Source organism: Lactuca serriola, chromosome 3 (genome assembly GCF_051521515.1).
Source record: "Lactuca serriola cultivar US96UC23 chromosome 3, Lser_US96UC23_V15, whole genome shotgun sequence".
Classification (NCBI taxonomy): Eukaryota; Viridiplantae; Streptophyta; class Magnoliopsida; order Asterales; family Asteraceae; genus Lactuca; species Lactuca serriola.
In genome coordinates this window covers 88,352,188-88,424,276 of record NC_136410.1, presented here as the reverse complement: position 1 = coordinate 88,424,276, position 72,089 = coordinate 88,352,188, and the positions used below count along the sequence as shown (strand labels likewise).

At 37.1% G+C, this 72,089-nt stretch overlaps 1 protein-coding gene, 1 non-coding gene and 1 pseudogene across 2 annotated transcripts; 1 reads left to right on the top strand and 2 right to left on the bottom strand.

Moving 5' to 3' along the window:
* Nucleotides 1-22,405: 22,405 nt before the first annotated feature.
* LOC145096578 (small nucleolar RNA R71) lies at nucleotides 22,406-22,512 on the bottom strand. The gene has a single exon (XR_013703953.1). It is a non-coding gene; the product is annotated as a small nucleolar RNA R71 (small nucleolar RNA).
* Nucleotides 22,513-36,407: 13,895 nt separating this feature from the next.
* On the top strand, nucleotides 36,408-37,359 carry LOC145095506 (1-aminocyclopropane-1-carboxylate oxidase homolog 1 pseudogene; annotated as a pseudogene).
* An 18,816-nt stretch (nucleotides 37,360-56,175) lies between these two features.
* LOC145092843 (uncharacterized) lies at nucleotides 56,176-60,878 on the bottom strand. The gene is made up of 13 exons (XM_079030826.1): nucleotides 60,607-60,878; nucleotides 60,334-60,514; nucleotides 60,187-60,238; nucleotides 59,393-59,462; nucleotides 59,099-59,252; nucleotides 58,551-58,584; nucleotides 57,778-58,292; nucleotides 57,627-57,675; nucleotides 57,434-57,550; nucleotides 57,204-57,308; nucleotides 57,027-57,118; nucleotides 56,766-56,919; nucleotides 56,176-56,686 (listed from the first exon to the last, which is right to left on the bottom strand). The coding sequence occupies exons 2-13, from the start codon at nucleotides 60,510-60,512 to the stop codon at nucleotides 56,411-56,413; spliced, it is 1,797 nt and encodes a 598-aa protein (XP_078886952.1). The 5' UTR covers nucleotides 60,513-60,514; nucleotides 60,607-60,878; the 3' UTR covers nucleotides 56,176-56,410.
* Nucleotides 60,879-72,089: the final 11,211 nt, after the last annotated feature.

The window sequence follows — 72,089 nt, the reverse complement described above, 5'->3', positions numbered from 1 at the left end:
TGTGATTGATACAGATAGCTTAGGATCTTGGATTGGTGGGAGGGGTTGCTAAATGGTAGTAGATTTTATTATCGATACCAATCTTGGACACGTTTTTGATTATTTACTTTAAAGTATTTTTGCTTCCACTACATTTAAATTGGTTTGGAATAAATTTCGAAATAACGTTGTGGTTTGAAAATGTTTTATATAAATTAAATAAAGTCTTCCGTTGCGATTTTCCATTAAAAGGTGTTTAAAATTAAAAAATTTAGGTGAAAATCACACTGTTACACCATAGGCCTCCAAGGGATAATGGGTGTGTTTGTGAGGTAGACTATAGTATAAGGCAAACTAACAACACCAACATAAACTTTTACATTAGTCTTGAAGGAAAAGAAACTTTTATGTTCATGTTGTTAGTTTGTTGTTAAACCCGGAAGTGACCCTCTGCTAAGATCAATACTTTAGTTTTTAACCAAAGGAAGTTACAACTGAAAGTGTGAAGGGATCCAGAAGGTACTACTTTCCGAAGGAGGTGAGAAGTTCAGAAGAAGTTGACTCTCATTTTGTCTGTTTGTTATGGTAGTTAATATATGTTAGATTGCAATGATTGTTGGATAATGTCTAGATAACATAGTCATTTCACTATCATTTGTCAAAATTTATTAACCCTTTTGCCATCAGTTTGTGTCTATATAAGGGGGATCGAGACATGGGTCTCCTTACACCTTTCCATGCAATCTTTCTAGACTATCTTATCAATATATGATTGTTCTTTGTTAACTCGCAATGTTTATTTACTTATGCTTCTAGTCTTTCATTATTGTTCTTTATATTAGTTGTTAATTTATTATTTGTGCACTTACTTTAGTCATTTTACTTAAGAGCATTTTCCTGGTTTTATCATTTGGTATCAGAGCCTAGATTGGTTGTCTACTATCCACTCTTACCACATTATCATTCTAAGGAACCTTGGTAACTTACATTTCTGGGAAGCCTGGAAGTAGTCTTTATATACCATCGTTGCTCAAAAACGTTTTCAAAAAATGGCTAACTTACAACCGATATGTGTTGTAAATGTCTCCAATAGTCTGTGATGTTCCATATGATCAACCATATTGATTGTTGATAAATATAAACAATGGGGAACTAGAATGAGTAACTATCTAGAAAGAACAGGGAAGGATGTCTAGCATTCTATTGTTGAAGGTCCTTATGTGGTTCCAATACTTCATCTTAATGATCTTGTTGTTTCCCTCTTGGGTGGTGGTAACAATGCTGGTCAACCAAGACGAGAACCACGACCTCCAACATTATATGATATTGCAAAACTTGAAAATGATGAAATTGTTTTTACTGAACTTGTTATGGTGTACCATAAGATCTATTTGATCACATCAGGTTGTGTCAATCTGCTCATGAAGTATGGACAACTCTTTAATCCTTGTTTAAAGGAATAGTGATTGTCAAAGAAAAGAAGCTATTTTTTATCTAAATGACTTTAACAACTTTCACATCCTTTCGTAGAAAGTGTTAAAACTGCAGTTACTTGTTTTTCACTAATTCTTAACCAACTTGTTAGTGCCAAAACTATCAAAACAAATCTTGAAATAAATCTGAAATTTCTTGATGATCTTGGTGATGGTTGGGTCATTGTCAAAATGATTCTGCAAGGAAATGGAAATCTCGAAAAGATGAACCTCATTGAACTTTACGGTGAACTCCAAGCTCAAAATCAACTGTCATGCAGCAACATCAGAAGACTAGAGGACCCCTTACTCCTGCTGTCCAAAGCTCTCTTTGATTTAACCATAATGAACCATACCCTTTTGAAGAATCTTCTGAAGAAGAACTCCAAAATGAATATGCTCTTCTCATTCATAAATTCAATAGAAGATTTCCACACCAGTATCCTCCTAAAACTCCTCACTTCACTAGACCAAACATTCCCTAACCTCCATCTCATCAAACTAATAATCAACGTTTCACTCCAAACACTACCATCATATAACCAAAATCCCATTTAAAAGAAACATCAGCTAACCAGAACAACTCAAAAAAATCTCTTCTGAAACCATGAAAGCCTCTAGATCTGAAAACAAAGATGACACAATCATTTGTTTGACAACCCGAAATTTTCCATCCTATTTAATCTACCAATTCGTTGAAAGTCAAACTCATTCCTGCTATCATTTAGCCCAATTTGGAGTTTATTTGAGTGTTCTGAGCCTTGTACACTTAAGGGATAAGTGTCGGCGTTTCTCTGCTGAAGTTATAGCTCAAAGAAACGACCTTAAACACCCTTACAAGGAGTTCACGGCCACCACATGGGAGTTTACGGCCATAAACTCCATGTGGGCCATAAACTCCATCTTATATGATGAAAAGGTGGTCATTAGTTCATTCCTTTACTTCCCTGGACTGAAATCCTCTCAAGTATCATCACAATCTTCGTCCCCGATCTTCAAATCTCGTAAGTTTATTGTCCTAACTAGTTGATATCTTACATGAACTAGTGATCTTAAATGATTCCATCCATGAAATCATTCCATTTGTGTAGATCTTCAAGTTTCACCAAGAACACACACTACTATTCTTGGCCAAAAACGACCATTCAAGCTCCTAGATCGTAAGTACTCTTGTTCTAACTCATTGTAAACTAATTTTAACATGTTAAGGGCTTAGAAAACATAAAGAATCACATGATCCAAGGAGTTTATGGCTAAGGCATGTTCTTGGGCCGTAAACCCCTTTTAGTGGGGCAAAATGCATCCTAACACCTTACCAAGCCTTAGAACTTAGTATAGAACCTTACACCATTGAACTAGGGACTTCAAGAAACAAAATGGTACTTCATACCATGAGTTTACAGCCGTAAACTCATGGGGAAGTGGTCCCCAGGCCGCAAACTCAATATAAGGTCATTCTTGGACCTTAAACCCACCTAGCCTCTTGTTTAAGCCTTGGAAGACTTAACCACTTAAGAAACCTTGCCTTTAAGCCTCAAATGGAGACCCATTAGAGAGTTTATGGCCAGGAGTAAACTCCCCTGGGCCGTGAACTCCATTAAGTATGGTCCATAGACCATAAACTCAAAATACGATGCCTTACACTCCTTTGTTGCAACCCAATGGCCTCCTAGCACGTTGACCAAAGTGTTTTCCGTGCATTAGGATGTTTATACTTGTCTAATTAGTGTTATAATCACTAATTTTATATATACATATGTCTTTATATGTTATTAGATCATTGTGTGTGTTTAAGTCTTCACTTGACACCTAGCACCTTGTCCGATACTTCCATCCAATCCACTCACTGCAGGTGAGTTCATACCACTTAATTAACCTTTAAATGTTTCTAAATGTTTATAAATGATTTTATGGTGAGGAATACAAGTTGAATCATGCTAGTTAGTACATCAATCACATGTGATTAATAACTAGCATACAAATGGATTTACTACACTTTAGCTGTTTTACCAAACAGATTACTTCAAATGGCTTTCTCAAATGTTTTTACATGTTTAAAACTTCTTATCAAACTATCTTACATATTGTATGTTTCCTTTCAAACTTTATTACAATTGTGTTTCAAATAAAGGTTTCCTTATACTTAAAATCGTGCTTATCAATCCAACTGCTTTCAATTCGTTTTACAAACTAACATCAAGTCATCATTTCTTAGTTATTAAACACTTCAAAGGTTCTACAAAACTCTTTTATACTTTTATATTGTCAAATGCATGCCTATATATGTATAGTTATATAAGTAATCTTTAAAGGACTTAGGACGGCTAGCTCGCTTTATTTCCTTTTCCTCGTTGGGATGTGGCCTTAGGGCATCGGTTATTCGTCCGAATGTCGTCTAAATATTAGTTATATATCATGTATACATATATAGACATAAAAGTTCCATTAGTCAATTCAGTACCTTTGGGTAGCAAAGGCATTACTTCGGTTATACACGTACATTACTAGTAGCTATAATAGGTATAGTTAGGAGATACTACTTACTATTCCAAGTGCAAGGAATCACACAAGAGTCAGTTCATTCATGAGTCTATACTAATACATTACATACTATATGATTAGATACATTTACATAGATACGCTTACATGAATACATTTACATAGATATGCTTAGATGAATACATTTACATAGATACGCTTACATGAATACATTTACATAGATACGCTTACATGAATACGCTTACAAGAATACGTTTACATAGATACGCTTACATGAACACGTTTACATTAATACGTTTAATAGATACTATTACATAGAATCCGTTACAAACGTTTCGGGACTTACCATTCCACGCCCAAGGCTGTTAGCTATAGTAGGGAAAATTTACATCGACGGGTGTCTACGGTTGCACTGTTCGGCGAGTTTCCACGCCGTGAATATCCTAGTACAAAAGGATACAATTTTAGTTATTATATTATTTTCCTTCTTACCTTTACTTTGTGACACATTCACATGAACGACGAGGTAGGATATATTTGATATAGATAGACTATTTTTTATATCGTGACACATTCACATAATCGACGAGGTAGATTAGATTTGAATAATAATAGTTATACAAGGAAAAACCTTCACTTATGTAGAGGTTCATACTTTCAAAACAGTTGGGTCTTGGTAGAAGGCTACTTTCAAAACAGTCGGATCTTGGTAGAAGACTACTTTCAAAACAGTCAAGTCTTGGTAGAAGGCTTCTTTCAAAACAGTCGGGTCTTGGTAGAAGACTACTTTTTATACTAGTAGGAAATATGGGATTTTCTAGGGTTTTCAAACGTTTACAGTTACTTCCAAACATTTTCATACTTATACAAACTTTTTCTCAAAACAATTACAAGTCTTTTATTACAAGTTTCATTTACAAATCAATGACATTAAAATACTTATGAATTCACCAGCTTTATTTCTGATACTCACTTTCAAAATAACTTGTATTCTCAGGTCACAAATAGACAGGTACGACGACCAGGTTTTGTGAAGACAGAGCAGTCAAGACTCATCTTTTATTTTGAATATTCATTATGTTGTTTTATACTTTGAAAGAACACACTTGTAATTAAAATTATACTATTAATGCAATGGATGATGTTGTTGCCTGTTTACTACTTTGCATTGTTGTGATACTTTACATGATGTCCTCCACCCCAGAACGTTTCCATTGTTCTCGGTTTTGGGGTGTGACAGATTGGTATCAGAGCATTGTTTATAGTGAATTAATTATATCAACCCATAAAAGATATACTAACTATAAATACAATGGGATCAAAACACTCTGACCAAGAGTTTATACTTTTAAATAATAAAATATTTAACTAAGTATACATACATGCATTCATACTAAAATCCGTGTCACAATGACAAGAACAAAAGTATTACGATTCTTGAATATCACAAGTAAGCTCGGGGATGTATGGTCAGTCTTGGGAGTGGCATAGCATGATCAACTATGCTGGTCTGAGGAGTGATTAGCACATCCACAAGAATGGTTGTGATGTGGAAACAAGTCTAAAAACTTACCAACACTACCACAATGAGAACATTATAATAGAACCTAAGTCTAAAATACTATAGGAGTATTTTGTGTTACTATAATTTCTTACTTGAGAACTAAAAAGGGTCTTCATTACTAAGTCGATAGTTGCTAAGTAAATACACCAAGGTTGTATGTAACTAGGATGTCATAGACTTAGAATCTGTGAAAATTTTGCTTTACCCCTATTCCTTGTGAATTTGGAGTTAAGGTCACTTATTTGAAGACCTATCCTATTTTGATTACATATAACTGGTATGCACTTTACAAATAGTGATGTAACTAATGAAGATTATATAATAATTATCTAGACAGTTCGTCTAATAATTTTCTTACTCCAATTCTCGCGTAGATAACATGGCTGGACTCCACCCCCATGGCAATCTGTACCTTCCCAACGAAGGCAATGTTGGATGGTTTGGAGAAGAACCCGATAATGATCATCTAATCTCTCTGAATGATCACCATGCTGAAGACCTTTCGAATGATGATAACTCCGAACCCGAGGTTGAGAACCTACCCCTGGTAGCTCCCATTCGAATCCCTAATCCTCGTCCGGCTTTTCATGGACCGACGCCTCCTTGGGTAGAATGTTTGGAGACATGGAGCGAAGAGCAAGATCAGCCTATGTCGTTTAATGGAGACCGAAGCTTCTATAGCATAAGCGAAGGAAGCTCAGTATACAGGATCCTTCCAATCCTGGTCCGTAGAGTTGCCCGAAACGATATTCAGGGCAGGACAGCTCTCCATCGTAGCGCAGAGGTTGATGCCAATGCAAGAATGCATACCATCCGCACCAATCGGCTCGAACACACTCAGGAGAGATCTGAGAGAGACCATGAAACCCTGCTACAAGCAGTAGCTAAAACACGAGTCGAAGTCATAGAGCTCCGAGTACGCTAGAGGGTCTACGAAAGACACCTGCTTGATATGGAACGTCAACGAGATGAACTAAGGGTTCACCATAAGGGAGACCGTCATCAGTAGGAGATAATTTACTTTCCTTCTTTGTTTTAAAGAACCATGTTCCTGTCTGTGTTCTGGGTAGCACTTTCTATCTGACTACCTTGTACTGTAAGTACTTTTAGTTAGGTCTTTATGTTGTCAAAGACTTATCCACTCCGTATATGATGTAAGACCTATTACAAGGTCAATTTTCCCGAACTTATTACATCTTAAACATCGATGATATTAACAGTCGGCTAACTTCCGTGTCACTCTTTGTTCAAATACTCTCATCATACTATCATGGAGTCTATCTGAAACCCACTCTAGTCAAGTTATTGGACTAGGGTAATCTAACTTCGGAATCATTTTCAACCCTCTTTCAAAGGTTGGATCATATTATCCACCAACCTATAATACCCCGGCTTGAACGACAAACGTCTTGAGACCATTCTACAAACTTACTTCTACTCTTTGCTAGGACTGCATCATAGGGATGTAGGTCGAACCCACGAGAACATATTCCTATTATTTACATGAACGATCGAACTACATTTAGGTTCAACCATATTCGCTCATGAATCCATGTCCTTTCCATGTAGTAGAATCATGTCGCCGAAGAAATTGATCAACCCATCAATCAAACCCCAGCTCTTCAGATTGATGCAGCTACCTTTCAAGCTACAGTCTCAGCTGCCGTGACAGTTGTTCTAACTCACCTTAACGCTAACAACACGAATGTTAGTGGGATTGTTAACAATATTTCCAATCCAATTAACAATCAAGTACCTCAACAAGTAACGAACTACCATGACATCCCAAATCTGAGGCCCAAGAATAACAAATGAGGGTTCTGGGCTAAAGCTAAAGGCAAATCACCCCAAGGGGTGAGCAAAAGACAACAACTTGTGGCAACCTTCGCAGCCACGACATTTGTACCTCCTACTACCATCCCTTCTGGTATTCCAATTGCCCCTAACCCAGCCAGACAGTATGCTGGAAACCTACCGAAGTGCAATAAGTGCAGCTTCCATCATCTAGGTAGTTTTCATCAGTTACACTGCTATAACTGCAACAAGAACGGACATACTACCCGCTTCTGCAGGACTCGGATTCAACACATTACTTCAACCACCAATGTCGAAATTTCTCGGATATGCCATCTATGTGGCGGAATGAGACACTTCAAGAGGGACTGCCTAACAGAGAAGAACAACGGTGGAACAGGAGGAGTTTGACCTCAGAATGAAAAGAGGCAATGAAGGACCCTACTATAGTATAGGTTCCCTTCCAATCATCTCTTATAGATGCCTTAGAGGAAAACAAAAAAGCTAAGGTAGACAAAGACTCAGCCTACCAAGCGTTGTATCAAATAAGAGAGTGTTTTGAGAAGAAGAAGTTCAGAATAGATCGTTCGGATAAAGAACTGGCTTTAGAGAAGGATGCTAGAACCTTAGCTTATAGTAGACATGTTTTGGCCCTTGAACAAAGGGATGTATTAGTTAAGGATAACGTACATTTGAATGGATTAACAGAAAAAAATTAGTCTACTATGAATCAAATTAAGCAAAATGAGCATCTCACAAATAATTTTCAGTATCCTTGGTCTAAAGGAGGAAGTCGGTCTCGGTGCAAAACACCATACTCCTATGGAAGAAATAAAGGAAAATTGTGGAAATTTTATGGGAGATATTCCACATTTTGAATATGATGATAAAAGCAATTCAGCTGTTAATTTGAAGGAGTACCAACTTTAAATGAAATTATAAATGAATGTTTTGTTCCAAGAACCTTCATAGTTCCTCCTAAAGTAACTGAAAATGTTACATCTTCAAAAAAATTATTTTTTAAAGGATAAATTCATATGCAACACATCAAACTTAATTCCAAATAACAATGTGATTGAAGAAATTGTTCCAGAAACCTTTGAACATGTTTCTAATAAATCTGTTGAAATTTGAGGAATTATTTGGACAGGATCTTCTGATGAAGAACCTATGGATGAAGAAATGATGACTTCTGATAAATCACATAATTCACAAATTTTGCTGTTAGAACCTTTGAAAAACTCTCAAAATGCTTCTGTCTAATTTACAAAAATCATCATTTTAGAACCAAAAAGTGCTTCAACTTCTATTAATTTTAAGTCAAACGCTACATGTTCAACAATCCCAATCGTCTTCAGTATGTCCAACCCAGTAGAAGGTTAAAGTTCTGTCACTAAACAAGAAACCATGTCCTCTGTTTAAAAAGAACCATAAGAACCCTATGATAAAAGGAAACCTCGGTTAAATTGTTCTGATGTTATGTCACCTAGAACAGAATCCAAAACAGTCTTGACTATAAAAATCTAGATCTGGATTTAAGCAGAAAATCAGAAAGGAATATAACAACAAGTATAAAAAATGACATGATCCTTTAGTTGAGAAACCCATAGTTAAACAACTAACTATTTCAACTAAGATTTTGTCTAAAGAATCATCCCTGAAGCCTCTAGAAGAACCATCTTCAAAGCCTTTAAAAGAATGATCCTAGAAGCCTCTGGAATCTGATCCTACAGTTGATCCAAAAGTTAAAACTTCACTTCCGATGTCTAGTGAGAAACAAAAGAAAACCAAATCCACGTTCAAACCCATGGTTACTTATGATTGGTGGATCAATGAGACCAACCTCACTTTTTGCATTTATCACGTTGTCCAATCTAGGCATCACAAAAACATGTTTCATCATCATCTATACATAACTTATCTATCATCAAATCCTCCGGCCCCAAAACATCTTGGGTGTCGAAACTAACTGCTTAATCTCTTGCAAAAACTGTGTTTGGACAAGCGAGATAAAACCTGGTTCATTGACAGTGCTTTCTCCTTCACATGACGGTCATATTAGAATATCTTTGAGACTTCCGAACAAGGTCAAGAGTAGAGTACCTCATATATGGAAATGATTCAAATGGCATAAGAAAATGTTATGGTGTTCTCACAAATGTAACATTCACCGTTTAGTAGGCTGCATACGTCACTGGTCTTAAGTACAATCTAATCAGCATTGCAGTGCCAACCGATGCCAAGTTTAGACTTGAATTTGATGAAAAACATAGTTATGTTATGTCTCAAGATCATTCAAACGTTTCATCTCCTCTAATTGAAATGTCAATATGTAACCCATGTACATTCACTCATGATTGGGAAACCTCAACTCTGTTTCCTTGTCAAAGCAACGTCTGATGAAAGCTAGTTATGGCACCAATGTCTCGCCCACTTGAACTTCAAGTATATCAACAACTTAGTTACTGGTGAATATGTACGAGGCATGCCTCTTCTAAAATTTGATAGCAACAATCTCTGTGTTGCTTGTGAATGTGGGAAAATCAGCAAGAAACGACTTGGACTCCATTATAAGAGAACCTATGTGGTTGCTACACATTGATGTATGTGGTCCTTCTATTGTTGAAAGTATGTCTTGGAAAAAATATATTATGTTAATGTCGACGATCACACTCGTTTCACATGGTCTTCTTTTTTGTCAAAAACCTGAAACCGCTCAAGAATTGATCAACTTCATCAAAGGAATTGAACTTTGCATGAAGCTTCCTGTCAAAAGCATATGGAGTGATAATGACACTGAATCTACCAATTATCTTTTAAATAATTATCTCATTGACAAAGGAATTTGATCAAAACTTCTCTGCTCCATACACTCCTCAGTAAAATGGAGTTGTCGAAAGAAGGAATTGAGCCCTCATTGAATCTTCTGGATCCATGCTCAACTTTGCAAATCTTCCATTACATTTTTTGGTTGATGCGGTAGCTACTGTATGTTTTGTTCAGAACCAAAGCATCATCAACAATCGACTTATATGCATGTCATATGAAGCACTAAATGGTAAGAAACCTAATGTCAAATTCTTTCATATTTTTGGTTGCAGATGCTTTATCAAAAACAACAAGGAACACTTTATAAAATTTTAACCAAAATGTGATGAAGCCATATTTCTGGTATACTCCACCATAGGCATCGCATATAGAGTTCTAAATAGAAGAAATTGTCTTATTGAAGAAGCTTTGATGTTATGCTTGATGACATGTTTGTTCGGTATTCCTCTCAAACTCATGTCACTTCTCACAATATGGAATGTGATATGTCATCCTCGATTCAACCAATCCAACTGGTCATTGTAAACATCGACTTTGATTTACTTTTTGGTCCACAAGAAGTTTCCCTAGATTTTGGTGTCATTCGTAGATCCTAACTCATGTTTCCATGAATTCATCCGGACTCGTACTCTTAGAAGCTTCAACTAGAGAAGCAACTGCTTCTCAGGTTGAGGGGGGAATCACTCTTCAAATCCATCTTCCTCACCAGGTAAGGGGGATCAATGGTCAGATCCTTCTAATATACTAGATCTACTAGAAACCAGAAATCATGATATCTAATTACCTATCCCTGGTACCACACCTTCTCTTGATACACCTTCTAAGAATTCTATTGTTTGGGGGAGGGGGGGCTTCTGATAAGTACCCAAGAAACTATTCTCAGCGCAACTCAATACATCACATCTACGGCTGCAACTAACCACAATGCCCCTCGTCTCCACTTATGGACTAAGGAGCATCCTATAAATCAAGTCAATGGCAATCCCAATGTTGGGGTTCAAACAATATCAGCAAAATATGTTCAAGATGAATGTCATTACACGACGTTTATCTCTTTAATATAACAAAATAAAAACCATGATGGACTGGAACACTCTGATTGGATTACTTCCATGCAACAAGAACTTGCTGAGTTTGAAAGAAACAAGGTATGAGTCCTCGTCCCTCCCCCGAAGCATCAAGCAATTATTGGCACTCGTTGGATATTTAGAAAAAAAATTCATGAATAATTGTTATCCATAACAAATCCAGATTAGTTACCAAAGGCTACAGTCAACAGGAAAGAATTGATTATGATGAAACTTATGCTCCTGTCGCAAAATTAGAAGTCATATGCATCTTCCTGGCCAACGCATCTCATGATATTAGCATATTTATTCATATATTTTGTGCATTATCTTAATATTTTTAGCTACAATTATGCTTATTTTAGGACAACAGGTGATTAATATGTTTAAAATTTGTTTTGTAGTAGCAAAGACATGCTCGGGATTAAAAGCAAGGAAAATGTGGAGCTAGAAGCAAGAAAAAGTGGGCCAAGTCAACCAAAGTCAAAAAATTCCAAGAATTCTAAAGCCTGTGTCATGGAGATCCTTAGCCATGCCATGGTGAGGAGAAGATTCACAATCAGATAACTGCCTTGGGGAATACGCGTTTTTCATGGATGCCACATTGTGAAACCTAATCCCCATATCGTTGCGACTAGAATTTGGAAAGTATAATATATCAGTATTAGGTCGAATGGAGGGACTTCTGACCGACTTTCTGGAGCAAATTCGTGACAAATAACCTCTGGAAAACCCTTCGAGGATCAAAATTCATTTGTAGCTTAATTTTTGAAGAGATCTAAAAGAAAACAACATTAAATCTTTCAGTTTGCTAGCTTTAATCATGTCTAGTCTTATTTGCTTTGAATATATGTGTTTTGCTTATGTGATTATATGTTAAAACCCTTCTACCTTCATTGGTGATGATGAACCCTTTGAACTATGTGTTGATTTCAATCTTATGACTAATTATTGTTGGTTTTTCTAATGTTAAAAAACCATAACCTTACATGCTTAAGTTATACTTTTAAATTGCCATGTTATAATTTTTGTATAGTAGATGATCATTCTATTTGCATGAATTATCTATCTAGTTGTTTATGATCATTAAATGCTAGAGATATGTAATTAAAGTTAGTAACTTTAACTATGTTAGAGAGCATAATTGATCCATAACATTTTCTTGGTTGCTTGACTCGATCATAGAAAATAACTCTTATATTTACCGTGCATAGCCAAATTTATCTTTATATCAATTTTGTGTCTACTTGTGTTTGACCATTACATAGTTGGTCATAAATTGGTAACAACTAGAAATTTGATCATAATAATTAGTTACGTCATAATATGGTAACCAACATAAGTAATCTAAAAGAAATCAACCATGGGGAAGAGGGGGGATTCGGATCTAACGAAAGTACTCCTTAATATTGAATTCAAATAGTTTTCTTTGCTTGCTTGAGTTTTAATAGTTGTTTAATTAGTAGTTGTTTGAATGAAGTTACTAAACTTGCAAAATCAGTAAACCCCCCCCCCCCCCACATTTAAAGTTTGTTTCTTAGTTTAGCTATTAGTAATTATTTTATAAATTAAAATTTTCATTTTGTGTGTTCGAAACCCGACTTACCTAAACTATTATATACTTTTGACTAGGTACACTGCCTAAGTACAATTAGTTAGTTAAGTAGGTTAGGTTTATAAATTTAAAACTAGGTTGTATATAGATTGCACATCAAGTTTTTGGTGTTGTTTTGGGGGAACAGCTTATTTTGGTTTTAATTTAATTAATCTTAGTTAACCAATCCTTTTTGTTGGTTAAAAACAACAAAAAGTTATTTTTCTGCATTGTTTTAATTTTTTTGTGTATGTGTATCCAGCTGCCATGTCATAGGCCCGATTGTCCACATCGTGGTCACTGTGCGAACAGTTTTTAGTTTATTTACTTTTATTCATTTTACGCATGTATTTTCTATTTTGTTTCAGTGATATATATGACTAGGGATCCAACTTTCCAATCATACCACCACTTGAAGATCATGAATCCATGTTCCACAAAAAGATAGACAAAAAGGTTGGAGAATCAAGCAACACTTTTCAAACCGAAAAATTCAAAAGTTTTGAGAAGACGCCCAACAAAAAGAGCATTGGTTACGAGACAAAAACAGAAATCGAAGACGATTCAGAGTATGACATAAAGAGACAGGTATAAAAGATTATCGACATCATGATGATGATGGTGGAGGAGTAAAAGAAGAGGATGTGTGATTACAATGGGTCGGGCCTTGTTCCACCATAAATTCTCACTGCAACAAACTTTGGGCTCAAAGGACACATTCTCTCGATGCTCAAAGATATTCCATTTTCTGGAAAGGGCTATGAAGATGATTTTAAACATATTGAATAGGTGTTTGATATTGCCAATTACTTCCATGTTCCAAACATTTTAAGAGATGCGGTACTTGTAACAGCCCGGATCTCCATGTATCTTTTATGCTTATATTTTTGGAGTTTTGTGAGGGGACTCGGTGAGTTGGAGCTCAAACTCGCCGAGTAGGATCGCGGTTCAGAACGCGGGTTCGCGCCCGGACTCGACGAGTCCAAGGAATGGACTCGGCGAGTCCTCGCTGTTTAATGAAACCCTAAATTCCCGGTCCTAAGCCTTATTTAAAGGACCTTATGGCCCTTCATTGCGGCTACCTGGGTCTTCAGAGCACCAAAGCAGCTGAGGGATTCGTGTGAGTGAGATAAGAGGCTATTGTTCACCAAATTTGTGTGTTTTTGCAAGAAAGGACGAGGAAAGTCAAGCTAGAAGATTTGGGGAACTGGGATCTTCTTTCATTTCATCTGAGGAGGCTTCTTGAGGTATCATTCAGAGCTCATTTCCGTATTTTTGTTGATTTGGTCAAATATAGGGTTTCCTCATGCCTTATTTGCTTTGTATTGGAAGTGTGAGAGGTCCCATGGGGTTATGGTGCTTAGATCTGGACCTTAGTAGGTCCAGAGAGTCCCTAATGTCATGCTTTATGTCCTCCCTTTTGGGTTGGAGGCTAGGGTTGCCATTTTAGAGGTTATTTCTCCAAAAAGAGCCTTGTAGGTGTTGTATGGTAACCAAGATATGGACTTTACGTGATGAATAAGCTTAGGAGGGCCAGATCTATGAGTGGATGGTGCGGATCTGACCTTAGAAACTAGTTTGAGCTGATGCATGGCATGGACTCGCCGAGTCTGAAGAACAGACTCGGCGAGTAGCATGAAGATTGTCCTTAACCACTCAGCGAGTGGTCCTGACGAGTTAAGGGTCGACTCAGTGAGTCAGGGAGAGTTAGTGAGGGTTGACAGTTGGACTGAGTTGAGCTGGGACTCACCGAGTTGTTCTTGAGACTCGGCGAGTCGAGTCGTGGTAGCCCCGCGATTCATGCCAGGTGGAACCCGTCGAGTCAGGGGAGTACTCGACGTGTCAAAAGAGAATCCTAGAGAGTTGGTGAATATGTATAGACTCGCTGAGTCGCACTAATGCACTCGCCGAGTCCGGTCAAAGTTGACTGTTGACCGTTGACCAGAGTTGACTTGATAGGGGTAGTCAGCCTTAGTGGTAAAAGTGTTAATTAAGAGATATATGATGTTATAGGAGGATTATAGATCGGAGGATCGAGCATGAGTGATTTCCAGGATTCGCGAGTTATCGAGATACACGAGGTGAGTCTTCTCACTATACTTTACCTTGAGTAGGTAATCAGAGTTATGTGTCAGAGTATGTGTATGTTATGTGTATGCTATGTGTTGTACTACATGATGTCTATGTGATTTATGTTGTGCATGTTTATAGAGTTGGAACCGGAAGGTTCCTAGAGTTAGAACATGAGGCTTCACAGAGCTTGGGTGCACGGACCCATAGAGTTATAGCCTCGAGTGGCTAATATATGTTTATGTGGTATTTTGGGGAACTCACTAAGCTTTGTGCTTACAGTGTTAGTGTTGTTTCAGGTACTAGCGATGACCGTGGGAAGGCGCCGGCTTGAACTGTACACACGCATGGGATTTTTGATATATTTATGATCTTGGGATTTTGTATGATGTGAATTGGGATTTAAACTTAATGTTTTTATGAAAATTTAATGAGAAATGTTTTTATAATTTGCGAAAAATTATTTTGAAAATTCACGGTGTTACAGGTTGGTATCAGAGCCTTGGTTTGAGGGATTCGAGTACTCCTTCGGGCGTATTTGAAATCAAATTGAGGATTTGAGAAGTATTTTCAAAAAGAGTAAAAGATTTTGAAAAGAAACGCAGAGCAGAGTTGTGTGTACGATCAGTCCGCGCCCGAACGGTGATTTCCCAAAATACCCTCATGTTATGTGCTATTGATATTGATACGATGTATTCACATGTTAGAGTAGGCTAGGTATTCCTATTAGGACTAGAGTGGCCTAATTTTGTGATGCCTTAGCCTAGGAAGAGGTGAACTGCTATGAGATGCTTGAGAGTGAGTAGGTAGCAGCGAGGGGCTTATGAGAGATCTATTAGAGAGTGATCTATGCATGATAGAGTACTTGGAATTTGGGATCCGAAGAGGAGGACTTGGGATGTATTCTGATACGGTGTGGACAGTAGTATTGGGCCCGTACTACTGAAAGCACCGGAGCGGTGTACAGCCCAAGTAAGAATCTTTGGAATACCAAGGATCAAGGAGGAATGAGTTGTCGAGTGTGAGTATGCTCGAAGGGGTTCTAATTTTTCGTATGTTGTATTTCAGAGGTAGATCATGGTGAGGACACGTTTGATGCCTGAGAGCAGTGATACCAGTGATGAGGAGATCCGCCGGATCATCCACGAGGAGGTGGCTGCGGCCATCAAGGCAGAGATACCAGAGATGTTCGGGTCTATTAAGACCACGCTGATTGAGACCTTCGACGAGCGTTATGCCGCTCTTTCTGAGGCTATTGTTGCAGCGGCCACCGCAGCGATTGCTGCCGCGAGGCCGCAAGGTGGCGATGCGTTGCTATTCCGGGAGTTCAGCAACACAAAACCACCAGAGTTTGATGGGACCCGGGATCCGGTGGCAGCTATGAGATGGATATCTGATATAGAGGGGTGCTTCTTCACTTGCTTATCTCCTGAGCATTTGAAGGTTCGATTCGCGCTGAACCAGCTTCGCTTGGGAGCGAAGGACTGGTGGAAGTTTGTGACGACGCATTATACGCCTGCTGAGCTTGCGGCAGTGACCTGGGAGAGGTTCACTGTCATGTTCCGAGATGAGTATGTTTCCCAGGTGGAGAGGGAGCGGTTGGCACAGGAGTTTCTGACCCTCAAGCAGGGTATTGAGTCAGTTACAACGATCACCAGGATGTTCCATGAAAGGGCGATGTTCTGCCCTGAGCACGTGTCCACTGAGCAAGCACGCATGAGCCGATATTTGAGTGTTTTGAGGCGAGACATTCGGGAGTTCGCGGCAAACTCCTCGTACCGGACATTTGCTGAGCTTCAGGCAAATGCCCGGAAGACGGAGATTGAGCTGGAGACTCAGGCCAGGGAGGATGCGGAGTCTCAGGGGAGGGATCGGCGACCGACACAGTCTTAGCCGGCAGCCAAGCGGGCCAAGCCCGCTGATCCCAAACCAGGGAGTCAGAAGGGCCGCACTTATGGGAAGTGTGGCAAGGGTCACGATGGAGTCTGCAGAGAGGGATCTTGCTACAAATGTGGCAAGGAGGGGCATATGGCCAAGGATTTCCCCAAAGGGTTTGCAGTGTGCTTCCACTGCAATCAGACCAGACACCGGAAGGCAGAGTGTCTGTAGTTGTGAGGGTCACCTCAGGGAGCACCTCAGGGATCTGCCCCTGCCGCCATCAGAGCTACAGAGAGTCAGCCGATGAAGGCCGAGGCGCCGAGGGCACGAGGGAGAGCCTTTCAGCTGACCGCAGAGGAGGTCCGCGCAGCGCCCGATGTCGTGGCTGGTATGTATCCTTTCATGTATTTATTTTGATGCTGTGATATTATGCTTATGTTATGTTATGCGTAGGTACTTTTCTTGTGAATTCTATACCTGCCTTGGTGCTATTTGACTCGGGTGCGAGTCGGTCTTTTGTATCTTTGGCTTTTAGTCAGCATATCAGTGTTAGTCGTGAGGCGTTGAGTCGGCCTCTGAGAGTTTCCATAGCTGATGAGAGGGTGATATATGCCACGGAGGTTCTCCGAGGTTGCGTAGTTGAGATTTTCGGTGTTGAGTTCCCGATTGATCTGGTTCCTATTGCTATGGGTGATGTCTCTGTCATTGTGGGCATGGATTGGTTGAGCAGATTGGGTGCGGTTATTGACTGTGAGCGACAGTTGGTGACCATACGAGACCCTAGTGGGGAAGTTCTTTTGGTATACGGCGAGGGTACACGATCAGGAACAGCGTTTTGTTCGGCCGCTAGAGCAAGGCAGTGTCTATAGCAGGGTTGTAAGGGTTTTGTGGCGTATGTGATGGATACGCGAGTGGCTTCCGAGAGGCCGAGTTCAGTTGAGGAGGTTCCGGTGGTGCGTGAGTTCCCGCATGTTTTTCCCGAGGAGTTGCCGGGTGTGCCTCCTGTGAGGCAAGTGGAGTTCAGTATCGATTTGGTTCCAGGGGCTGCGCCTGTCGCTAAGGTGCCTTATCGCCTTGCACCTCCAGAGATGCAAGAGTTATCCTCACAGCTTCAGGAGCTACTGGGGAAGGGGTTTATTCGGCCGAGCAGCTCGCCGTGGGGAGCGCCTATCCTGTTTGTCAAGAAGAAGGATGGTTCACACCGGATGTGTATTGATTACCGGGAGTTGAACAAGCTGACGGTCAAGAACCGTTACCCGTTGCCGAGGATCGACGATTTGTTCGATCAGTTGCAGGGAGCATCTTGGTTCTCCAAGATCGATTTGAGGTCTGGATATCATCAGGTGAGGGTGCGGGATGAGGACGTCCAGAAGACAGCATTCAGGATGCGTTATGGACATTATGAGTTTGTGGTGATGCCTTTTGGGCTCACCAATGCCCCGGCAGTGTTCATGGATCTCATGAACCGAGTGTGTAGGCCGATGTTGGATCGGTCGGTGATTGTGTTTATCGACGACATACTGGTATATTCGAGATCTAGAGAGCAGCATGAGGAGCATCTGAGAGAGGTTCTCGGAGTCCTGAGATCGGAGAGGCTTTATGCCAAAATCTCCAAGTGTGATTTCTGGTTGCGGGAGGTTCAGTTCTTAGGACATCTCGTTAACCAGGAAGGGATATTGGTCGATCCGGCCAAAGTTGAGGCAGTGATGAGTTGGGAGGTGCCGAAGTCGCCCTCCGAGATCAGGAGTTTCCTAGGGTTGGCAGGGTATTATCGGAGGTTTATCACGGATTTCTCTAAGATCGCAGTGCCACTCACCAGATTGAACCGGAAGGGTGTTGCTTTTTCATGGGGCCCCGAGCAGCAGGCCTCCTTTGAGACACTTCACCAGAGGTTGTGCGAAGCCCCGGTGTTAGCTCTCCCGGAAGGGATGGAGGACTTTGTGGTATACTGTGATGCATCGATTTTGGGTTTGGGAGCGGTGCTGATGCAGAGGGGGCATGTGATAGCGTATGCATCGAGGCAGCTGAAGCCTCATGAGACGAGATATCCCACCCATGATCTAGAGTTGGGGGCAGTGGTGTTCGCCCTCAAGATTTGGCGTCACTACTTGTATGGGGTTCGGTGTACGATATACACGGACCATAAGAGTTTGAAGTATTTGATGGATCGGCCCAACCTAAATATGCGTCAGAGAAGGTGGTTGGATGTGGTCAACGATTATGATTGTGAGATCCTATACCACCCAGGCAAGGCTAATGTGGTAGCCGATGCGTTGAGCCGCAGGGCGGAGAGCACTCCACTGTGGGATGTATGTTTGAGATTGACCATGATAGCTCCGGTATTGGACGCCATTCGTGGGGCACAGGCTGAGGCTGTGCAACCTGAGATGTAGAAGAGGGAACGGGTTGTTGGTTTGGTTTCAGAGTTCGTTACCGATGGTCGGGGGCTTATGACATTTCAAGGGTGTATCTGGGTACCGTTTGTGGGAGGAACGCATACCACTTTGATGGAGGAGGCTCATCGGTCGAAATTTTCGATCCATCCGGGGGCCACTAAGATGTATTTGGATTTGAGAAAAGAGTATTGGTGGCCCTGTATGAAGAGGGATGTTGCGTGGCTTGTTGAGAGGTGCTTGACCTGCCGTAGGGTTAAGGCCGAGCATCAGAGGCCGCATGGCAAGTTGCAGCCATTGGAGGTTCCCGAGTGGAAGTGGGAACAGATCACTATGGATTTCATCACCAAATTGCCGAGGACTACTAGAGGAGTTGACGCAATTTGGGTGATTGTGGACAAGTTGACGAAGAGCGCTCACTTCCTTGCCATCAGTGAGAGTTCTTCAGCAGAGAAATTGGCGGAGGTGTATGTGAGGGAAGTGGTGTCTCGGCATGGGGTGCCGATCTCGATTGTTTCGGACCGTGATGTGCGCTTCACTTCCAGATTCTGGAAGAAATTTCATGAGGAGTTGGGTACTAGACTGCATTTTAGTACCGCATATCATCCCCAGTCAGACGGTCAGAGTGAGCGGACGATTCAGACGCTTGAGGACATGCTCCGGGCGTGTGTGTTGGATTTCGGGGGTAGCTGGGATGCGTATTTACCCTTGGCAGAGTTTTCCTACAACAACAGCCATCATTCGAGCATTGGTATGCCACCCTTTGAGCTGTTGTATGGGAGGAGGTGTCGGACCCCTATTTGTTGGGGAGAGGTCGGTCAGCGGGTGATGGGCAGTACAGAGATCGTGCTTTAGACGACAGAGCAGATTCAGCAGGTCAGACAGAGGTTGTTGACCGCTCAGAGCCGACAGAAGAGTTATGCAGACAGGCGCCGGTCCGAGCTTGAGTTTCAGGTCGGCGACTTTGTTCTCCTGAAGGTCTCTCCTTGGAAAGGAGTGATTCGATTCAGGAAGAGGGGCAAGTTAGGGCCCCGGTATATTGGTCCATTCCGTGTGATCGCGAGGGTAGGCCGAGTCGCCTATCATTTGGATTTGCCAGCAGAGTTGGGGCAGATTCATGACACTTTTCATGTGTCGCAGTTGAGGAAGTGTATAGTCGATGAGTCGGCAGTGGTTCCATTAGAGGATATTCAGGTGGATGCTAGCCTGAATTATGCCGAGAGACCAGTGGCCATCAGAGATCGGAAAAACAAGGTTTTGAGGAACAAGGAAGTACCCCTGGTGTTGGTTCAGTGGCAGCATCGGAGGGGATCGGAGATGACCTGGGAGCCAGAGTGAGATGCGTGAGCAGCATCTGGAGCTATTTGCAGAGCGAGACTTCGAGGGCGAACTCTAGTTCTAGTGGCGAGAATTGTAACAGCCCGGATCTCCAGGTATCTTTTATGCTTATATTTTTGGAGTTTTGTGAGGGGACTCGGTGAGTTGGAGCTCAAACTCGCCGAGTAGGATCGCGGTTCAGAACGCGGGTTCGCGCCCGGACTCGACGAGTCCAAGGAATGGACTCGGCGAGTCCTCGCTGTTTAATGAAACCCTAAATTCCCGGTCCTAAGCCTTATTTAAAGGACCTTATGGCCCTTCATTGCGGCTACCTGGGTCTTCAGAGCACCAAAGCAGCTGAGGGATTCGTGTGAGTGAGATAAGAGGCTATTGTTCACCAAATTTGTGTGTTTTTGCAAGAAAGGACGAGGAAAGTCAAGCTAGAAGATTTGGGGAACTGGGATCTTCTTTCATTTCATCTGAGGAGGCTTCTTGAGGTATCATTCAGAGCTCATTTCCGTATTTTTGTTGATTTGGTCAAATATAGGGTTTCCTCATGCCTTATTTGCTTTGTATTGGAAGTGTGAGAGGTCCCATGGGGTTATGGTGCTTAGATCTGGACCTTAGTAGGTCCAGAGAGTCCCTAATGTCATGCTTTATGTCCTCCCTTTTGGGTTGGAGGCTAGGGTTGCCATTTTAGAGGTTATTTCTCCAAAAAGAGCCTTGTAGGTGTTGTATGGTAACCAAGATATGGACTTTACGTGATGAATAAGCTTAGGAGGGCCAGATCTATGAGTGGATGGTGCGGATCTGACCTTAGAAACTAGTTTGAGCTGATGCATGGCATGGACTCGCCGAGTCTGAAGAACAGACTCGGCGAGTAGCATGAAGATTGTCCTTAACCACTCAGCGAGTGGTCCTGACGAGTTAAGGGTCGACTCAGTGAGTCAGGGAGAGTTAGTGAGGGTTGACAGTTGGACTGAGTCGAGCTGGGACTCACCGAGTTGTTCTTGAGACTCGGCGAGTCGAGTCGTGGTAGCCCCGCGATTCATGCGAGGTGGAACCCGTCGAGTCAGGGGAGTACTTGACGTGTCAAAAGATAATCCTAGAGAGTTGGTGAATATGTATAGACTCTCCGAGTCGCACTAGTGCACTCGCCGAGTCCAGTCAAAGTTGACCGTTGACCGTTGACCAGAGTTGACTTGATAGGGGTAGTCAGCCTTAGTGGTAAAAGTGTTAATTAAGAGATATATGATGTTATAGGAGGATTATAGCTCAGAGGATCGAGCACGAGTGATTTCCAGGATTCGCGAGTTATCGAGATACACGAGGTGAGTCTTCTCACTATACTTTACCTTGAGTAGGTAATCAGAGTTATGTGTCAGAGTATGTGTATGTTATGTGTATGCTATGTGTTGTACTGCATGATGTCTATGTGATTTATGTTGTGCATGTTTATAGAGTTGGAACCGGAAGGTTCCCAGAGTTAGAACCTGAGGCTTCACAGAGCTTGGGTGCACGGACCCATAGAGTTATAGCCTCGAGTGGCTAATATATGTTTATGTGGTATTTTGGGGAACTCACTAAGCTTTGTGCTTACAGTGTTAGTGTTGTTGTTTCAGGTACTAGCGATGACCGTGGGAAGGCGTCGGTTTGATCTGTACACATGCATGGGATTTTTGATATATTTATGATCTTGGGATTTTGTATGATGTGAATTGGGATTTGAACTTAATGTTTTTATGAAAGTTTAATGAGAAATGTTTTTATAATTTGCGAAAAATTATTTTGAAAATTCACGGTGTTACAGTACTACTCAGGATGCTTCTGGTAACATTTATTGGAGATGCAAACCATGATTGAAGTCATTTGCAAATGGAACAATTAGAACCTAGACCAACCTTCATGAAGCATTCATTGAGAAATTTATTCCTCCTTTAAAGATAGCCAAACTCAAAAAGAAGATTGCTAGCTTCCAACAAAATGATGGCAATTCCTTATATGAAGCTTGGGAGAGATACAAAGGATTTCTTAGGAATTGTCCTCAACATGATCTAAATGCTCAACAAGAAGTGTCTATTTTCTATGATGGTATAAACATAACCATGAGGCAACTTCTTGATTCTCAAGGACCAATGATGAAAAAGGATATAGCTACCACTAAAGCTTTAATATAAGAGTTTGCAAAGCATTCACATGAATAACACAATCCATGTGAAGACATTACAAGAGGCAAAGTAGGCGGAGATGGAGGAATTGAGAACTTGGTTGCTATGATGGAGAAACTAGAGAATATGGACCGAAGAATGACAAAGATGAATCAATCTATACACGCAATACAAGTGGGACGTGATAATTACAATGGGCCGTATTTGACTAAGGATTGTAGGTTGGATGAGAATGGGAATCGGAAAGCTCAAGTATGTTACTTGAGTGGAGATAAATATGATGAAGACTGGAGGAAGACTAAGAAGGAATGGTTTCCTTATGACGAATACAAGAAGGCTAAGGAAGAAAAGTTTAGGCAAACCCGTTGAGGCTTGTATCCAAAAGAACAACCACTGGTCGAAAACAAATATGAGTTCGAGTAGATGCTTACACGCTTTGCATCCGTGTTTTTGAGAAAAGACATGATGTGACTGATGCTACGATAAGAAACCAACAAGATGTGATAACAAACATTGAAACTCAATTGGGTCAATTGACCAAAATCGTAAATGAGCGGTTATCTCTTGGGTTAGCCCGCTTCTCTCTTTTAGGAGGAGGGAGACGACTTTGCTAATTCTTTATCAGTATGCTTAGGAAGCAAGGTTTTTAGGGCCTGGAAGGAAGGGGAGCTCTTCTTGGACTAGGAGGGGAAGGGATGGTTGTATGGCATCTATGAAAGCATTGACAACATTTCTCCTTCGATATTGCGAAGGCAAGACGCTATATTGGCTTAGGTTTAGTTGGTACAAAATCAAGTTCAAAATGGATAGGAGAAATTTGATTGACTGATGGTACAATGTACTTTTGTACAAAGTCACTTCTCAATTCGTATTTGGTATACGAAAGTGCGGAAGGCAATCCCTTCTATCCACCTACAAATCTTGATCCAAAACCACAATCTCACGTTATAGAAATATACATTGCAACTCCGCTTCCTTATCCCACTCGGTCCATGTGAAACCCACTGAAGCCGGAGCAGAAAAAGTTTATGGAACAAGTGCTATCTCCCTTGATCAATGCCCCATTCTTCAAATCCATGGCTAAACTTCCAAAATTTTCTGAAGATGTAATGATAGATCGGAAGGAGTTGGAAAAAGCATCCACCATCGTGCTAAATGAACTATATTCTGCAGATTCAGGCCGGTTAACCTTACCTTGTGAATTCAGCAATTCCACTATTATAAATGCTATAGCTGATTCAGGAGAGAGCATTAATTTAATTTCTTATTCCTTTTACACGAAGATTGGGTTGCCAAAATTGAAGAGCATTAGAAGACAAGGACCTTCCCATAATTTTGGGACGACCATTTTTTATCCCTATGCGAGCCCTTCTTGACATCCGTGACTCTAAGCTTACACTTACAATGGAAAATGAAGAAATAAATTTGGGATGAACCAATGAGAAAGTCAAAGCCAATCTATGAATGAAATAGATGATTTAGATGGGGTAATGGAGAACAAGTAAAATGAGAAGGAGTTAATGAGTTAGAAGAAATAGAGAAAATGATGGAGGATGAGATAAAAGTGTAGAAGATACCACAAAATCAAAAGGATGTTAAGACCACAAAACCTCAAGCTTCAATTCCAATGACCTTTGAAGTATTCGTGTTCACTACACCAAAGGTAGGAAATGAAGGAAACTTTTTTGATGGGGAACTGAGTAACGGGGAGATGGAATAAGACATCAAAGATCCGATCATTGAGAATATGGAAGTAGAAAAGGAAAAGAAGGTAAAGATAGATGGACAAAGAAAAGGATTGAAACGTAAACACAAGGAAAGCGCCAACAAAAAGAAGAAGGAAAACACGAAGAAGGCATATATAAGGAGAGTTAAGTCTTACAAAAGAAGGTGGAAGGAACAAAATGAGAAGAGGGACCCCGACTCCCAACTGCAAAAACGTAAAATAGAAAGGATTCTAGCTCAAGAATCCTCATAGAGAAGCGTTTATCGAGAGGCAACCCGACATTCTATAGATTTTTCATTTTCTTTTAGTTTTTATTTTTAGTTTTTGTTTTCTTTTATAAATTTTTATTTTCATTTAACCAAATGATGATGTGTTTTTCCAAGTTCTAATTCCCATTTTGTAGTATTAAAAGAAGTGAAAGCAACAAAGGAGCTTAATTGGAAGAAGCCGAGAGGTGTTCAAAGATTGCAATCAAGAGCCACATCTTTCAATAAGTGTGGGGTGCTTGTCATTATTGAAACAGTTAGTGGATAGTTCAAGAGATAATGAAGATTTAAATTTTTTTTTGCATTTGTGTCATGAAGTGAAGAATTTCCAAAAGAAATTGGAGCATAAACTACTTTCAAAACCTCCCAGTAACCACGATGTGGCCATCACTATGCCACGTCGTGGCATTTGTTATTTTCGTGATCAGACTCTATCAAACTCACCTCCACAATGTGGCATATGCTTCCCATGTCGTGGCCTAATTCAGCACACTTTTCGAAGATGGTTCTTTAGGATATATTTATCAGGCACATTCACAAGCAGAGGGTTCGGTTTCCATATATTAATGAGATGTTCAAGCTTTCGAACCACAAATGAATTTCAATCTCGCCACTTCTATCCCAAGGGAGTCTGTTCCAGTTTCTCCCTCTTTACTTTTATCTTCTTTAATTATGTTAAGCTTGCAATAGGAACATTGCATAAATTAAGTGTGTGGTAGGGGGTCGAATTTAGGAATGGAAGCAAGTTGATTTAAAAGATAAAAATGACTAGGATTAAAAAAAATTAAAACTATAAAGACTTGAAATAACGGTCTAATTTTGAAATCTAGTTAAAAATTGTTATATTTTTGTGTTGAGACCTAGTTTGCTAGTGTTTTTTGGGACAATCCAATGCGATCTTTGATGCTTAATTGAGCCGATATATGTTCTAGTGTATTTGTGGCTTCCAAAGTCGCCACCACACCACGGAAAATTAAGATGATTCCAAAGAAGAAGAAAGATTAGAAGAAATGCAAGGATTCAAATATACCTACCCACCTCCCAAAAGGCGCATCCTATCACACACCACGGACTCCCAACAGTCAAGGGTGATAACAGATTGTCTGTCTGGTCAGAGGAACCTAAATCCATCCATTCGTCTCCTCAAAGAGAAGACGTCTCAAAAGTTAAGGGGTTAAGTTCACTTCCATAGCCACTCCCTCTCAAAAGGGTGATGGAAACACTTCATCCACTCATCCCCAAAAAGACACTTCCTTAGGTAAAAATTCTTGTTATTCATAAGATAATATCTTATTCTTTTCTGGACACACTGCACTTATGAAGCCTTTGCATTGGATACAACTTATGCTGCCAAAACTATGGATATATCCATAAGAAATCATTTCCAGACTATCATAAAAACCATTTTGCGAGTGTAGCTAGATATAGACCTCGGTATCTATCTACGCTTGAAGAAAGTTCTAAGGAATGGTTGGTCGGTGTGTGTATGTGTTCAAAATTAACCAACATATTATGACAGACAAATTTTCCTCTGATCCATCTAACATGGTAAAGTCTCCTGATCTTTCAGGAACTTCGGATAGATCTAAAGTCATTGCTACCAAAATTTAACGGGAGGAGTTAAGAGAGAAAGAGGAAAAAGAAAGACAAAGCATTGAAAAAACAGTTGGACTATAGAGGAAAGCTCTACGCGATCTGATGGAGAGTAATGAAAATCGAAGGAAGGAACTGGAAGCTGCTGAAAGAAAAGTTCTAGAAGAAAAACTAAAAGAAGAACAAGAAAGCAACATAATCAAATCCCTAACAGAACAACTACTGAAGAATCAAGCCTTAGGAGCTCCTCCATCACCACCAAAGACTTCTACCACCTTGAAGACATCATCAGAAACATTAATAGGAAGGAAGCTCATCTCAAGGGATAATGCTTTTGGAGATGATTCTGATGAATATGTCTCAGAATCCATCAGAGTAGTGACCAATATATTTGTCAAGCCTCGCCCTCCACCCAATACCGCTACGTCACAAAAGCCTCCAATAGAACTAAATGTGTCTTCATCAAATTCCACCAATCTTCCTTCAAAAGAACATAAGTACATAGTTGGTTCTGTACATTCTTCAGTTAACATCAAGATTCTTGAAGCTAAAGTAGATCTTCTCTTAGAACATCTTGCCAATCCACCCTCGGCTCTAATTCCTCCAGTAGCTTCACCAACAACCGCATAAGATCTTAAAAAAAGCTCTTCATAAGGTTCTTTCTGAATCCTCTGTTCAGGCAGATTCTCGCCTCAGGCGTCTTGAAGATTTCTAAACCTCCATCACTACTACTCTCAATAATCTCTCCAAGGAACTTTAAGATCACAAAGCTTCTGTTAAAACTACTTTGGAAACTGTCTTTGAAACTATGGGAAAAAAACACAGTGCTAAGATCGAGAGACTTCGCCGAGATCTCCATCAATATAATAACAACACTTTGGTCGTGACAAGTGTCTGCTCCAAACTCTCTAATGACATCCCGCTTATGACAAAGTGGCCATGTGAAGAATCTCAAAAACCAAATGAATATATATGAAATATTGGTGTCTTCCTTGATACTGTTGAGATCAACACAGGTGTTGATGCTCTTTCGAAGAACGTCACTCAATCCTTCCTCAAATTGTTCTCCAAGCTTGATGAACTTAAATCTGAGCTCATGAACGAGGTTGGGCCTTCATTCACGAAATGGGGAGAAGAACCTCATAAAGAACCCCATGAATCTCCTAAGGATGTTGATGAGAAGAAGATACCCGAAGGAGCTGTTGTTCTCTCCTTATATGATGATGAGAACACTTCTAAGAAGCCTCCCACTCCATCAGCTTCTCCTAAAGATATCAGTCCTCTGAAGTCTCCTCCAAGAAAAACATGTCACAACTAGGAATTCTAATGCTTTTGTAAACATTAACAATGATGACATTTGTGACTAAAACTTGAAAACATGCATGATGTTTATTCAATGACAACAAAATTCCATCAAACACTCTATGCAAACACTTCAAATGGTCAACAAAATATTGGAAACCGTAAAAATCCCTGTTTAAGTTCATTATGGACTAGGATTTCCTTATTGGGCCTAATGGGCCAATAAGCTTCCAATTTTACTATTTTGTGCTTAGGACCCTTAAATGGGCCCTAATTGCACCCACTTTCCTAAAAATTAACATTTTGGGCCATAATGAATCTAAAATGAAATGATTTACCCTAATGGGCCTTATTGGGCCATAACTAACCTAATTTGATTATTATGGGCCATAAAACCTATTCTTTTAAGTTAATTGGGCTGTGAGACACCCTAGAGGCACAATGGGCCAAAAAATTTTATTTGAGCCTCATAAATTCGAGCATGGGCCCAAAATGACTCCTTTCCCTCTCTTATAGCCCAACTAGGGCTAATGAGAAAAAAAATAAAAGAAAAATGTGGAGTTATGGGAGGAAGACACATCATTTTTACATCTTGGATATCCATGCTAGATTTCTCTCCTCCCCATGCATCCATCACTTCATCTATTTCTCTTCCCTTCTCCTTCTTCTTCTTGGCCGTAAGCCTCAAACACACACACACATTACACCAAAGTCTCTCCAAACATCTCTAAATCATCCTCCTTCTTCCTCCAAAAATTCTCAAGGTTTTGCTTGTGTCTCAAGAGGATTTTTACAATATAATCATCACTTTTGGTAAGTCCTTACAAATCCAAGCTTCATAACTTCACTCTCTTGTTAGATCATTCTTTTAAACAAAGTTTTTGGTGTCCATACTCCTAGAAATCTTCCTAAATTCGAGATCTACATCAAAGGTGTACTAAGACCAAAAATTCTTCCACTTCTTCTTCAAAACCAAAAAAACAAAGCAAAGGTGAGTTCATACCCCTTGTTTTTGGTTTTTACATGATTTATGGGGGAGAATACAAGTAAAATGTTTAGATCCATGTGTTTTTGTATGATATGTGTGATTTCTTGAATTTATTTGATGAATATGTGTTAGAAACTTGATCTATTCGAGATTCTTAACCTTGTTAAGGAAATATGTGACCTAATATATCTTATACATATTATTATCAAGGCAAAAGTATTATACAAGTTCAAACTAAGTAAAACAAAACACAAATTCTATTTATGAACCATTTTTGACAAATAAGCAAAAGATAGAGGAAATGATGTCATTTACGGTTTTTATAAGGGTCAAAAGGGTCAAATCACTTGAAATATGAGTTATTATGAAAATCATAGTTTTTAAAGGACTAAAAGTGTAAATTTTAGCCTAATGGGCTAAAGTTTGGGTTTTTCGGCTTTTAGGCCCAATTTGCGAAAAATATGAAACTTAAGGGACTAAAATTGAAAGTTTATCAAAATATGAGTTAAAAACATAAATAAAAAAATTTCAGGGGCTGAAATGTCTTTCTTACCAAATAGGACTAAAAATGCAAAGTTTTTGGATTTGGGGCTAAAATTGTAAAAATTGCGCAAATTTAGACTACAAGTGTAAGTCTTTTTAAATAAAGGGTTGAAACTGTCCATAACCTTATTTTGGGCTGAAAACATGTTTTAAATGAGTGTTTGGGCCGAAAATGTCAAGAAACATAATCTAAGGACCTAAAATGTCATTTTTCATAAAAAGGGGTAAAATTTTGTCCTTCTTACTAGAAAAGGGGCTGAATTGGTCAAACAATTATTTCTGGGTCAATTATGTTAATATTAAAATAATTGGGTCAAAATACATAATTTTAATAACTTATGGATTTAAATAGAAAAATATATATTTTTTTTTATGAATCTAAATATCGTTATAAAACAATTTGGCGAATGTGGCGACTTTTCGATTTAAAAAATTCTTGTGAAACAAACCTTACGACATTAATACTATACAAAACAAGTAAATATTATATCGGTTGGGCTTTAATACTTCTAATCATGCTTATTGGGCCTTCGTGACTCATTAACATGACTATTGGGCCTAACATAAATGATACATGTTTATTGGGCTTCCGATGGCCCAATTACTTGTCTAATGGACCCTCAATGGCTTTAAATGGTATTGGGCCTTAGTGGCCCATTGGCATTGCTAGTATGGTCCAAATCAATTATATGCTTAACGGGTTGACGTATCCATCACATACTCGTCAGTCTGTAATAACATACATGATTAGTGGGCCATAGTTGTCCTTTGTTGTGTTTGTTAGGCTTTATTCATATTCATGTAAACATCAAACAGGTTGTAACCAATGCTATTCAAATTCATGAGGTAATAATAGGGATTTAATGAGAATTATCGGTTGGCACCAATAAGTGTTGGTCGTAGCCTATAGTTATAACCAGAGTCTCCTAGAGGGAGGGCGAGAGTTTGTGTATAGATCTATACGGGGGTGACTCCCCCACACCTGAGTTGTTCGCTACAGTTAGACTCGTCCAGTCTAGGGTGACAAAATCTTAATTCAAAACCGGTGTTTGTAAAAATGCCAAGACAGGCGAAATAGTCATTATTATGCATGGTTATAACGACTCACATAGAGATCCATTACCATATCATCATTCATGGGAAATCATATCCATACACTATGAAGATGCAAAGTGATTTATACAATAATACAAAACTACCATACTATTTAAATTGGAAAACATCGGGTTTTCCGGGGAACGACATTATTCACTTCTACATACAACAACTACAATACAATGAACAATTATGAAAGTCATTCCTTACATGTTTTGAAATCACATACATATATACTTATGGGATCATCACATCTTTTTCGTAAACAGCTTTTGTTACAAAAAATATCGGATTTTCTAGGTTTTACAAACAATACAAACCAATTTATGTCAAACATGCTTATGAACTCACCAACATTATATATGTTGACCGTTTTCAAAACAACTTGTATTCTCAGGTAACAGATAAGCTGAAGAAAGTTACCAGGTATTAGGATGTTATGTTTTGTGACTCTCAAACAATTTATGCTACAGATATGTAATATTTAAACAATATACTTGATGTGAACAATGGCAGTTGTACTATGTAATGTTGGTGATAAATGTGTTGTTCATGTATATTCATTGTGATGATATTTCAATTGATAGTCACACTAGCCCTCGGACGTTTCCGCCGTCTGGTTCGGGGGTGTGACAAAACACCATCTCCAAAATCACATCTTAAAGAAACCTCTCCCAAAGATCTTGGAAAGTAATTAAATGAAGAAGAAGTTGTTCCTCCATCTAAACCCATCTTCAAAATAGATGATGAAGATGAAGAGACTAAAATACAAAATAAGCTAAAACAAGAACACCCAGATCATTTGGTCGTTGCAATCCTTCAAGAACAACTCAACAATGAGAAAATCTTTCATTCTTCTCCTTCTGAAGATATTATATTGGATCCCTTGTTCCTTCCCTGGAAATCTTTGATCAAAGTAATTGAAGACAGTGATATTGCTCCTTATGAATCCTTTGATGCTCCTTTAATCTATGAATATGAATGGGACCTCCCTATCTCTCCAAATGGAAACTTATTTCCCATTTTCCCTCCTCTGACTTCCTTCAAGTCAAACAATGAACCTCTATATGATGAAAGGAAGAGGTTGTAGAACTTTTATGCTAAACATCAGCAGAAAATCTATGGCATGGAATGGTTAAAAATAGTTATTATCAAGGTCAAAAGCTTCAAATCTCGTTCATTTAAAGGAGCTTCCTATTACTCCTATGACCTTTAAAGATCAAATGATCAAGAATACTATCTCATAGAAGCTGACCTCCCCATTGCAAACCCTGCTGACCTTTTGTGCATTGCCAATGAGCTAAATCAAAGGATCCTTTCAAAAAAGACTACCAGAAATGCTCTTATTCCAATCAGAACCTATCTCCAATGAATTACCCTCAAAATAGCATTTTTTGACTCTAAGATAAACTCTTTGGTCCTTCTTGATCGTTTTATGGAGATGGATCCAAGTCTCGAAGGAATTGAAGAAAAGGAATTGGGAGTTACTGATACTCTTGAATTAGGAACCATTTACTGGATTGAAGGTTCATAAGAGAGACAAAATTTTCAATTAAGTCAAAAACATCATTGTTCAAATTTGTTTCTGAAAAGCCTCATGAAAGTTGCCCTTGAAACCCCGGAAGCCTCTGTTGAATTCAAAATGCAAGTTATAAAGCAGATTGAATGGATGTTTGACGTTCAAAGGTTTTTCAAAACGGTAGTTGATTTCCCCAAGGGGTTTGTTGGATTAGTGTCTAAGTCTATAACTATTTTGGTATGAACTTGACCCGATGGTGCATGGTCCTTTTGGGTTGCCTTCACCAAAGCAACTTGATAGGATGAATTATGGAGAGAGAAGATTAATTATGATTTATTAATATATTATGAGAATAATATATTAAAGGAGAAATCATATTGTTTAATTAATATTTGTCAAGAATTAATTGATAATTAATTTTGTGGCTAAAAGAGATTAATTAAACTTACGGGACTGGGACTGTAATTATAAGATAATTGCATTTGGGCTATGGATTACCTTGGAATAATAGGTTGGACGAATTCTATGGGGAAACCCATTAGAAATCGTCCAAGGGTTATTCTAAAAGGGTCCATGGGCTGCTTAGGGCTTAAGCAGTCAGATTAGGGTTTCCTAGTTGAAAACCCTAATAGCCTACATGTATATATAGTACCCTTAAGCCCCAAAAACGTGGCTAAGAGTTCCACTAGGGTTTCTGGACGTGTTGGGCAGCCTCCTCTCTCCTTATTCTTCATCCTCTTGCTCTTGGTGTTTGTGAGCCATTAGAGGAGTGACAGTTGTGACTCTAAGCTTTCTAAAGTCATTACAAGGAGGATATGTGATTGTTATTGCTATATAACAATCAAAGGTAATTCTCTAAACCCTAATTTCAGTTTATAATATGTTAGATCTAAGATTGTAAGTCTTGGATACATTGCATGTACAATAGAGAAACCTAGATCCAAGCATTAGGGTTTGCATGAGCACATAGGATGTTCTTTTGGCTAAAACCCATCAGTGGTATCAGATCCTTGATTGGTTTCAGTTGTATGTGATGCTATGTTGAATTATTAACTGAAAATCGAATTTTGGCCTTCTGTTCGAACTGACTCGGCGAGTCACTACATGGACTCGGCGAGTCTGCCCTACTCGGCGAGTTCCAATGTGTGACTCGGCGAGTCGGAGCGTCAAACAGAGGGAATTTTGGATTTTATTGTTGTTTTGCTTAAGGATAATTACCATATTTGTTTTAAACTTATAAAATACGATTTTTAATGTTTCTAAAAGATTATCCTTGCCAAAACACAAGATAATTACCAATTGATTAGATGATAACTTCCTTATATGATTAAAGATTGATTATTTGTATTAATTGGGTAACTTATCTTGCAAGAAATTGAAATTAGGTCAAATATAGATAATGATAAAATTAATTGTTTAATTTCTATTATTTGTTATTTGATCCTTGTGTTGTGAAAAAGTTTCATTTGTGCCCATGTAAGTTTTATGGTTTAAATTTGAACTTAAAGGTTTTGTTTTGAAATTTAAATAGTTGAAACCCTAATGTTTTGAAATGTTTCAAAACTTGCCCTCAAGTTTTGGAATTTAAAAGTTGATTAAAAGTTTAATTTAGAAATGTTAATTTCTAAAACCCTAGTATTGTTTTAAAAAGTTCAAATCACACCCTTATGGTTTTATTAATTAATTAAAGAGTATAATTATTAAATTTGACCACCTAGTATTTTAAAAGTGTAAAATACACCTTATACTATATATAACATTAAAAGTCTAATATAAATGTATGAGTAAAAGTCAGTCTTACCGTTAGTAGGCCTCATTCACGAAGCTTGTCTATAATGGGTGTTTAAGGAAATTGCCTATAAAATGGTGATTGAATGGGTATCCACTCTTACCCACCGCACTCTTGACTAGTGGATGGTCGTTATCCGAACGGGTAGGATAGGATAGAAACCTTCCATTATAAGTATAATAAAGTACAAAAGTAACTAAAAGCTTTTACAAATTCCCAATCTTGGTTACGTGAATTGATGTAATTCCATGAAATTACACTTTGTGCCCTTGCAAAGACGTTAGTGGAGCGTGTGTGGTTAACCGGCACACTAAATGGTTCTAAGCAAAGGTATCAAAGGGTGACTCAATGTTTGTCATAGTTCGGTGGAGCGTGTGTGGTTAACCGGCACATCGAATAGGTGACTGTAACATGTGGGGGTACCATGTAAGTCTGCATGGTTATTCACACCCGTTTTGTGATCCTCGGTATCCCAGTCACAAACTAGAGGGGCATATCGAGATTTAAACATGCCATTGAAAAGTTCAATGAATCTCAAAAGATCTAGGAATTTTCAATAGATTTAAAACTTAAATTTCTTTTTCATTTTTCATGGTGGAAATTAGTGAATCGTCATTCACTTACCTTCAAATATTATGCAACTAGATTACGGCATCCCTTTTCTAGGTTGTAGAGTATTGTGTTGGGTCCTCGCCTTAATATCTCATTTGGTTGATTTATTAAGGACTCAATCAATCAACTAATTTGAATTTAATTTTTCTCCCGTTTTGTAGATGTCAAAGTATGACAACTATGGTCTTCCCAAATCCCGTGGAACAAGTTTTTCACATGAAGATGATATTCCACGATTCGATCGAGGAACACGAGATCATGCTTCACTTCCTCCACCTCCTCCTATTATTCTCCCTAACCCACAAGTTCAAAAGATTGAAAATTTCAAACTCACTCAAGCCCTTTTGGCAAGTAAACATGAAGAAGGAAAGTCAGTGTGTGCACACATCCTAGAGATGAAGTCACACATTGATAGGTTAAGAATGTTGGGATCTGTTGTATGTGAGGAACTGGCTGTTGACTGGGTTCTTCAGTCACTTCCTAACTCATATAGTGAGTTCGTAAGAGAGTACTATATGATGAACCATGACGTAACCCTCATTGATCTCACCTATATGCTTATTGTTGTTGAATCAGCAATGATTTGGCACACTGGAAAAGCAAAGTTGATTGGTGGATCTGCCTTCTAGACCTTTATGGATACAGGCAACGAAAGGCATGCCATGATCGAAGGGTTTGATCATAAGAGAAAGGCAAAGTCAAAAGTAGTTCCATGTGCTGTTCCAAAAGAGTCAATTTGCTTTTATTGCCAAGTGAAGGGGGATTGGAGACGAAGCTGCCCTATTTACCTAAGAGATCTAAGAGATGGGAGAGTCAAAACGTGTGGCTCTGCTTTAGGTAAAATCCATTAACTAACTCTTTTAAGTTCCTATTCTAGATTCTTGATACATGATGTGATAAGATTACAATTGATGTTTTGTAGGATTGAAGAAAGGAAAGGAAACTTAAGGGAAGAAGTGAGCAGAATCTAATCGTGAAGAAATGGATTTCGATCGTATTGCTTGAAGATTGGATTCTTGAGCTACTACTTAGATTTAGAATAGATTGTTAAGAAATATGTATTAACATAGCTTTTCATTGAATTGCATTGTAAGGACAAATTTTTCCGCAATAAAATAGATTTTGATTTTACATTTATCCTTGCAATGGCGTGCAAAAATTGATGTTTGAATGTTTCTGTTATTAGAAATAATTGATTTGTTTCTTAATTATGTTATTTGTGGAAATGTCAAGAATTTACCAAATAGGGAAAGTTTCTTATCTCCCAAGTTTCAATTGGACAGAAACTTGGAATCATACAACTTGGTTGCATGATGAATGAGAAATTTCATATTTGGAAATTAGACTAATTCGTTGACAAAGTGTCAAGTGAAGGACTAGGAGATCGAGTACACAAATTTGTGTGTTGATCAAGTCCACCACAAGAGTAACAAAGATATTCGTCATGATTTACTAAGGTTAAGTATGATTATACTTATAAGATTAAGTGTAATTCCACAACAAGAAAAAGACCCTTTTACGACGCGCAAACTATGACACTCACTGATTTATGTTACGCAAAAGAGAGTGACAATAAAAAAGTGTTATCTCTTCAAAAAAAATTAAGGATTTACGTCACGCATTATTAAGTGCCCTTAAATATGTGTCTCAAGAAAAGAAATTAAAAACACGGATGCTGCTTTATTTTAAAGGCGCGCCCTCTATACCTGTCGCTTTATAATTTTAATGAAAACGCGCGTTTAGTAGACGGGGAAACGAAATCCTCAAAATTTTGAAAACCCTTCTTCTACCTTCTTTCTATCTTTCATCTTCTCCCCTCTCCCTCCTTCTCTCTCATCTCCGGTCCGCTTCTCCGCCACTCCTGAACTCCTTATAAATCTCATCATACATCTTGTCCCCTCCTTAATACCTCGCGGGAATCTAAAAATTAGAAAACCCGGTCCTCAAAAAGTCTAAGAAACTAGGGTTTTTTCATCCCTCAAAGAACGACCCACATCCTACATAGATCAATATCTATTGCTTCATTTCTCACATGAAATCGAACACTTTACATTCATAGGGCCACAATTGCAAGGATCCTCAGACACATTTCTGGAGAATACCTTCGCATATATAACACGATCATCTTCACGAAAATGGCTGCCACCATTGCTTGAGTCAGCTCAAGCTACCATCGACAATCGGAGCTCAAAGCTTTCGACCAAAAAAAACAGGCGTCAAAGGCCTCGTCGATGCCTGAATTCGGAAAATCCCTCCCATCTTCTTCCACCCACGGGACACCACTCCCAAAATATCCACCGCTGCTGTCAAGATTCCGGTCATATACCTTCAATCGACCCATAGAGCATCGATGGTGGAGATGATTCGTGAAGCCGCCACGAACCTAGGTATTTTTCAGGTGGTGAATCATGGGATTCCTGTGAGTCTTATGGATGAGGCGGTTCCAGCAGTTCGTAGATTTCACGAACAAGATGAAGAGGTGAAGAAAGGGTTTTACACGAGGGATCTTTCAAGTACACTAGTGTATAACAGCAATTACGATCTGTATAGTTCCCCCGCCTTGAACTGGAGAGACACCTTCTTTTCATTTATGGCTCCGTCACCTCCGTCGCCTGAGGAATTACCGGAGGTTTGCAGAGACATTCAAATCGAGTACTCAAATCAATTCACGAAATTCGAAGGCGTACTTTTCAGATTATTCTCAGAGGCATTGGGGTTGAACGTGAATCACCGGAGGTTTGCAGGGACATTCAAATCGATTAGGGTTTTTTTTCATACATCTGGTTCGAGATCAATTTCTCCATTTCCCTCTCTCTCCCTCTCTATCTCTATCTCTCCCTCTCTCTCAAAATATCAAACAATTTCTCAATTTCTCCTAGGTTTCCATCTTTCATCTTGTTTTCATCTGTGACTCCTTGATTGCCTCCTTCTCTCCTCAGCGTTTCATTTGCCACCATCTGAGAAATTTTTACTTTTCTTGTTCCCTTCAATTTCAGTTTTAGCTTAAGTGATGTACAATTCGTTAACTGGTGCTATTTCATGCAACTTGATATGCTACAAGAAGAGAATGACAACGTCCTTGAGAAGGTGGGTTCTAATTATGTTATTCTTTGTTTATATATATATATATATATATATATATATATATATATATATATGGTCTTCATTGTTGAATTTATATTGTGCAGCTCAGGTTTGCTGAAGAAAGTTGTCAGGATGCAGAGATGAGGGTTAAGGATCTTGAGAAGCAGGTGCTCACCCATATTCTTCTTATTCAATATCTATCATATATTGGGACCTAAAATGTTACATACTTTCTATTCCCACTGAAATAATAAATATAATCTAATCTAATCATTTCACTATTTTGAACTTAAGAGTTATATGACACTTATATCCCAATTTGTTATTTAAATCTGAGCCCATTCTTTTATTCACTTCACTAGCTATTAGTTTTTCTTTTCCATTTTCAACTGTTTTTTTTGGAGATCCGTGTGAGTTATAATTGGAATCTGGAGATCTTTTTGTGTGTAGGTTGGAGGCTCGCTGAAGTGAGGGTGATTTGGTAAATTTGGGAAATGATGGTTCTTGTAAGGTGGAATCTTTTTCGATTTGGAATGTTGAGGTCTCGTTGTGGGTTCTTGCAGGCATACTAAAATGATATGAAATAAACTCATTAATTGTTTTTTCATAAAGTAAAATTACTCATAAGAAGTAAACTATAACTTTGTAATTTATTTGCTCTAATATAAGAGTTTAAGAGCATCTGGATTTACCTTTTTGGTAGTTTAGTTGCTTCTTCACATCTTAAAAGCTCTACATACAACCCAGCTGAAGCTATAAGTTCATCATGTGTCCCGATCTCCATTAACTGACCTTTATGCATCACAGCTATAAAATCAGCATTTTTAATTAACGAAATCCTTCTAGCAATTATAATGGTTGAACAACCCAACATTAACAAATCCAAATCCTCTTGAATAGATCTTTCAGCTTCAAAATCAAGTCCACCTGTCACCTCATCAAGAAGAAGAATACAAGGATTCGAAAGCACTGCCCTTGCAACCGAAAGTCTTATCTTATGTTCTTCTGTTAAAGATAAACCAGCCCTACCTACCTGAAAGCAACACATGTTTTCTCATTAGGTTAAAAGGGTAAAATTGTAATTTCGTATACTCTTTTGGTTTTTAGTTACCTATGTATCGTATCCTTTTTCAAGTGAGCTGATGAATGTATGTGCATGAGCTGTTTTAGCTGCATCTTTAATTTGAAGTGATGTGGCATCTCTCCCATAGGCGATATTGTCCCTGATACTTAAGCTTAGTAATGTAGGCTCTTGAGTGACTAAACCAATTTGGCTCATTATCCATTCCAGTTTCAGGTTCTTAATGTTCACTCCATCTAGAAGAACTTCCCCTGAAAAAGAAAACAATAAATAAAAAGAATATAACGAAAACAATAGACGATTAGGGAGTTAAACTGCAAAATGGTGATATTTCATTAATCCAAAGAAATAGTGTGAAGATAGAAAGAAGTAACATATTACATACCTAATGTAGGATCATAAAACCTTTCCATAAGTGGAATAATGCTTGTTGATTCTGCTGGTTAGTATTCTTGGAAAGCATCAAACTAGATTGTAGAAGATTCATGTCCTGATTACATGTTGAAGGTATATTCCATTATTGCTACTCCTCTTGGTTATAATTAATGTTGTTGGTATAGGGGATATTCCTTTTTTCCATTAAGAACTGTATTTCCATGATGGTTATTAATTACAATAAAACTTCTATATACATAAATTGTCTAACTTTTTAAAGGATGTTAAAAGGGTTAAAAAGAACATCCTGTCCCTATACATTAATCACTTTTTTTGTAGGTTGTTTGACTGCAACATGTGATTATATGTTCTAACTCGGGTAAAAACCTTTATGAACTAGTTTAATTGCTTTTATTATCAGAGAACTTTTGATTTCCTTTAAAAATCAATTGGTCATAAACCACATAGGTTACCAGTTTTTTGTTATTGTTGAGTAACTAACTTGAAGGAGAAATATTGACAGCAATGAAGAGACTTCAAGGGATGGGTGTCTCGTTCATCTTTCTTGATCTTAGAGATAATCTTGGTGGATTAGTGCAAGTAAACTTGCATAAATCTAATGAATTTTTATTTGTAAATCATTTGGTTGTATTGTTCTTTCTTTTAGGAGTGCTCATTGTTCGGTTTGAAACCGTGAAACCGGACATCGGTTTGGTTTCACGGTTTGTATTTCTATTTACGGTTTGGCTCGTGGTTTCAAACTTTCGAAACCGTAATCAACGGTTTGGCTTGCGGTTTCAAAAGTTTTAAACTGTATAAAAACCGGACCAGACCGTGTATTTATATATATATATATATATATATATATATATATATATATATATATATAATTTTTCTTATATGTTTTTGTATATAGTTTTATTATATATAAAAATAATAAAATTCAAAAACCCACATATCTTATGATTCATGACTTGAGAATAAGAGCAATTAAGTGTTGTGTTATTTTTAATGTTAAAAATTTGGTATATACATGGAATAGTGAGCACTAATATTACCATATTATGTGTTCAATTTTTTTTCATTAAAGTAGTGATAAGAGTCTAATCGGTGATAGTTTGAATAGGTTGCTACTGCACTACATGACAACTGTTGAGCCATTATTGTTGGTGAAAATACCTATGGAAAGGTTTGTATAACATTGTTATCAATTAAAAATAATGAAATGTTATTGTGGGTTCTTTTTATTCATTAATTAATCTGGATAAATTTCTTGATTATTACTTCGGGATCACAAATCTCACTTCTCAACATTACCACCATACTACAATCATGTTGTTGCATCTGGTCATGCCCCTCGCCCTTATATGTGGGGTCCTCAACAAGTATAACTGTTGGATTAGTGTCTAAGTCCATAACTATTTTGGTATGTACTTGACCCGATGGTGCATGGTCCTTTTGGGTTGCCTTCACCATAGCAACTTGATTGGAGAAATAAATAAAGAGAGAGGTTATTATGATTTATTAATATGTTATAAGAATAATATATTAAAGGAGAAATCATAATTGTTTAATTAATACTGGTCAATAATTAATTAAGAATTAATTTTGTGATCAAATGTAATTAATTAAACTAGAGGGGCTGAATTGTAATTATGTGATAGTTACAAAATATGGTAATGGTTATAATAAATATTAGTTGAACGAATTCAAGGAGATAAGGATCCTTGAAATCATCCAAAGGATAAAAGATAAGGGTTTTCAAGGCTTATCTTATGGTTGCTTGGTGGGCAAGCAACTAGATAAGGATAAGGACTGAAACCTAATCTCTACACCTATATAAATAACCCTAAGGCCATAAGAATTCGTCCATGCCTTGTCTAGGGTTCCTAGAAACGAATTTTATGCCTCTTCCCTCTCTCTCTTGCTTCTCCATTTGCTCTTGGTGTTTGTGAACCATTAGAGGAGTGACACTTGTGACTCTAAGCCTTCCAAAGTCAATACAAGGAGATTTGGGATTGTTATTGCTACATAACAATCAAGGTAATATTATAAACCTATTCTTATGTTAATATGATTACTTATATGCTAGAATTAGGGTTTCTTTATGTGTTCATAATGTTGTGTATCTAATAGTGAAAACATAGATCCAATTCTAGGGTTACATGCACACATAGGATTGTTTGTACAAATCCCATCAATAACATGCAAACAATTATCTTCATTCATTCAGATTTATCAGGTTGACCTTTCTGTTGACTTTTTTGTACTTGCAAAATCACAAAATCAGCATATGATGCCACCATATGCTGCTTTCTATCCACATGGAGGTGTTTATGCAGATCCTGTAGTTCTTCTTGTAAGTCTTCTTGACCTTTCTAAGATCATCTTGTAAGTATTTTATGAAGGTGGAAACAATATTGATGGGAACTCACACAGGTGGAAACAATAGCTCCTTTATAAAACAATGGGGAGATTGAAGGAACGAGTGAAGGAATTGATGGGAATACAATTGAGGTAATAAACCTTTATGTCATCAGCTGAAGTTGAGAAGGCTGAGCCACAAATGATGGCTAAAACTAAGGTAAACTGAGACAGAGCTCTATTTTTAACTTTGTTTTACTAACTTTCTGTTTTTATAACATCATGTATCTTATAAAAGTTTAATCTTTATCTGGTTGGTTGATTAGTTGAGCAGCGGGCAAATACCAACAGATGTGACTGAGCAAAGAAAAAAGCAAGAGATGTCTGGTGCAGAAGATGGGCTTATGTGTGTATATTTAGTGTTGTAAGACTGTTGGTAACAGTATATGCCCTCCTGTTACCAATCTGCAAGAAGTGAAGTATAAACCAACTTTACATATAAATATTTACAAGCTCATTCTATTTATAAACAAGATGATATTTTATCAGTTGTGTTTTTATGTGTACACCTACCGATACATGAGATTTATCTTTTCTGTCACTTATTTTGGATTCAGGTTTGATGCAAACCTAAGACCAGAGACTAAGGTTATGATAGATCAATGACAGGTCCCCTAGAGAGCATAAACCACAAGAAAAAGTAAGACAATAAAGAGATATTATTGGGAGACACGACATCATCTTCTTTCAAGAGGAAAAAAATTTACAAATTTTTTGTCCAATACTCATGGTAAGACCTCTGTCGCCTATTTTTGTTAGATCTCAATGACTATAAGCTTCTATATTCTTATCCAAAGCACATGTCTTTATGGCCTTTCTCGTATGCTTATCTTCAAAAAGATCTTCAGTTTTACAGTTTCTTATCTTTATTCTTTCTGAATACGAATTTCAAGAAACCCCAGTAGTGGTTCTTGCTTTTTCATTTTTAGATGTTCTTTCTTTTTTATTATCCACATCTTTTAGAATTGTAACTTTTGTTTAGTTATCAGTTGGTTGGAGTTCATTTTTAGTTTAAATCATGTCAAACTCGACTTATTGATAGATGTTTGGATTCCAGCTTTTTTTTTACTGATAAGGTTGTTCTTGTTGCTGAAAAGAAAATGCCATTTAAAAAATGATGTCAGACTTGGTTATAAAAAAATGATGAGGTTGTTGTTGTTGAGAAGAAAATGCCATTTAAAAAAAATTATAATAACTATAGATTATAAAATTATCTTGGTCCAATTCAAATTATAACTTTTGTGTGCTTCTGATCTAATTCTTATCGATAACCAAAACCGTTGGTTTTTATTTTCTTGGTATGTTATATTTTAATTCCCATAGAAATGCATGTCATGTCAGGTATTGAGTTGACCAGAGTAGCTGAATGAGCAAGGTCGTGCACAGGAGGTTGCTATAGAAGCAGCAGTCTCAGCAATTATTCATCTCAAGGACAGTTTAAATGAGTGGGACAGCAAAGAGGGAGATGGTGACTGTGGATCAACAGTAAGTCTAAGTCCACATCCAGATTTTGGTATTATCATCTAAATCGTAACTTATATATATATATATATATATATATATATATATATATATATATATGTGTGTGTGTGTGTGTGCAACAACTATTCTTCAAGACTAACTATGCACAGTGAAAGTGTGATTGGGTGATTATTATCTACGTTAACTAAACGGGATATTTATCTAATTAATACCCAGATTTTGTCTACTTATGTTTGCTTGCAGATGATTCTCAAATATTCTTAATGATCTTTATATAACTTATTTGCTGCATGAAATCAGGGTGTTATGATCTTCAGTGTATTAAGTTTTGTAAAAATGTAACTTTGTTCAGTTTCTATGAGTACTTAAAGTGTGGATACAAGGAAACAAAGTTGCAACTGTGAAGCCTTATAAGTGAGTTGGTAATTTTAATTCTAGATAAAATTACAACTATAGTTGTATATATAAAACAAACTAATGAGTTATTAAAACAGAGACATGTGGGAGACATCAATGAAAGTTCCTGAATCTGGCTGAAGAGGTCTGTTATTTTTTTTGCTTTTTTAGTTGCTAATAATTTTGATATGTATTATTTGCAGCTTGTTGGGACATGCTATAACTTTTATCAGTCCACACCAACAAAGTTGGCTGGAGAAAACTACTTCCTCCATTCAGGGCAGGTTAGTAGTTTCTCATGATGATGTGTTGTTTCTTGTGTAATTAAAAGCTTTTTGGTTTCAGCTTTTTGATTGTGTGATTAATAAAAGTTTTTTGGTTTCAGCTAATGTTCAAGTCATTATTTGTCATCTACACTCGATGGACAACAACCAATTTTTTGACATTGAGGATTTGTTTTTTACATGATATCTGAAACAAGTTGTCCCTTAATAGCAATGTAATAATATCTTAGATAGTTAGGGATTATATTTTATGCAATGGATTGTATTTTTTGTATATGATTATTTGTATGACATTAAATTTTATGCAATGGATTGTATTTTTTGTATATGATATTTTATTTTCTATTATGAGACATTAAATACAAATTTAATTTGAAAATTAGTAAATCTATAAATAATATTTATTTTAAACATTTAAAATTAAGATACGCAAAAATGTGTGTCATCTTCATTTATGACATGGCCTTTCTTGACAGGGGCTTTCTTGATACGCATTGCGTGTCAATAACACGCGCGTCGTAAGGTTACGACACGCGAATGTGTGTCGTCTTCCTTTATGACAGGGCCTTTCTTGATACGCATTGCGTGTCGTAAATGCGCGTCGTAAAAGAGCGTCGTAAATGCGCGTCGTCTCTCTTTATGACAGGGCCTTCCTTGACGCGCATTTGCGCGTCATCTGAGCCCTTTACGAGCAATGAGCGTCGTAAAAGGCTGTTTTTCTAGTAGTGTTCTGAGTTGATTGAGAGAGTTTCGATCAATAGCAGAACGAATAAGAAGAATCAAGTAGGCAGAAAGATAAAAGTTTATCTATTCTAAGAAGAAGGGAGGGTACCTTTTATTATGTTTTATGATAGGTCTTAATGATTAAGAACCATATCTCAATTGATCCTCTAAGTGAGTCTTAGTGCAATTCTATGTCTGAGAAGAGGAATCAAGAATTGAAGAAATGGTTAAATCAAGAAGTCAATCATACTTCGTTCCAAAAACAAGTCTTAGAGCTAAGATTGTGAGTTGAGTGACAAGTCTTAAGAAGGTTTATAACATTCATCAAATGTGGAATTTGAAAAAGTTTTCTTATTCTTGTACATTTGAAATTGGAAAGTTGTGATGTCTTGGATAAGACAAAGACCAACTAGAACCAATTTTGTGAAAACCTACACTAACTCTTGAATATTTTTTTGTCAAGAAATGTTTATTGACAAGAGATTCTTATATGTCAAGGAGTCATTGGGAGTCTTAATTGATGGGTTTTAGGTAAAACAAATAAACTAGAAAAACAATTCCTAAGTTCACATGCAACCTACTTTGGATCTATGTTTTATCTATTGAACATACAACTTTGAATTGCAAAACAAGAACCCTAGAGGAGAGAGGCTAATATCAAAATTAACAAACTAGGGTTTAGTAATTACATACCTTTCAATTGTTGTAGTAAACAATTGATAATTCCCTTGATCTTGATCTTGATCTTCTTGGAAGCTTAGCACCACAAGTGTAATGCCTCTAATGGAATCACACCCAAACTAGCAAGAAGGAAAGTAGAAGGAGAGAAAGGGAGTATGCAATTTTTGGCCCTAATGGTTTCTTCCAAAGAAAGAGTGACCAAAATGTGAACCAAGAGGCTCCTTATATAGTTGAGGGATCTAGGGTTTAGGAAAAACCCTAATGCTCCTTGCTTAGGGCCTAAGCAAAGCCAAAAGCCTTATCCAAGCCCCCTTGGACGAAATCCTTAGGGTTTCCCCTATAGATTTTGTCCACCTCCTTCCAAGGAGGTTCTGGAGCCTTCCACTCAACTATTAGATAATTGCAAACTAGTCCCTGCACTTTATAATTAATTCTTTTAACCCCAAAATTAATTCTAATTTATTTCTGGCTAACAATTAATTAAACAAAATGATTTCTTATTAATATATTAATCTTTTAACATATTAATAAATTCATTTATATTAATTTATTAATCTTATAATAAATTAATATCTCTCCTTTCATAATTTCCTTGTCCGGTTGCTAGGTTTGAGGGCAACCCAAAAGGACTGTGCTGCTATCAATTCAAGTATATACCAATTATAGTTATGGGCTTAGACACCTAATCCAACATTAATGGTCTTGAAAGGTTTCAAGAACTAATCAAGAATAAACCTTATCAATCATCACTAGCACACGACTTGAGGTTTACAACCTATCGTGTTGACACTATCTTGTTTCTGTGTCGTTCCAATTGAGTTAATTATGCATGTGAGTTCTATGAGTTCTCATTTGAATGCATAAAAGGCAAGGACCTTAATCAATGAAAAGTACATTGATAAGAAAAGAGCTGCTTAACTACTTAGAAGACATGGTGGGCACTTGTGTTACCATAAGGCAAGAAATCAAGATTAAGAAGGTTCGGTCCATATGAGTTTGGGTTTGTCGCAAACTTTGGTTTTGACAAATTCGCATGGATAGGAACACATACACCATTAAAATCTAAGTGTCGTAAGATTCCCTCCTTCATGAAAATGATTGTGAGGAAATGCTTTCACTAAGAGAGATTATAAGAAGATATTGATTGTGAAAATTGTATTCTCGAATTCGATTATGGTTACGGTATCCCTTTCCATGATTCGATTTGTGAGATTTGGCAATTAGTCTGAATTGTTTAGACACACATATGAGATGTCTAAGAAAAAGGTGTATAAGGTATTAGAAATATAGAAATTCAATAGGTATTGTTTTTCTGGAAGTTAAGTTGGTTTCTAAATACATGTCAACACTACTAGAAAAACAGCCTTTTACGACGCTCATTGCGCGTCGTAAAAGGCTCAGACGACGCGCAAATGCGCGTCAAGGAAGGCCCTGTCATAAAGAGAGACGACGCGCTTTTGCGCGTCGTCTATACACGACGCGCTTTTATGACACGCAATGCGTATCATTAAAGCCGCTGTCAAGAAAGGCCATGTCATAAATGAAGATGACACATATTTTTGCGTATCGTAATTTTAGTTTTTTTTTTTTAAAAAAAAATTATTTATAGATTTACTAATTTTCAAATTAAATTTGCATTTCATGTGTCATAATAAAAAATAAAATACCATATACAAAAAATACAATCCATTGCACAAAAGTTAATGTCATACAAATAATCATTCCAATAATAGACAAATGTAATACATGAAATGTGAAAGAGATGAAAGTCATCAACAAATAATAGTTGAACTACAAGAACTTGTTGCCCACCTTCACAACACCCCAAGCTACTTTGCTTGACACTATGCACATCAACAAGACCTACAAATTTGAATAATGCAACCATTAGAGTTCAACTTTTGGCTAGCACTCCAACAGCCCTACTGAAAAATGATCTGATAAAGGTGGCTAATACCAACAACAGAAGCTTCAATAATCACCCTGAAATAAATATATACAAACTACTTACAGTTAAATAATGAAGGGGATCAGATATGTATGGATGCTTGGGGGAATAAATCCCAGGTATAGATGCAACCAAATATCCGACAACAATGCTGAAATCAAACTTAGCTAATTCCAATATCTAATGGGCTTGATCAGGAGCACCAACTAACAAAGTTGCCATGAATCCAACAAGTTGAGTAGCAAAATCAGAGTTTGACTCCCTTAAAAGAAGAAAGAGCTTCCAACAATAGTGATTCCCTGTAATACAATAAATTGGATGGTGATCACAAATTAGGAAAATTGATAACTATCAACTAGATTCAAGTAAGCCAATTAAAACAAGAATTCAATCTAGTTATTTTTCCTACTTGTAATGTTCATCAAGTTTTAACTAGTTATCATTTTTTTTCAAATACTAATAATCATCATCTAATTCTGGGGTCAAAATTACCCTACAAAATGGAAGAAATAATTAATAAAAGAAAACCTTAATGAATAGTTAAATCACTTGCATATTCCTCTAGAGTTGGCATCTTGTTTCCAGAGCTCCTACCCACAACTTATGCACTCTCCCCAACCATTCTAATAATCACCTGCTCAACAAGTATAAACATTGCACATAAGACAAGGGTATTTTTGGCACATGAAAAATAAAGCTAACCATACATGACTAAATCACACCAAAGGTAAAAATGGAAATCCCAACGATGTTCCACTATTCCTGAAATTAACAAGAGAGATACATGAATCTGTATTGAATACATCAAGGCAATGGGCAACCTCCTCTTCATAATCTGAAATCTCAGCTTTATCAATAACTTTCTTCTTATCATGTCTAGAAAAGGAAAAAAAAACAACTGCATGAAACCAAATATGCAGATTCAATAACCATATACACATGATTTGGTGATTTTACCTAGCCTTAGTGGGACCCTCTACCAGTAGCAAATGATCTGCACCTGATGATTTCTGTACATGCCTCAAATCACTAGCTTCTACACACCAAAATCATAAGAGTTAGCTTTCAGAAATTAGCCCATATCATGTCATATAGAGATTAAGTTCAGAAAACACCTTGTCAAGAGGCATTATGAGGTGTCTCAAATTGAGAGTTCCCTGATTTAACACTCATATGACTATTTAAAGCAACAAACTTTCTATTCCCTCTGTAAGATGGTGGAGATGAATGACTTCTTCTTGGCTGCTTCTTATCTTGAAAGCTAGATTGAGTGACTTTTGTCTTTTTTACCCTTTCACCACAAGATAATGATGACATATAGGATTCAGGACTTGCCCAATCTATTCCATTCATGAAATCACACAAAAGAGTGTCCTTTTGAGAGTTCCTAACATGCCCTTTGAAACTCATATACCCCTCTTGAGAAGAGTTATATCTCATGTTATCAAATTCAAAGATATCATTATCCCCTTCATCATCTGCAAAAAGGTCAAACCAATCATCTTTTCCAAGTTTGAAGTCAACATCATCTCTAAATTCATCAAACATAAGAGGAGACCAATCAGATTGATGCTTTGATGCAACTGAAGTATTCCAAGGACTGGTAAAAAAGGTGAGGCTACATAACTAAATATTGATTGCAATGAAGAGCATACCAGTTCTTGCTCTGCATCCAAATAGCATATTGTCTTCATTTTTCTAGAAAGCACCTATAAAGCATCGTAAAAAGAAATATTTTTAATATTGAATTTTTGTTATTGATAACTAGTTAATTACCAACTCCTTGACTGCCATCGTATACTGTTCAAACAATGAGCAGAAAAGAAAATACAAATGTCAATCTTAAACTAAAAAATTAACATTATATTCAGCAATTAAGGGTAGCAGCAGATGTGGTATATATATTAGGCTAGATTTTTCTAGCTTTTTACATTACTTCGCAGATGCCTAGGCCTTCAACATCAACAGGAAGCTTCATGGCTGGAAGCTTGTAGGAGGATATTTAATTTATCCATATATAAAGGTTAGGAGTTGTGGAAAGCCTCGTTAATTTACTATATCAATATTTGTCCTTGTCCATAAAAATCAACACATATATAACACAAAAATACGTCATTTTCCTCTCAAAAACGTGTTTTGTTCTTATCATTTGATAGAAAACATGTAACATGCATGCTTCTTCCAGTATCATTATATGATTAAAGACATTTCAACTAACCTTGTTAAAGGCAGCGAGGCTAAGGACCTTGACACCAATCCTATCGGCCTTTAATATAGCTTCTTCTGTTAGCCTATTTATGCCATCTTTTGCAGAGGGTAAAAAATACTACAATCATAAAACAACTATATATCAGCATATATAATTCAGTTTTAGTTCAATCTTTTACTAGAACAATGAAAACAAGCACAATTATGGCTTAGTTTATGCCAGTTCATAAATTTGTACTCTATATATGGAAAGAAGTTGCATAGTACCATGAACCCAACTCATAGAAATAATGATTGCACTTGGTCATTACAAGATCAACAAACGGCTGCCTGCAGATGATCCAATCTCAGGTTTGACCGAGTCAAACTTCTGCCAGCTTGAAAAACAACATCAGAACAAAGAACAAAAGGAAAACTATCCAAAAACAAAAGAGAAAAGTCAATTATAACTACATGGGATTAAGCCATGAGAAAATCCCAATATTTCCTCATTCAATTAAGATATATGTTCTTTCATCTTATCCAGAAAAGTAAAAGGTAGCATATTGGGGAATACTTTCAAGAATACCATAAGCTTGCTAGCATCACGGATTGAAGCTAACATGGCAAGATGAGCACCAACATGAGTTGTGTTTGCTGCATTTTCATACAAGCCTTTGAAGACCTATAACATGGTTGAGTGTAATGTTAAAAACTGTTTGTTAAGAAAGATGAACATCAAAAAATAAAATACAAATAGAATATTAAAATACCTTCTAAGCAACAGCCAATTCAGTGGCTGATGTGATAGCTCCAAGCCAATTTGACTCATTTGCTGTTAAGCCAAACAATACAGAAAGATTGTGAAAGACCATGTAAATGTATTAATAGATGCTATTTTTATAAGAAAGATTGAAAAAGGAACAAAGGGTACTAACCTTCTAGATTGTCTAGGATATAAGTCATTCGGATCTGGTGGTTCTGGTAAACATGCAACTGGTCCCACTTCAATACAGTCATTAGTCTCTTCAACAAAACTCGTCTCTGTTGAAAATAAAAGAATGAGCACCTTAATTACCAAATAATCCTTCGATTTGACTCCAAAATCGATATCGATTCAGGTAGATAATACCAATTTCAATTTCAATTTTCTGTACTCTGTTGTTTACTGATCCAGATCCAGTTATGATGATGACGTGTTAAAGCTATGGTGCTAAGCAATTGAAGAAACGAGCAGTCGAGCATCATACCAAAATTTACAAACAAAATTGATAAAAGAGAGAGATTGTAACAGACCTCGAGAAGTGAACAATTGACTGTCTGATTGAATTCATCGAATCTTCCTTCTCTTTTTGTGATGAAGTGTATTAGGTCAAGAGCTTGAATACGTACTGTCTTCAAATCGATATCGATTAGTGCCATGAAGTGTATTAGGTCAAGAGCTTCAAACGTGCCCTACCCATTAAAGCATTGGCTGCAAACTCATAAGATGAATGCCATTGATTGAATTCATGAGAAATTAGTTCACAGATTCCCATAGCTAGGGTTCTTAATCCGACTGAAGAATATGAATGAAGATGGGATTCGGTTGCTTTTACTATATCTGAATCCATTGATTGAAAACTTTCACCGAGTTATCGGTAAACCCTAATATAACTGGCATCCTTTTTCTTTCACTATCGAATTCGTGGATTCCAAGAACATTGAATGAAGCTAGAGTTACTTCATTAGAGCTCGATTGGAGTGGAATCGGAGATTGGGGAGCGGAAGAAGAGAGAATCAGAGAAGCTCGAAGTGTGGAAAATTGATTACACCTCCTTGTACCTCACTCAATAATCGAAACCATAGAAATTCTTGAATTCGGTATGAACAAGCGACGAAGATGCGAAGTTGTGGGAAATGCAAAGTTGGAGAGCAGATGTGGAGAAGCGAAGCGGTAGAGGTTTGAGAATCGAGAGAGAAGAAAGAAAGAAATGGGTCTTCGGCGGGGATGAGCTAGGGTTTTCAGCCGGTGGAAACAAAGCGGGCTTTTTAATTTTTGGATTTCATTTCCCCCTTCGATGAAACGCGCGTGTTTCATTAAAATTTATAAAGGGACAAGGTTAGATGACACACACTTTATTTAAGGTGCCCTCCGTGTTTTTTTATTAGACACTAGTTTTAGGGCACGTAAAAATGCGTGCCCTCTATACTTCATATTTTGGAAAACTGACATCAATTTTTAGGGTACGCACAAATGCGTGTCCTCTATCAGCGCGTGTCATTGATTGCGCGTCGTAAAAGGTTGTTTTTCTAGTAGTGCAAAGCTAGTGGGAGCATACGTGTTATGCTTATATGATAATAATCATCATGATAGTGGGAGCATAAATGTTGTGCTTGTATGATTATTAAGGCAAGTATTGCAAGTTAGCAATATTAATTATAGAAAACAAGAGTTATACTTTGCAAAGTCGTAAGGGTTGAAAAGTTGTTTTGCTATAATTAAGGGAGAGAATATTATGTTTCATTTCAAATCTAAGGGCTTAGGTTGTGGAATGTTAATAAATTTAGTCAAGGATACATAGTGTGTTCTCAAAATGGCAGATGTTGATTATGGCATCTCTCTTCATAGTTCGAATTGTGAGAACGTGACACATAAAATATTATGGCAAAAGATTGATAAAGTATCAGATCTTTATGTAAGACATTATGCATCGTGTCCAATACGCTTCGGGTAAATGATCAATTGCAAGTGCTATAATATTTGACCATTCTAAAATTTTCCAAATGTCTAGCACATTAAGAGGGAAAAAGGACAAGAATCGGTTTTGACTAAGATAATTAAACAACTATCAAAGGACAATCCAAAGCTCGCTGAGGATTGGTCGCTTGTGAGTAGTTGGAAGTATGGTATTGGATGGACCATATCGACATTATTATGAATAGATAAGATTCTATTAAGAATGAATTGTCAAATGGAAAATATGGAAATGTTTCCATATTGGGAATTGGATATTGAGAATCTATATCTAGATTAGAAACTATTATGCAAGAAGGATGTTCAAAGGAATGTACTTTGAGTGAGAAACATCATATCTATAGAATTGTTTCTGATAGAGATTAGCCAAGTCTTGATGATTTTGAGCTATGACTTTACGAAAGAATCATTGCATAAAATGTTAGAATCTAGCATAAGTAACAAGAATTTGATATTCTTATACTTATGATAAGGATTGGGAGTTGTGAAATGAGTATCATTGGAAATGTGTTCATTTTATCTATTTCACAAAGTAAGGACCGTAGGTAAACATTGTGTGCATGCTGAGAGCATGGGACAAGTGTAGTAATAATTCAAGTAAGAAGTTGATTACCCGAAACAACAAATAATGAGTAATCAATATGGTGATTAAATAAAATGTTTTATTTATACCCAGAGTTTGGGTCCATATGGGATTAGTATTATTCTTGTGTTTCACTTTGCATGTTTTGACTTCCTGAATAATTAAATTGGTTCAGAACAATTAAATTATTTGAACGGACCACAGTCGTTCATATGTTGGAAGTAGGTATGAATGAAGACTGTCGTGAATTGGTGTGTGGATTGTCTAAAGTGTATTAGACATAAGTAAATGTTTGGTGCAACGTTCATGAGTGCTTATGAATATGAGTTTGAGCATTGGATTAAACCCACGCTCACTTGGATCACTTCATGGATTTTATCACGAGTGATTGGTGAGACGATAATATCTTATATTCTTGAAACCGAGATGTGTGAGTTGTATCTTGCGAGTCGGTGACACATTGATAATATGTAAACGCACCAGTAACTTGGTGTTATAAAACATATTATTGTGTGTGATTCGGTGAGTGAGTGCAAGCAAGCATTGAATCAAATTTTATCCGTTCCTTTTATCCAAAGTAGGATGAAAGCGATATTTGTGGGCCCCTCGATGATTTAGTGATGACACTAAGTGCTTGGCCAAGCCGGGACTAATTTGATGTGTTCAATTGTAGTCTGTTGTCAGTCGTCGTAAATCGGAAATCGAGAAACAACACATAGACAGAGAGAATGATTTAAATCCATGTCTCAGTCTATACGATATCTAGAATGGAGGAATATATGATCCCTTATCTAAAGGACGCGTATCTGATAAGATCAGAGTTGACAACGGCTTTTGAAAGCTACGATTGCAGATCAGGATCTGAAGTCATACGCAGAATGGTTATTAGACTTATCCAAGTGGGAGACTGTTGGATTAGTGTCTAAGTCTATAATTATTTTGGTATGAACTTGACCCGATGGTGCATGGTCCTTTTGGGTTGCCTTCACCAAAGCAACTTGATAGGATGAATTATGGAGAGAGAAGATTAATTATGATTTATTAATATATTATGAGAATAATATATTAAAGGAGAAATCATATTGTTTAATTAATATTAGTCAAGAATTAATTGATAATTAATTTTGTGGTTAAAAGAGATTAATTAAACTTAAGGGACTGGAACTGTAATTATAAGATAATTGCATTTGGGCTATGGATTACCTTGGAATAATAGGTTGGATGAATTCTATGGGGAAACCCATTAGAAATCGTCCAAGGGTTATTCTAAAATGGTCCATGGGCTGCTTAGGGCTTAAGCAGTCAGATTAGGGTTTCCTAGTTGAAAACCCTAATAGCCTACATGTATATATAGTACCCTTAAGCCCCAAAAACGTGGCTAAGAGTTCCACTAGGGTTTCTGGACGTTTTGGGCAGCCTGCTCTCTCCTTATTCTTCATCCTCTTGCTCTTGGTGTTTGTGAGCCATTAGAGGAGTGACAATTGTGACTCTAAGCTTTCTAAAGTCATTACAAGGAGGATATGTGATTGTTATTGTTATATAACAATCAAAGGTAATTCTCTAAACCCTAATTTCAGTTTATAATATGTTAGATCTAAGATTGTAAGTCTTGGATACATTGCATGTACAATAGAGAAACCTAGATCCAAGCATTAGGGTTTGCATGAGCACATAGGATGTTCTTTTGGCTAAAACCCATCAGGGTTATCATCTAGTCAGCATATAACACATAATCCATATATTAAGTAAGTTCATGAAAACTCACCTGGAGCAGTAAAAACACAGGATAGAACCAATGAAGTGGCTAAGATGGATTGTCCAGCTCCCCGAACACCTACAATCATATAAGTAATCCTTACTTAGCCTATATACTTCTTATTCACTTTTATTCACCTTAATAATATACTTCTTATTCACTTTTATTCACCTTAATAATATACTTCTTATTCACTTTTATTCACCTTTCATTCGAATATTAGGGCATGAATGACTCCAAACACATTCTTAGCTTTACACACATCAAACACACACATAACCTGAACCCGAGACTTGCTTCTTGTTTTAAACACTCACACCCAACTAAAATTGTAATACATGGTGTGTGTGTGTGTGTATTATGATTTTAACATTGAGACTTGGCTAAATTCAGATTTCATGGACCAAAAGCATTCACAAAATGAAGCTCTTCGGTTGGAGAGTTTTCGTGACAAAATCGAGTATAAAGAGATGTTGTTTCCTGGTTCAAGGCATCAACACAAGACCAAATGAGTCAAGGAAGTAATGTATTAGTCCTAGCAACCTTACACAAGATCCAAAACAGTTCCAAGAGCTCGAAAACTATCAGGATTTATTCAATACTTAAAAACTCGATGAACACACAAAAATGGAACTCCGAGAGCATTTCAAGATGGCTAATCTTTTTTCCAAAAGCACGATCTTGTATCTAGGTGTCCAAGGGACCTAGAAACAACCTTAACCATGGCTATAACTTATCAAACTCGACAGAAAACATTTTAGAACAAAAAAACCCGAGAATAGTGAGCACATGAAGATTTTAACGTGATTTGAGGTTGTTTTCTTGGTTCTAGTTGTCCATACTTGCTCTTAAGTGTTAAGGGAGATCAATAACATCACTAGCAAGAGATTAACAACGCTAAAGCTTGATTAACTCGGCTGTAAACATTCGAGTACACAGAAACCACAAAAACGAGAACTTTAACGGTTTGAAGGTTGCCGGAGGCAGCTCCGGTCTCCATATCGTCGGAAAAGGGCTGGGAATCATATTAGGGGCGAAGGAAAGCTGGTACGTGCCTCGGGGTAGCTGGAAATTCGAAGAAACGAACACAAACTCCTTTTATTTCTCTGAAAACCCTAGCTCGGAACCACCTCATTCTCTCTCATTTTTCGGTCGGTATAGGGTTGAAAAGGGGAGAGGCGTGCTTCAAACGATCAAGACTTAAAGTATTTAGAGTTGGGAATCATTTTACTTTCGCAAATAATCGATTATGCAGGCCTAAAAGAGGATGACGACCAACATGTGTTTGCTGCTGAACAGGATAGGAGACAACAACTTTTCAAAATTGGTAGCTTCAATCCCTGGGGTTTGGCATATTGACATATTCGACCCCAATTAACAATTCCTTTACAAAACTAATTTATCGAGCTTCTATTCTATGTAATTTTATTGTATTAAACAACGATGAAATAAAATCTATTAAGTTAAAGAATCTCTTAGTTGTATAACGAAAAAACTATTTCAGATTTTTTATTTACAACTAAGCCCAGAAAACCGGTAAACATTAGTGTTAACCGGGTTTAAGACCCATTTTGCTAACGTTTACCGGTATCTTAGGTTTAATTGTAAATAAAAATCCAGAGATGACTTTTTCATTAATAGAAACAAAGTTTAGGGATTTTTATGGAGGTTTTCATATATAAAAATGTATAGTAAGCTTTATTATTTATGTGCACCTCGTTGGCTTAGCTAATTGGCTTTAGTACTCAAGTTGGGCCTAATTAGTTTGCAATTTGTTGGGTATTCAAACATCAACACACAAGTAAAATATGCAAAGAAAAACTATAGACAAAAGAATTGTGTGGTTCACACGTAATCGTTTTACACCCATATGCGAATTAGAGAGATTTATTATTGGTATCGGAATGATTTACAATTACATTAAGGCTCTACATATATAGCTAGATACGAACAAATAAAACTTAGACAATATGTGAAACTAACATAATATATGTGAATGGGTGATATTTATATTCTTCTTCTTCACCATTTATGATGTTGGGGACCACTCACACCCACCAGAAACAATCAGTCTCCGTAACTCATAAGCTAGTTATGTGCGTTGAGTCTTATATAACAAGTCAGGTGAATCAGACCCGGATAAAATCGGTTCTCATCGTATATTTTATACGAAGAAATTAATAAATATTCTTGGCATTAACCCCACCCCCCCCCCCCCCCACCAAAAAAAAATTGGTTTTTTCAATTATTATTATCTTTGGATTTTTTTATATATATGATGGATCCGTATTAAATTGAACTTATCTTTACTCTTATGTCTTATCGAAAAATCAAAAATTGAACAAGGCTCACAAAATAAAAAACCATAGTGAACAAATTATGATTCTTATGACATATTTCATTAGAATTTTGCTTAAAAAATGCATTCAAAAACTTGTTAAATCTAATCAATTATCCCATTTGTTTACCTCCCATTCTCGAAATCCTTCTAAAGCTTAATTACAAATTTCCCCTTATCACGAGTTAATCCAGATTCTCAAAAAGTTAAAAACTCTAACATTTAAACAAACAAACATAACAAAATTCCAAAACTTTGACTAACCTTCAATTAATTACTCCTCCTCCAACTTAACATCAGGGGTGTAAGTGTGACTAAAATCAAAATCCATAAGTTTTTTAGGAATATCATTTGGAACAATTATTCCACCATTGTATCCATCTGTAAGCAACTTCCCAATCTTGGACTTCCACTCTGAGCTTTCACTCTCGTTTTTCCTATCATGAACAACTCTATCGCGATAATTTAACATCGTCCCCAAACCACTGTCAGCAATCCATCCGTATTCCATTAGCACACGCGCTTCACCTTCACTCAGATCCTTCCCAACCTTAAAATACCATTAACGAAAGAACGTTACTATTTTTTATTTTATGTTTATTAAAAATTTGAAAGATTGAGAGAGTTACAATTAATGGTCGATTCTCGATGAGAGTAATCCTGCTACAGCTAGTAAGCTTCATGGTTGTAACCAATCTTTTGATCTGCCAATTTACAGGTAATGTGTCTACTAATTCAAAGAAGTATGTTGCGTATCCGTATTCTGGGCGTTCAAGCACTATCCTACAAAACAAGTAAAATTATAATATTTCAATTTCTTTTACAGCTAATTAGAAATATGTTATAATAAAATAGTCAATGAAAGTGCATTGCTATTTGTTGAATTTAACCTGTTATGTCTTTTGAAAACGAAAATGAAAGACTGGAGGTCGCGGCACCAACCCCATTCAACTGGCCACTTTCGAACACGTAGATATCGTGCCTACAACATATATGACATTAAATTTCAAATATAATACTAATTAAAAAAATATTATGAAAATAAATAAAACTTTAATGAAAATCACCTGTTCCACAAGTGAAATAAGGCAAGCTAAACAATAACTAGCTTTTTCACCTTTACCACACCTTATTGGTCCAAACTTTAAAAATGACTGCCTTTGAGAGAAAAGCTGCGTGTGTAAACAAAGAAATAATTCAGTAAAAAGTTAATAGTATAAGTTAGAGAAAGGGAATATGCCTAGGATATTCCTTTTATGGTCTGATAATGAATAATGGAAATTCTTGCAAAGCAAACCTTTTCTATCACATCTTCAAGCTCTGAAAAACTCTCTTCGATATCCAATGCTTCATCATCCTCATTTTCTCCATAAAGTTTAATTTCATCAACTAAAACCCCTTTCTCAATTAACACCTAATAAATAAAACAGCAACCATGAACAACCAAAAATTTATATAAAAAAAAAAAAAAAATACTTTCAAATAGTTACCTGTAGGAGTCCTGGAGCATCTTCCTCTAATGCTTTCTCAATCGAATCACTGAATTTATTAATCAAAATAAGCATAAATGATAAATCCATTATTTTGCATATGTAATAGTTAAAAAAGTTATTAAAATAAAATAAAAATAAAAACACTTACGTGGCAGTTTTCCTTCTTTTGCGTGGTCTTTTCGGTAGGAATGGTATTGAAGACTGTGATGAAGTGGGCTTATCGTCATTGCCAAAAGACGAAAATGCCCTTGGGTTCTCAAAAGTCTCATGAGAACTACTCTTGGGGAATTTTCTTGATGCTAGTAATCTCATTCTATCTCCAAGCATCATGTCATCTATTATATCTTGGAATATTTCAGCATTGTTTAAAGGCTCACTTTTTACAGGTATTTGGTTATGCAAACATGGGATAACTGGAACATCTTTTTTTGGACTTTGTAAATCATCATCTAAAGGTTCAACTTTAACATTTTTGTAGTTTTGTGAGTCAGTTATTTTTTTAGCCTCACAAGAAGTATAAACACTTTCATCTTGTTTTTCAAGGATTTCATTCTCTCTTCTTATTGGAGATCTTATACCAGAAACATCACTTTCTCCACTTTTTATTTGAGCATTGGGCAAGATCATGTCAGCTGAACTTGTACATGGGTCTGAAAACTTATTCTGTAACATGAAAATTTAGCAACTGATATTAAAAATATAAGTAAGGATCATTTTATAATTTATTCGATAAATTAATGAGCTTATGCAATGTGTTTTGAAAAGACTTAGAAGTTGAGAGTTTTTATGTCTCAAAATAGAAAGATAGGGTGAATGTAATACTATGAAATAGTGAACTAAATCTAATAAGCAACAAAAACAGAAAGAGATCTAAAGTTTGAATCATAGGACATTAGATGCTGTGTAGAAAACAAAAATTACCTCCATGGATGTCCCAGTGGACCCCACCAGTTCCCTGCAAATTAGGTATAAAATTATAAGAACAATAAAAAGGCAAGTGGATGACATCAGCAATGAAGAAAAATGGCTACATGAATACACACCTAATGTTGGCATGGAAATCAAGGTGATTGTGTTTGTGCTTGTTAAGGGGATGTTATTATTCGACTTAATGAGCTTAATGTGTTAAGCACTTAACCTGAACAGATATACATGGCTGTTTCTTTTTTACTTAATCTGAACAGAATTACTTAATGGGTTAAGCTAAAAAACCTAGTTACCTAGCTTAATGTATTAAGACACTAACTCTTTACCTATTTGTCCTCTCATGTTAAAAAGTTCATTTACCTATTTGTCCTCTCATGTTAAAAAGTTCAAATATTGTAACTTTTGTTTTTTGGAATGTAAGGATAAAAAGGTAAATTAGCCTCATTCAGACGATTTATACAGCGTAGAAAAGAAACAACCCCTAAGTTACAGGAATAAAATCACATATGAAAAGAAAGGAAACCATAAAAATAGAGGAAGACCTTGATAGCAGCATCCTCTGTCTTTCCTTCAGCACAACATGATCAAGATCCTCAAGGAACTCTTCAGAATTATCAATATCCTCATTATACTTTATTTCTAGTTTCTCTGAAAGCATTCTGTCTTGAAGAGAACTCCCAACACTGTGAACTTTGCCTGTTAGATGATATCAGCATTTAACTAGAGTAAATACTCGATTATAGTAAAATATATATACATGCCAATTATAGCACTCTACATTCATAAATGGGAAAATACAGGAAAAGACTTGGGAGTAACTTCATGTAAAGATTTACCATGTTGGATGTGTTCAAATGAGGCATCATCAGACCTTCCTTCAGTCCCATCATGATCAGAATGAAAACCCTGTATGTCAACTTATCAAATTTAATAAAGGTGACATGTACATAAAAGCATCAATTACCTTGTCAGTTATCATATAAGAAACTAGAATATGAAAAGAAACGGGTTATTGTTCTATAGAGATCATATAAAATGATAGGTGATCTATGCATAATAATGTTCAGATACGGTTTTATTGATAAGCTAAAACACAAAGAATTGAAAATGATAGCAAACTCACGACTATATGCACTGCAATTCTGCACATACCAGTAATAGCAGTATAACTAGAAAAAGAATTTACTGAGAAGTGCAGAAGAACCACAAGGAGCGTCCATGATTAATGAATAATCAGATTGACAGCAGTAAGATATTACAAAGTCTTGCCATCAACCTTTTGATGTTAAAAAGGGGTTCAACCCTAACAATAATGTAGCAAAAAGCCAAAATGTTATAAGTCTTAACTTAATATCTATATCTGTGAACACCAAGAGTTGCCATGTTATATCCAATTTCCCTTGATATCTTTGCTGTGAGATTTCTAAAAAAAATCTGAAGAGGAAGGCAATAGCAGTTCCTACTCCTGGAAACTTTGTGAAGTTCATAATGGTATTGTAAAACTACTTCATTAAACAATGGACAATGACTGAACTGAAAGCATTGATTATTGCTGAAAGCCTAAGTACAACAATAAACTCTAATGGACCTTAACAATTATCAGATTTCTTTCAACGCAAACTAAGCTTACCAGTGAGTCACAGAGATCATCTTCCTTCTTGAGAGAATCATCAACCGGAGATCTGACTCGATAACAACAAACAGTCGATAATAATCCCTCAGAAACAGAAAATCAGAACAAATACAAGTACGAGCAACTCCAAACCAAAAGGCTTACCTAGCCGGTATCAAGATTTCCTTTTGGCTTCTCGACACAACCGTAGCGCGTAGCATTTTCAACCGTTGCTTCAATGGGACACAATCGTGCTCTTCTGACCATTCGGTTTCTACGGGTAGTTCATCCTCAGATTTCACTTGTTCGTCATTCAGCCCAGTAGCAGGACAACTATCCGTCATTCCTATAGCAATGTTTTAAATTTGATAATATTAGGGTTAGAAATCGACGCAGGCGCATAAGATATAGACTAGAGAGACGCGAGAAGGAGGTGACCTTGGAAATAGTCTCGCCAGAAAAAATGTATGGTCTGTCTACTCGCATGGACCGAGAAGTGTGCGTGGGTGTGGGTGTGGGTGTGGGTGTAGTGGTGGTGGGAATCTGTTCACGTCGCTGGTGTCATGGGGAGACGGGAGAGTGAGAACGCACACAGATACAGATGCGGAGGGGATGTTGGGAGAGGTGGGCGGTAAACGGGAGCGAACACAGGGATCAAAACTCCGGGAGGGAGATGAATAGTTGTTTGAAATTTTTACTAAATCCGGTTGTTTGTTCCAAAAATATTGGAGCAAAAAATTATTGGAGAGATTTGTAAACAACAAAAATTATTTGGGAATATGAATTATCAATGTAATTAATTTTTTGGTATGTTTAGATCTAGGTAACTATCTTTTTTTACACATCTAGGTAACAAATTTGTTAGAAGTGTTCACATATGACCATTATAACCTGCTATAGCAGGTTAAATCCTACATGTGAACGCTTTCAACAAGTACGTTACCTAGATGTGTACAAAAAAATAGTTAGTCAAATAGTTAGAAATCGACGCAGGCGCATAAGATATAGACTAGAGAGACGCGAGAAGGAGGTGACCTTGGAAATAGTCTCGCCAGAAAAAAAAATGTATGGTCTGTCTACTCGCAAGGATCGAGAAGTGTGTGTGGGTGTGGGAATGGGTGTAGTGGTGGTGGGAATCTGTTCACGTCGCTGGTGTCATGGGGAGAGTGAGAACGCACACAGATACAGAGGCGGAGGGGATGATGGGAGAGGTGGGTGGTAAACGGGAGCGAACACATTGGGGATCAAAACTCGGGGAGGGGGATGAATAGTTGTTTGAAATTTTTACTAAATCCAGTTGTTTGTTCCAAAAATATCGGAGCAAAGGGTTTTCTTAGTGGGTCAGTTGACCATAAAATAGAAAAATGGGAAGAAGAGAGTAGAAAAATTATTTGATTGGCTTAACGCAAACGAGCCACCAATGGAGAAGTGGTGTTCATGGTGTTATTACCACATTATGGAGGTATCACATAGGCAAAAACACAGTTGGTACTTGGTACTTATACCGTGTGCTCTTATAAAAAATATATAGGTTAAGAATGAGGGGAGCGGGTTCAGCACCCTCTTCGTCAATGTCGATGTGGCTCAGTAAATATATGTCTGCTTTTTTGGTATGCTGAGGTTTGCATCCCAATTCGACAGGAAGATGTTGAATCTCTCTTCATCCTTTCTGCTCCTCCACCATGACCAGGGGCGAAGCCAGGAATTTTTTTTAAGGTGTTCCTCTTAAATTATCAATCATCCAAAAACTACAAACATATATAAATTATCAAACAAAAGGAAAATATGGGGTTTTATTTGATGTTTCTGTTATTCTATGTGCTTACAGATTCTATGTGCTTACAGAATGGGAAGAAAACGTTATGAAAAATACATATATTAAAAGAAAAAATAGAAATGTCACTTTCTCCTTTCATTATCATTTATTGCAATAAAGAAAGGAGGGCTGCTACATCTTATCTCCAGTCCCCACAATCTAATTCTAAACAAACTAACACAAAAGAGTTACATGTTAGCCACATGGTTGGGGACAATGAACATATCATATATTCATATTTACTTTACATCTTATCTCCAATCCCCACAGTCTAATTCTAAACAAACTAACACAAAAGAGTTACATGTTGGCCACATGGTTGGGGACAATGAACATATCATATTTACTTTACTACTTGTTTATCTAAATGAAGACAACTAATATATTACATACATATGGCTGACATATCATGTGGCTTAGATAAAACAAAATAATAGCAATAGGTAAACAAATACCCTACGTGCCTAAGTTTGTTCATAATATACATTATTAAGACACAATAACCTGATTGCTTGTTACGTTGCTGTCTTGCTCCGATCTCCAACTCTCGCTGCCAGTGCCAACTTCGATTAAGAGGATTAGAGGAAGAACGATGTTCAACATGCATCTTCTACCTTTCTAATTTGGCGTTGATTTGAGCGAGTGAAGGGGTTTTTGGGTCTCTGATTAATTCAGCTGGTATGAAAAAGATGGGCCTGGGCTAGTAAAAGAAGTATTATTCGGAATTTCAGGGTGGGCATGGGCTCACTCTGGTTCTAACGTGGCTCCGCCACTGACCATGACCCTCTCTTTCTTGTTTGTATCTTATTTCCTCGCTCCCTTGCCTTGGTCCAACAACACCATCATACTTGTTGGTATAAAGTTTCTTCTGGACCTTAAGAAGATATAAAGTTCACATATTTATCACTCATAATGTTTGTTTCATAATTTAACAAGTGTATGGTCAAAGAATGGTCAAGTTGGATTTTACCCAAAATATGAGTTTTTAGCTGAAATCTCTATTAAGATCTTAATGATTTAAGACGTATATAAAAGGCTTAATATGTATGAATGTCATAGGTTATGGAAAGGAAGGAGTTGGGGTCTGATGGGTTTTGAGCATTCTAATACTTCCTAAGTGTACATGCAACCCTAATAAACCTTGGATCTATGTTTGTCTAAGATTCATGCAAAATTGATTTCCAAGGTTCATGATCCTATCTAGCATACATGGGGAACATTTTAATTTAAATAATAGATAGAATAACATACCTTGTTGTTGATTTTGATTCCTTGAAACCTTGTGAGCCTAGCACCCCAAGTGTGATGCCTCAAATGCTTCACACAACACCAAATGCTATGGAGTAAACTTGGAGAGAAAGTATAACACTTAAAATCGGCTCTAGCCCTCAAGTATGCATGCATAGCCGATTTTGGGAGATGTCACATGGTTTATATAGTGTGTTGCATTAGGTAAACCCTAATGTAACATGATTCTTCATTTCTATGACCCATGGATTAACTCCATGGAGCATCCATGGAATATCCTATGGGTGGAACCCAACTTGATAATCCATGGAGCCTCTTAGCCCACTATATAAGTTGTGGATTATTTACATAATCAATCCATATATTTAATTAGTTATCTTTTGATCACTTAATTAATTCTTGATCAAACTAATTAAATAATATTATTAATATATCAAAACTTATAATATATTAATAAACCATAAGTGTTATTTCTCTCGTTTAGGTTATCCAATGCATGGTGCCATGCAACCCAAGTGGACCATGTCGGGTCGGGTCAAGTACATACCAGAAATAGTTATGGACTTAGACACCTTATCCAACAGTCTCCCACTTGGATAAGTCTAATAACTATATCTGCAAGTATGAATTCAGGAACCGATCGGCAATCGTAGCTCTTTCAAGGTCTCTCGGAACTGAGAAGATGATGATACGCCATTTAAGACAAGTGATCATATAATCCTCTGTTCTAGATATCAGTTGGACAAATACATGGAACAATGTCTTTCTTATTGTCCAGCAGTTTGTTTCCCGATTTCCGATTTGTTTGACAAAAAACTTAACTGAACACATCAACTTAGTTCTGACCGGGCCCGATACATAGGTCAAAACAAAATCATCGAGGGGACAAGATATCAACTTCTAATCCAAGAAGGAACAGATAAACTTCGACTCATATGCTTTTTCTACTACTTGTTAAATCACACACAAAAGTACGTTTTATAACATCGAGTTATCAATGCGTTTTCGTACGATCAATGCATAACTAACTCATAGGCAACAAGTCATATCTCTAGGTTTGAAGATTTATATGATATTACCGTCTCACGATCACTGGAGATAAATTTCATGAAGTGATACTAGTGAGCGTGGGTTGATTCCAATACTCAGAACTTATGAGTACTCATGAAGTGTTGTCCTAAAACTTGACACCTACAACCAACTTCATGACAGTCTTAGTTCATATCTACTTCCAACATATGACCGACTGTGGAAAATTTGAATAATATGTAAAACAAAACATAATATTCTGGAAGTCAAAACATGCAAAAGAAATTCTATTAAACGATTGACAGAAGATAGCAACACTTTACTCATAAATAAACACAACTTTTATTCATCATCAAATGTCAATTACACTTTACAAATTTCCAAAGTTATCTAACTACTAAAACTAATATCATCCTTTAGCCCTATGCTCCGAGCATGTTGAAGATGCTTAACCCGACTCGGTCCCTTCGTGAGGGGATCTGATGGGTTCTCATATGATGATACCCTCTTTGCCACGAGGATTCCTTCTTCTATGCGATGTCTGATAAAATGATATTTTTTGTCGATGTGTCTGGATCTCTCGTGATCCCTTGGTTCTTTAGCTAAGGCAACAACACTTTCACTATCACAGAAAATTTCCATAGGCTTCTTAATTGCTGGTACAACCCCAAGGTCTCCAATGAAGTTCTTCAGCCATATTGCCTCTTTTGCTGCCTCGCTCGCTGCTATATACTCTGATTCACAAGTGGAATCAGCCACTGTCCCCTGCTTGGAACTCTTCCAAGTGATTGCTCTTCCGTTTAGGGTAAAGACCCAGCCCGAATGAGAGCAAAAATTATCCCTATCATTCTGGAAGCCAGCATCACTATACCCTACAACTCTCAAGTCATCACTCCCACCGAGGGTAAGGAGTCAGTCCTTAGTCCTCCGTAGGTACTTAAGGATATTTTTTACCGCAATCCAGTGTGTCTTGCCAGGGTTCCCCTGATACCTGCTAACCATGCTTAAAGCAAAGGCTATATCAGGTCGAGTACACTTCATAGCATACATGGTCGATCCTACAGCCGAAGCATAAGGTACTCGACTCATTTCTGCTATCTCAGCCTCAGTACTCAAGCTTTGAGTCTTAATCAATCTGGCATTACACTGAATAGGTAACTCTCCTTTCTTGGAGTCCTGCATATTGAATCTCTTCAGCACCTTATCCAAGTAGGTACTCTGACTAAGTCCAATTAGTCTTTTACTCCGGTCTCTCAAGATCCTTATCCCTAGAATATAGGCAACTTCTCCTAGGTCCTTCATAGAGAAACACTTCCCAAGCTAGGACTTAACTTCCTGCAGAGTTGGGATGTCATTTCCTGTGAGTAGTATGTCATCCACATACAATACCAAAAAGCTAACTATACTCCCACTAGCCTTGACATATACACAAGATTCATCTTCACTCCTAGAAAAGCCAAACTTTTTGACTTTCTCATCAAAGCAAAGATTCCATCTGCGAGGTGCTTGCTTTAATCCATAAATGGATTTCTTAAGCTTACACACTCTATTCGGGTACTTTGTACTGACAAAACCCTCGGGCTGACTCATGTAAACATCCTCAGCCAACTTTCCATTAAGGAAAGCGGTTTTGACATCCATATGCCATATTTCATAGTCATGAAGTGCAGCTATGACTAACATAACCATAATAGACTTAATCTTGGCTACTGGAGAAAAGGTCTCATCATAATCAACTCCCGGAGTTTGAGAAAATCCCTTTGCAACCAGTCGTGCCTTATAAGTGTGTACATTACCATCCATGTCGGTCTTCTTCTTGAAGATCCCTTTGCACCCTACAGTCTTACGACCTAGTACATTCTCAACCAAGTTCCAAACTTGATTGTCATACATAGACTGTATCTCGTTGTCCATTGCCTGTTTCCACTTGGCTGACTCAGGGCCTGCCATGGCTTCCGCGTAACTGTTAGGTTCATCCAGCCCTACTAGTGTCTCATCACTAATAAGTGTATCACCTTCTGCAGTAATATGGAATCCATAGTAATGCTCAGGTGCATTCCTAACTCTCGCGGAATGCCTTAGAGGTACAGACTTGTCAATTGGCTCAACAGGAGTTTCCTCCTCATGTTGAGTGCTAGGGTTTGAAGTTCCTTCACCACTTGACTCTTAAATTTCTTCAAGGTCAACTTGCCTCCTACTGTTTCCTTGGCTTATGAACTCTCTTTCTCGAAAGACAGCCCTCCTAGCTACAAAGACCATATTATCACTGGGTCTGTAGAAGACGTAACCAAAGGATTTATGTGGGTAGCCGATGAAAATACACCTCTCACTTCGAGGTTCGATCTTATCATGAGTCTCGCGTCTCACAAAAGCCTCGCAACCCCAAATCTTGATGTGGTCTAGTTTGGGTACTTTACCAGTCCACATCTCATGAGGAGTTTTGGCAACTTTCTTTATAGGGACTAGATTAAGGATATGGGCGGCAGTCTCTAAGGCATACCCCCAAAATGAGATTGGTAGAGAAGCTCGACTCATCATGGAACGAACCATATCCAACAAGGTTCGATTACGCCTCTCAGCTACACCATTCAACTGCGGTGTCCTGGGAAGTGTCAATTGTGATACAATCCCACATTCCCTAAAATATTCGAGGAACTCTGAACTAAGATATGTTGGATTAGTGTCTAAGTCCATAACTATTTTGGTATGTACTTGACCTGATGGTGCATGGTCCTTTTGGGTTGCCTTCACCGAAGCAACTTGATAGGATGAATTATGGAGAGAAAGGATTAAATATGATTTATTAATATATTATGAGAATAATATATTAAAGGAGAAATCATATTGTTTAATTAATATTATTCAATAATTAATTGGTAATTAGTTTTGTGACTAAAAGAGATTAATTAAATTTAAGGGATTGGAATTGTAATTATAAGATAATTGCAATTTGGGCCATGGATTGCCTTTTATTATAAGGTGGACGAATTCTATGGGGGAAGCCCATATGAAGTCATCCATGGCTTTAAGAAAGGGCTCCATGGGTTGCTTAGGGCTTAAGCAACCAAATTAGGGTTTCCTTGTTAGATAACCCTAATTGCCTCACTATATAAAGAACCCTTAAGGCTCAAAAACGTGGACAAGTAACCTTCTAGGGTTTCACACGTTTTTGGGCAGCCTCTAACCTCTCTCCTCTTCATCCTCTTGCTTATGGTGTTTGTGAACCATTAGAAGAGTGACACTTGTGACTCTAAGCCTTCCAAAGTCAATTCAAGGAGGAATTGGGATTGTTATTGCTACATAACAATCAAGGTAACATTATAAACTTATTCTAATATCTAATATGATTACTTGTATGCTAGAATTAGGGTTTATAGTCTTGGATTCAAAGCATGTACAATAGAGAAACCTAGATCCAAGCATTAGGGTTTGTATGAGCACATAGGATGTCTTATGACCAAAACCCATCAGTGGTATCAGAGCCTAGATTGGTTTCTATTGTATTGATGCTTGTTGTAACTGAAAAATTCGATTTTTTGCATTCTGGAGGCTGGACTCGCCGAGTCCATGGCTGAACTCACCGAGTCCATGCAGACTCGACGAGTCCATGCCTGACTCGACGAGTCAGCTCGTCAGATGGAGGGTACTTCGGGATTTCTTGCTGTTTTTGCTTATGGATAGTTACCTTATCATGTTAGATCATTATTAATCCGATTATATGATATATTTGACTATAATTTTGATCTAATTGAAGATATTTATCAATTAATAAGATAATTGTTTCCTTATAAGATAATTGATTAATTATTTTAAGTAAATTGATAAATTATTTTGCAAGAAATCATCAAATATGGATAATTATGTGATTAAATGTTAATTTGAATTATTTGTTATTTGATCCTTGTTGTTGTGAAAAGTTTCATATTTGGCCCTTTAGGTTTTATAGTTTAAATTTGAACCCCAATAGTTTTGTTGTTTTGAAATTTAAATAGTTGAAACCCTAATGTTTTGAAAAAGGTTTCAAAACTTGCCCTCAAGTTTTGAAATTTAAATTTTGATTAAATAGTTTAATTTTGATGCATATTTAAATTCTAAACCCTAATAGTTTGAAATGTTTCAAAACTTTCCCTCAAGTTTTGGAATTTAAAAGTTGATTAAAAGTTTAATTAGGAATGTTAAATTCTAAAACTCTAGTATAGTTTTGAAAAAGTTCAAATCACACCCTTATGGTTTTGTTAATTAATTAAGGTGTATAATTAAAAGAAGTTTAATAAATCCATAAAAGTTTTGGTTTAAAATTTAATTGAATTAAAAGTATAATTGTTAAATTAGACCACATAGTATTTTAAAAGTTATAAAATACACCCTATACTATATATAACATTAAAAGTCTAACATTATATATATGTATGACTAAAAGTCAGTCTTACCGTTAGTAGGCCTCATTCACGAAGCTGGTCTATAAGGGGTGTTTAAGGAAATTGCCTATAAAATGGCGATTGAATGGGTATCCACTCTTACCCACCGCACTCTTGACTAGTGGAGGGTCGTTAGCCGAACGGGTAGGATAGGACGAAACCTTTCATTATAAGTATAATGAATTACTAAAGTAACTAAATGTTTTCATAAAATTCTCAATCTTAGTTACTTAGGCAAAAGTGAATTGATGTAATTCCATGAAATTACACTTTGTGCCCTTGCGAAGACGTTAGTGGAGCGTGTGTGGTTAACCGACACACTAAATGGGTCTAAGCAAAGGTAGCAAAGGGTGACTCAATGTTTGTCATAGTTCAGTGGAGCGTGTGTGGTTTACCGGCACATCGAATAGGTGACTGTAACATGTGAGTGCACCATGTAAGTTTGCATGGTTATTCACACCCGCTTTGTGATCCTCGGCATCCCAGTCACAAACAAGAGGGGCATATCGAGATTTAAACATGCCATTGAAAGTTCAATGAATCTCAAAGGATCTAGGAGTTTTCATAGATTTAAAACTTAAATTTCTTTTTCGTTTTTCATGGTGGAAATTAGTGAATCGTCATTCACTTACCTTCAAATATTCTGCAATTAGGGTTACGGCATCCCTTTCCCGAGTTGTAGAATATTGTGTTGGGTCCTAGCCTTAGTATCTCATTTGGGTGATTTACTAAGGACTCAATCAATCAACTAACTTGAATTCGTTTTCTCCCGTATTGTAGATGTCAAAGTTTGACAACTATGGTCTTCTCAAATCTCGTGGAACAAGCATTCCACATGAAGATGATATTCCACGATTCGATCGAGGAACAGGAGATCATGCTTCACTTCCTCCTCCTCCTCCAATTATTCTCCCTAACCCACAAGTTCAAAGGCTTGAAAAGTTCAAAATTACTCAAGCCCTTTTTGGCAAGTAAACATAAAGAAGGAAAGTCAGTGTGTGCACACGTCCTAGGGATGAAGTCGCACATTGATAGACTAAGAAGTTGAGATCCGTTGTCTGTAAGGAAATGGCTGTTGATTGGGTTCTTCAGTCACTTCCTAACTCATATAGTGAGTTCGTAAGAGAGTACTATATGATGAACTATGACGTGACCCTTATAGATCTCACCTATATGCTTATTGCTGCTGAATCTGCAATGATTTGGCGCAATAGAAAAGCAAAGTTGATTGGTGAATTTGCCTTCGAGACCTTTATGGATATAGACAATGGCAACGAAAGACATGCTATGATCGAAAAGTTTGATCATAAGAAAAAGGCGATGTCTGAAGTAGTTCCATGTCCTGTTCCAAAAGAGTCGATTTGCTTTTATTGCCAAGAGAAGGGGCATTGGAGACAAAGCTGCCCTATTTACCTAAGAGATCTAAGAGATGGGAGAGTCGAAACGTATGGCTCTAATTTAGGTAAAATCCATTGACTAACTCTTTTAAGCTTCATTCTAGATTCTGAATACATAATGTGATAAGATTACAATAGATGTTTTGAAGGATCGAAGAAAAGAAAGGAAGCTTAAAGGAAGAAGTGAGCAGAATCTAACCGTGAAGGAATGGATTTCGATCGCGTTTCTCGAAGATTAGATTCTTGAGCTACTGCTTAGAGTTAAATTGCTAAGAAAGATGTATTAGCATAAGTTTTTCAATAAGTTGCATTGTAAGGACAAATTTTTCCTCAATAAAATAAATTTTTGATTTTAAATTTTATTTATTTATCCTTACAATGGCGTGTATGAAAAATTGATGTTAAAATGTTTCTATTATTAGCAATAATGGATTTGGTTCTTACTATGTTATTTATGAAAAGTCGAGAATTTACCAAATAGGGAGAGTTTCTCATCGTTCAAAGTTTCAATTGGACAGAAATTTGGAATCACGCAACTTGGTTGCACGATGAATGAGAAATTTCATATTTGGAAATTAGACAAATTCATTGACAAAGTGTCAAGTGAAGGACTAAGAGATCGAGCACACAATGTTGCGTGTTGATCAAGTCCACCATAAGAGTAACAATGATATTCGTCATGATTTACTAAAGGTTTAGTAAATATGATTATACTTACAAGATTAAGTGTAATTCTGAATTGATTAAAGGGTTTAGATCAATAGCAGAACGAATAAGAAGAATCAAGTAGGCAGAAAGATAAAAGTTTCTCCATTCTAAGAAGATGGGAGAGTACCTTTTATGCTTTATGATAGGTCTTAATGATTAAGAACCATATCTCAATTGATCCTCTAAGTGAGTCTTAGTACAATTGTATGTCTAAGAAGAGGAATCAAGAATTGAAGAAATGGTTAAATCAATAAGTCAATCATACTTCGTTCCAATAACAAGTCTTAAAGTTAACATTGTGACATTGATTGAAAGGTATTAAGAAGGTTTGTAACTTTCATTAAATGTGGAAAGTTGTGATGTCTTCGATAAGAAAAAGACCAACTAGGACCAATTTATGAAGTGTTTTGATAAAAGCTACACTAACTCTTGAATATTTGTTTGTCAAGAAATGGTTTTTGACAAGAGAATCTTATATGTCAAGGAGTCAGTGGGAGTCTTAATGGTCTTGAAAGGTTTCAAGAACAAATCAAATAAACCTTATCGATCATCACTAGCACACGAGTTGAGGTTTACAACCTATCGTGTTGACATTATTTTGATTCTGTGCCAATCCAATCGAGTTAATTATGCATGTGAGTTCTATGAGTTCTCATTTTGAACGCATAAAAGGCAAAGCACCTTAATCAATGAAAGGTACATTGATAGGAAAGGGTGAGCTGCTTAACTACTTGGAAGACATGGTGGGCAGCTGTGCTACCATAAGGCAAGAAATCAAGATTAAGAAAGTTCGGTCCATATGAGTTTGAATTCGTCGTAAACTTTGGTTTTGACAAATTCGCATGGATAGGAACATATACACCATTTAAATATAAGTGTCATAAGATTTCCTCCTTCATGAAAATGATTGTGAGGAAATGCTTTCACTAAGAAAGATTTTAAGAAGATAGTGATTATAAAATTGCATTCTCGAATTCGATTATGGTTACGGTATCCCTTTCCATAATTTGAATTGTGAGGTTTGGCAATTAGTCTTAATTGTCTAGACACACATATGAACTATCGAAGGCAAATGTGTATAAGTTCAAAAAGCCTTGATAAAAGATTATCAAAGCACTAAGTATTAGAAACATGAACTTAAGAAATTCAATAAGTATTGTCTTTCTGGAAGTTGAAATGTTTATGAATACATGTCGAAGCTAGTGGGAGCATAAGTGTTATGTTTTATAGTAATCATCATGATAGTGGGAGCATAAATGTTATGATTGTATGATTATTAAGGCAAGTATTGCAAAGTTGGCAATA

Bases quoted from the DNA above. Each gene is read 5' to 3' on its own strand.
- LOC145092843 (XM_079030826.1), bottom strand. From the start codon at position 60,512: ATGACGGATAGTTGTCCTGCTACTGGGCTGAATGACGAACAAGTGAAA. The intron at 58,293-58,550 runs GTAATTTTTGTT...TTCATGTTACAG, and splicing joins CCACTGGGACATCCATGGAG to AATAAGTTTTCAGACCCATG. The intron at 57,676-57,777 runs GTAAGTGTTTTT...TAATAAATTCAG, and splicing joins AAAAGAAGGAAAACTGCCAC to TGATTCGATTGAGAAAGCAT.